This window comes from Mastomys coucha, unplaced genomic scaffold (genome assembly GCF_008632895.1).
Source record: "Mastomys coucha isolate ucsf_1 unplaced genomic scaffold, UCSF_Mcou_1 pScaffold1, whole genome shotgun sequence".
Lineage (NCBI taxonomy): Eukaryota > Metazoa > Chordata > Mammalia > Rodentia > Muridae > Mastomys > Mastomys coucha.
The window spans coordinates 67,873,561-67,944,064 of NW_022196891.1; the positions used below are offsets into that span (position 1 = coordinate 67,873,561).

Consider the following 70,504-nt stretch of genomic DNA (forward strand, 5'->3'; position numbering starts at 1 on the left):
CCTGCTCACCTCTGATCCTGGGTGTGTCAGAGCTCCTGGGAGTGGAGCTTCCTCTGGGTGTTGTGGGATTGACTGTGGAGCTTGCACCCAAGGTCTGCTCAAAACTTTGTCCTTAATAAGAGTTGCCTTGGTCATGGTGTCTGTTCACAGCAGTAAAACCCTAAGACACTCTGTCACTCTGAGTCTCAGTGGCTAAGAATGTTTGCTGAACAATCATGAGGACCGGAGTTCAAATCCCTAGCACCCACTTAAAAAACTGGGCATAGCCTGCAACTCCAGCTCTGTGAATGAAGGAGGTTCATTGGGTATGCTGGTTAACATCCTAGCTCCAGTTTGAGCGGCAGACTCTGTATCAAGGGAATAAGGAGAAGGAGATGGAGAAACACTTCTATTCTGTTGGACTGTAAAAGGCAGTCTGTGTTCTGGTTGAGCAAGGCTTACTCCGGAGACTCGGCAGAAAATTCTACAAGGGATAGAACCATAAGCTATGCTCCCAGACATCAAGCACCTGACACCATGAGCCCTCAACTCCATAATCCTGTGACCATCAGTCATGTAGGCAATGTCCCAAGCTCTCTGGATGGACTACACACGCACGCACGCACGCACGCACGCACGCACGCACGCACGCACATGCACACGCACACGCACACGCACACTCCCCTTCCCCTTCTCCCTTCAGCCCTGGGGCTGACAGAGCCGCCCTCTTTGGGGCCCCCACTTTGTTCTCAGCTCTTCTGAGACATCCAGTAGCTTCTAAGATGTCCGAGACTGAAAACCTGTTGTCTCTGGCCTCCGTGCAGCCCAGGGACCCCAGAACCAGCTCTCCCGCAGTACCCAGCGGTCTGTGGTGCCTGAGAGTCGGAGCCTAGATTGCGCCTTCTCCACCCCACTGATTGGGGCCCTGTGGCTGTGTACACAGCCTGACGCTGTCTAGGGGCAGTTCCCTCTTCAGCGTCTGCCCATCCAGTCTCCCCAACCCCTGGTGAGACACTGGTTTCCCCCACCCCTTTATTTCCCCACACCTGGTGGCCCACACTATTCCTTCAGCCTCTGTGTGCCTTGCACACATACATATATACAAACAAGAGGGGGGGGAGAGAGAGAGAGAGACAGAGAGAGAGAGAAACAGAGTGAGAGAGGCAGAGAGACAGAAAGAGACAATGAGTCTGATAGATAAGCTAAGAGAGGCAAGCAACTTAGTGATTCTGTATATTAGAGTTCCAAATATTTACAAAATAAAGGACCCTGAACACACCAAATCTTACCAGAAAATTAAATGATAAAACAACATTGCTGGTTTGCTCTCAAAGTGCTGAGAGAAAAAGATGAGCTTGGGTTCATCTTTTCATGATTTAAGTTCCTGGTTAAGGCAACCCATTAACTAAAAACTCTAAATGAGTTAGGAGGGAGACTTTTACATCAAATTGGCTGAATTAAAGTCGAGTACTAGCCTTGTGAGGGGTCTACTAGTAAATTGAGGCCTTTGAGTGAAAATAAATGAGATCTGATTTTGTTTGCTTGTTTTCTCTCTCTTTCTCTCTTTTTAGTTTCTGGTGTGTGTGTGTGTGTGTGTGTGTGTGTGTGTGTGTGTGTATGTGTGTCTTACTATGTAGCCCAGGCTGGCCTCAAATTTGCTATGTAGCAGCTGGAAATGGTAGGACACACACACTACCGGAACCCAGGTGAATGGAGTTGAAATCTCATGGATTTTAGGGCAGCCTAGACTATACAAATGCACTACCTCACTATATAAAAACAAAACAAAACAAAACAAAACCCTACACCAGCAACAATACAACAAATCAGTGCAAACAATGTGTCCCAGGGTGGCCTCAGATTTGTGATTCTCTTGCTTTAGCCTCCAGTGCCCAGGTTACAGGCATGTATCACCATGACAAACTTTGGAACCCTGCATATAAGACTCAATCAAATGAAGGAAAAGCCTGACAAAGCAGAAATCTTTTATGAAAATGAGTATTCCAAGTGCTAGGTAACAGTAGAGGGACACTTATGGTTAAGACAGGCTGAATTCTCTGACATGGGCCCGTGTCGAAGAGAGCTAGCCTTTAATTCTAGTTTTGAGGGAGACAAAAACGTCTCTGCCTTTCTTTAACTGATTGACTGAAACATTACCCATAAGTGATGACTGAGTGAACTGGGGATACCCAGTCCCTCTGGGTTTAAAGTAGGCTAAGAGAGACTGAAATGCTAGGGCAGACTCAACACTTATAGCCGTAACTACTCTGAGAAGGTCCAGAACATAAGCGTTGTATCAAGACTCAGAAAAAGACTTGTAGAGGAAGATTGGCATCCTGTAAGGGCCCTAGAACTGATAACTTTTCTCTGTAGATTGACCTTACCTAGGAACTGGGGCTCTTGAACTGGTAAACCTAAATACAATGAGAGTCATTGGACCTTGGAGTAACAGGACCCCCGTGTCAGCACTGAACCCATCAGAGACAAGGTAGGCATTGCTGCGATAAATATACAGTGGGGACAAAGCAGTAGCCACACCCCTGGCTTATGCTTGGTGATCATGGAGTTCCTAGAAGTGAAAGAGATAGAAAACTTATTACATTTCTAGTTGATTTATATGAGAAGAAATCTTTTGGGTTAACCAACCAAAAGCTTAACTCACCATAAAAATAAAGTCACAGCTATCAAATGAATTCTCAGACTTGGCTCAGTACACAGATCCAGAGTACTTTGAATGAGGGCGCATAGCCTGAAGTGCATGTTTCTGGATATGTCCTGTGATGCAGACTCACGTGGTGTTTTGCTAAGGCAGACTCATGTGGTGTTTTGCTGAGACAAGACCTATGGGAGGTCATGTGACGTCTGGAGAGAGTATAAATAGGACTCAATAGACAGTGAAGGCACACTTGCACAGCTAGCCTTGCAACGATTTGTTTGTTTCACATCTTCATCTTCGTGTTCCCTCATCTTCACTTTGTTGAGAGAGGCATAGCAGAGAACTTCTCCTGAAGTCCAGGCTGGTCCTGGTCACATCCACTGGCTGCTGTTTACTCAGTGGGAGCCTGGTGGCTTCTGCTGGATCGTGCCACCACTACTGATTCATGTTTGCTATCCTGACACTACTGAATGACGGCTGGTATCCTGACAAACAGAGATTGGAATTGCCCTAAAGGAACTACTTCTAAACAGATCCACATCCCCTTGTCCTATTTACCATCTTTTCTCCTCTACGTTTGGATAGTGAGCTAGAAGGGGGAGGGGTGAAGCATTTGAGAATCCTTATTAAAAGTTGGTTTAAAAAATCTAAGCCTACAGTACCCCTGTGAGGATGACCTTCTGTACACCCCCAAGATGTGTCTGATTCCCTTTCCCCTACCTCTCCCCAGAGGGACTCATGCTCTTTTACAGAGGTATCTGCTCCCTGGAGTAAAGGATCCAATTAGTAGACCTGGGCTCTGCCTCTTAACGAGCGTTGATTCTAGAAAACCCAAAATGTCACTGTGGCCTTCTAGTCGGTGTCAAGAGGTTTGTGGAGGTTGTGTGACCAAGGGAGTTTTTACCTTATGGGTTCAGTGAGTCCTGAGACTACTCTATGGTGGTTTCTCTAGGTGTTAGTACACAGTTAGACGAGACATGCCTAGTCTCTGACAGAATCCATACATTCTCTAACCCAGAGGAGGGCCATTATAGTGAGAAAAATTAACTAGAAGCCACTAGAGGTGTCTCTGTCTAGGAAAATAGTGACCCAGAAGCAATGCTACATTCCGAAAGGGGTTGTAGAAAGTGTGTAACTGTAGAAAAAAATGGGCCGAGTGCAACCTTCAAGTCTTGGAAGGTGCAGTGGACGTGTTATGGTTTGGATGTGAGTCTGGCCCCCACAGACTCACATCTTTGAACACTTGGTCCCCAGACAGTGGCTCTGTTTTGGAAGGTTACGGAACCTTTAGTAGGTGACCCTGCTTCTTAAGACCTCACAACAGGGGTTCAATTTCAGCTAGAAGTTCAGGGCGGGGGGGGGGGAGGGAGACATTTAAACCACTGAAAATTCTTTTAAAAAAGTATACAATGAGAGATAAGTTTCTAAGCCCCCAAAGGCAGAAGCAAGAAGTGGCAAGCTGATGAAATAGCACAATCGCACTGGTAGACCTGGGCAAGAGACGGGAGTTTGCATGATGCCCAGGAGAGTCCCTGCCTTGCAGCAGCCTTTACCCAGACGAAGGGGAGGAAGGAGGAGAATCTGGTCGGGGTTGGAGAAAATGAACTCAGATCATAATCTGCTGGAGTTTGGAAAAGGATGCCAGACACCAGGTGTCACTCTACCCCAAGTCTGAAAACTGAATCTCCCAAAGTAGTGTGAATGCCATCTGCTGGCTGGGCTCCATCCTGCCGTGCTTCCTGCAATGCTGTCCTAGAAATTCTATTTAGGCTAGAGATTCAACAGCATGCTGGACATTTGTGGATGGCTCCCTAGGAATCCAAAGCAGTTATGCCATCAAAATCTAGGATTGAAGAGCCGGCCCTTTGAGCTACCAGGGAAGCTAAATCCTTTAAGCCTGGGTGTGTAAGCTTGCACTAAGGTAATTACCAAGTTAGAGGGGAAGAAAAGGGCTAAGCACACCAGAGTGTACACCCTGTGGTGGTTTGAGTGGGAATGGCCCCCTTAATAAGCTCAAATATTTAAACGTTTATTTCCCAGTCGGTGGCCAGTCTCGAATGGACTAAGGGGTGTGGCCCTGTTGGAGGAGATGTGGGCTTTGAGGTTTCAAACGTCCGTGCCAGGCCCAGCTTCTCTCTCTCTCTGCCTGTGGTCTTCAGATCAGGAAAGAAGCTCTTATCTACGGCTGCAGTGCCATGCCTGCCAGCTGCCATGACCTCCACCCTGATGGGCATGGATTTGACCATGAAACCTTAAGCAAGCCTCTAGTTCAACTCTTTCTCTTATGAAGAGCCTTGGTCATGGTGTCTCTCTCCACGGCAATAGGGCCGTAACTAAGACACTCCTTACACAAAGACATTCAAATTCATAAACTAAAACGAACAAAAAATAATAGTACTGGCCTAATTAACACATCTGCAGCCAATTCCCTTGCAACCTATGACGAGCCATTCGTTGAGGGACAAGGTTGGCAAGTACCCAACAGGGAACCTTGAATGCCAAGGACACACAGAGAGACAGAGATGCTAGAGGCAGGGTAAACTGAGCCATTGTTTATTATTACATCCTCATTAAAGGGATAGCAGTTACCCAAGGTGTGGGACACAGTGCAGGAGGCTTAAGGAGACCATAATCCTTAATCAATAATTCAGAATTCATAATCTTCATGAAACCAGCTCCACATACTGGAGCATGTGGCCTGAGTTCAGCCATCCCAGAACTTCAGGGGGTTGGGAAGGTCTTCAAATGCTTATACCATTTTTCCCATATCACCTAGACTGGCTTTTCTTTAATGAGACCTTAAAATAATGCTCTTTTGGTTTTTCGAGACAGGGTTTCTCTGTGTAGTCCTGGCTGTCCTGGAACTCACTCTGTAGACCAGGCTGGCCTTGAACTCAGAAATCCACCTGCCTCTGTCTCCCAAGTGCTGGGATTAAAGGCGTGCACTACCACCACCTGGCTAAAATAAATTTTTAGATTCGCCGGGCAGTGGTGGCATACGCCTTTAATCCCAGCACTTGGGAGGCAGAGGCAGGCAGATTTTTGAGTTCGAGGCCAGCCTGGTCTACAGAGTGAGTTCCAGGACAGCCAGGACTACACAGAGAAACCCTGTCTCGAACCCCTCCCCCCCAAAAAAATTAGACTCAAACAATAACTATGGGGTTATGAATTTTACATTTTTAAAAAATTTATAGAAGGGTTTTTTGTTTGCTTGTTTTAAACTGTGTGTATGTGGTGTGTGTGTGTGTGTGTGTGTGTGTGTGTGTGTGTGTGTTTGTGTAGTCATTGAGCGTAGAACCTAAGGAGGCCAGAAGATCCCCTAGAGCTGAAGTTACAGGAAGTTTTAAATGCCTTACAAGGGTACTGGGTCCCAGACTCAGGTCCTCTGTGAGAGCAGTATGGACTATTAACCACAGAGTCATCTCTCCACACTTCAGTGTGTTGTTTTCCTAATACACTTCAAAATGAAAGCCAAACCAAAAACCCAAAGAGCAATTAAAATTAAAAGTGAGTACCTAGTATCTGAAATATGGTCAAGCGCTCCGGACAGGATGAATGTCCCATGCTGGGGAGCGGGGGAACCTCACTTCACAAGTGTGAGTGCGTGAGGGTTGACTCGTGAACAGATATGTTCTAGGTGGAACGTGGTCTGATGACTCGCACTCCGTGAATTTGCTTTCTTTCCTGTGACATAAAGGAAAAGGTGTCTATCTCCCAGCGTGGCTTAGAGAAATGGGGAGAGGTCGTAAAACATCCGAGAAGTGGCATAGTCATGCACGCCACTGTCCCTGTTTAGCTTGTCCTTATCCTACAGCCAGCTACAGTTCAACAACTAGGCTCAGCTGAGACCAGGAGATGGCCACCAAGAGTGACCAGCATATTCACTCATTGCAGCCAGCCTTGGGCTTGCCAGGTTATCTGTCCCCTCCACCTACCTGGCATCTGGTAGCTATCCAATTAGAATTTAAAGATTATTAATTAATTAATACTCATTAAACTAGACTTTAAGGAAACAGGATGCAGACTCGTTGAGAATCATACCATGAAAATACAGAATGTCCATCCTTTACACAGCTTCGGTATGCGATGATTTCTGTAGCAAATGATGGCTTTACAGGAAAGTGGAAAGCTACATGCAAGGCCATTGTGTTTGAGAACATTCAACAGGACCAACAAATCAAGCTCCTTAGTTTTGCTCAAAAATCTGGCATCTTGTAAACACTTTAAATCCCAGTACTTGGGAGGCAGAAGCAGGTGGATCTCTGTGAGTTCAAGGCCAGCCTAGTCTACAGAGCAAGTTGCAGGACGGCCAGGACCACACAGAGACCCCCTGTCTCAAAAACAAAAGAAAAAGAAAGGGAAGGGAAGGAAAGGGAAGGAAGGAAAGAAAGAGAGAAAGAAAGAGAGGAAGAAAGAAAGGGAGAGAGAAAGAAAGAAAAGAAAGAGAAAGAAAGAAAAGATTGAGCATCTTAGGTTTAAAATGAGCCACTTGAAAATCATCTGATCAAATCAATTTCTTGACAAGTATACAAATCCAAGGTCTGAGGCTTTCCAGAGAGGCTTTCCAGTGCCTTCCCAGGTTCACACAACTGAGGTGGCAATGCTGAGACCAAATGCCAGGTCTCCTGGGCTTGGCTTTCTTACTACTCACAGGCTATAGTCAGTTATGTTTGCATAGTTCTGTCATTTTGCATGTAGTGGTTAGAATACCTTTCAGTGTGGAATTATAGAAAGAGAGATACTATGTGGACAAGGTGCTATAAAAAGCCAACCAAGCACTCGGGGTAGGGCAGAACTGGAGTCAAAACTAGCCTTAAACATAGGCCACACAGAAAGATGTAAAATGAGATGACAAAGGGAGGGGCGGGGAGGAATGCAAGAGTGGTATTTTATTAATGTATCTCCTCTCTTTTTCTTTCCTCTCTTGTTTTTTCTTTAAGATCATATCGTGTTCTTCTCCTTTCAAGAGAGCTTGTTAGAATCAAAAGGTATTTTCTGTAAGCCTCGGGCATCTACAAACCAAAAATGTGTAATAGTACACCAAAACTGAATCAGCAAGGAACCAAAATGTACCAGTAGAATAAATCACTTAACCACAAAGGAAGACACAAGAACAGGAAAAAAGAAGTAGTGAAGCTAGACAAGAAAAAAAAAAAAGTTATAAAATGGCTCTTCTTACTGTGAGGGAAACTCATTCATTGCTCGAAGCTGCTTTCTTTAAAATAACAAAACAAAACAAAACAAAAACTAGGAATGATGGCAAAACTCCAGCAGACAAGTGCTCAATAATGAAACTCACAATAGTGAAGATGTGCGGAGGATGTGAAAGTCAACCCCGTGATGGAAAAGGTGGGATAGAGAGCTCCTGCGACTCCTCTGATCTGCCTTGCAGGACGTAAGATCTAAGATGGCTCCACTTCCCTGGTCTTCACAGAGGCCCTCGCAGGTGGCTACGCCCCCCCCCCAACTCCTTCTGAGTTACCTCATCAGGCAGGACTTTCATTGGAGCACAGTGACAATGCGATGAGATACGATTGGCTAAGGACTTGGGGGCTTGGGATTGGCTCTAACACTGTATACACGTTTATGTGCTGGGCAATAAATTCAGATCTGCACCCCTGATGCTACTCTCTGGATTCCAGTTTCCCAGGATCAATCACGTGACTGTTGCCTCTTACCCCATCCCCCCCATCCTCAGTCCTGTTCGCACAAAAATTGTCTCTTTTTAAGATACGGTGTGTGATCACGCAGAACCAAGCCTCACCCTTTCTATATAGCACAGTTCTTCAGAGGGAGTACCAGGCAGAGGCAGGCTCCTCCATCCAGAGCTTTCATCAGTTCTGCTGCCCAGCAAGGGGCCAAGTCAGGATTCAAGTGCCATGAGCTAGCTGCTGCTAGTAGGTAGAAGTTCTGCACTCGAGGGCTGCAGCTGAGTTTAGCAAAAGATGTAATAGATACGGAATCTCTGGTTCTGTGAAGGCCTCCGTTATTAAGACAAACGCTCAATTGCATCCACTCGTAGTCTCTTTCAGATTCAAGGCTTTAGAGTCTCTAGTCCATGTTGAGGGGACCCATGCTTTTAAACCTCTGGTGTGTGTCTGTGATGAATCATGGGGAGAGTGGAGCAAAGTTGATCACATCTGGACTAGAAGGGGAAAGAAAAGAAGCAAGAGGGTCTGAAGGGTTCCACTCTCCTCTCCAGGGTTCACCCTACTGACCTGAAGACCTCTCACTAGGTCCAACTCTAAAGGACGTACTGATCGCCAATAGTGCCTCAGGCTGGGACCAAGCCTTTATCCCACGTGCCTTGGGGCACTGGAGCAACTGTATTAATTGTCCTCTTATTGTGACAAACCACCTGATAAAAGCAACTTAATGAGAGCAGTCTTATTTTGGTTCATAGTGGTTATAGTCCATCGTAGTGGGAAACCCAGCAGCTGAAGCGTGAGGCAGCTAGCTGGTCACCGAGCACCCACCACCAGCAACCCCGGGAGAGATGAATGAATGCTCAGCTCGATTTCCCCTTTTTATTCAGCCCAGTCAGGCTATTGATCAACCTGGCCAGCACACCTGCTTTCACAGCTTCGCCTCACACCTCACTGTGAAGTTTTTGAGTCGCATCACTGAGCTAAATTCCCCCCAAGATCACCAACAAAGCAGAATCCAGCTCTATGAAACCAGAAGAGAGACATCGAGCTGGGAACAGATTCACCAAGATGGGAGGGGGAGGCTGTCAAAGACAATATACAGCTGGACACGTTGACCAAGTCTCAGGGGGTGGGGAGGAATAATGTCCTTTTGTGGAATACATAGAGAATGTGAAAAAATAGAAATTCCAGCAACATATTTTGGCTCAGAATCCAGAGCCTAAACAGCCTGTCTTTATTGAAAACATAATTCGCACTTGATAGGCACATGGTGATTTTACTTTGATTGGCTTAAAATCTACGTTTTGCTATATAAAACTCGGTTTAATAAAAAGAGAAACCCCCAGGGTTGGCATAATAAAGAAATATAAATTGTCCTTTAAAACTGGGGAAATCCAGAAAAGAACACATACTTGACTTAAATGAACAAGCAAAAAAAATAAAAATAAAAAAATAAAAATAAAACAAACAAACAAAAACTTTGGTGAAAAAAATTTCTCTTTTGTGCCTGTTCTTAGGACCTTACATGAATCTGAATCTGAATAATCTTTATGTGTGTGTACCCATGAGCGCATATATGGAGACCAGGCATTGATGTTGGGTATCGTCCTCCAGTAGCCACTTGGTCTCCACTTCATACTTTGAGACAGGGTCCTTCTCTGGACCGGGGGCTCACTCATTGGCTAGCCTGGCTGACCAGCAAGCCCCGGGATCCTCTTGTTTCTGCTACTCAGTGTTGGAGTTATAGGCACACACCACTAAGCCAGCTTTTTATGGGAGTGATAGGATCTAAACGCAGGTCCTCTCGCTTACTTGGAAGTACTGGTCTTCTGAGCCATTGTCCCAGCCCCTATACTCATAATCCTGAAGTCTGAGGCCATGTTGTGCGCATCCTCGAGTGTTACGCTCAGTGAGTCAGAGCACCTGGTCCATCATATATACTCAGGAACTGAGTTGAGCTGAATGGAAGGAGAGAGAACACAGAAGACTGAGGGTGGAACAAAGAGTGAAGCAGAGCGAACAGGGAAGAAAGACTTCATTTTCAGCTGAGCTTTCCTCTGTCCCTCCCTAGCATTTATTGGAGTTCCCTGGCCTGGCTCCGCCTCTTAGCCAGCCAGTGAAGGGAGATGGCAGAATGATGTTGCTCATGGGACTTGGCTCTGCTCTTTGATTCTGCTGGTGTGGGGCAGGTGTTTTTTCTAAATTACACATGGAGGTGGCAGGTCATTTCTAGCCACCAGCCCCACCTGGCAAATGAAGCCTTGGTTGGCAACAGACAGACATTTCAGAGGAAAAGCCAGGGGGCTTCTGGGTAAACTGGAAAACAGATGCTGCTGCCAGAAGCAAACTCGGCTGGGGAGGGGGTGGTGGTTGAGGTAGCTAGGCAATCCCCAGCATCTAGCAATACGCTGGCAGGCAAAACTGGGGAGGGTCCCAGGTCTCTGGGAGCTCAAGTGGCACACTCAGGGCTTCAGAGACCCTGTTGAACATTGTCACAATGTGACCCACTCCAAATCCATTTCCGCATTTGTAAGAGGAAATGATGTCACTAACCCCGAGACTGAACATCTCTTGATACCCAGCATAGGCTTAGCACTCGTGCAGAGTTGCCATCAGGAGGACTCTTGGTGACTTCATTGGTTAGGCACGTACGGGCGTGTACAATTTACTTTGTACTACCATGCTGAGGGCAGGGGACATGAAGTCAACAGGCTCTCAGTAAGGGATTTAGGGAGTCTACAGTAGGTAACTCTGCTATTCGGAAGCCAAATGAAGCCTAACCTGGTATCGTCAGATCAGGGTGCCAGATTAGCATGTAGAAGGATGCCGAGGGATATAGATCTCTGAAAGATACATCCCAAAGGATTCCTGGGAAATGCATGTAGATGTACTAAAGACATGTGGTATCTGGGCCATCTCTGACTGCTGGCTCAAATACCAGTAAAGAAAGGGTATTCAGAAAAAGTAGCTTAGTGGTGGAGCACAAGCCTAGACAGAGGGAGGCCCAGGATCCAAAAAGACAAAAAGACAGAGGGAAAGGCAGGAGTGGGGAGAGAGGGAAGGAGGAAGGGAGGGAGGAGTAATTGAGGAGAGACTTTTCTTACTATGGGTGTAGGGCTCTTAAATTACCCCCATTGAATGAACATTTTTTTTTTAATGATTTGAATGACGACAGACATTGTGTTTATTGAATTGGGAACTCAGCTGAAGTTAGAACAAAAATTAAAAAACAAAAAAACAGGATCAAAAAGATGGGCCAAACCCATCATGTTTTTCTGTGGTTAAAAATGTAAAAGCTCATACTTGGGCTACACAAAAATCACTGAAGTGGAGAGGATAGAGGAGACCCACTTAAAACTCACATAGGAAAAACAAAACTACATTACAAATAAATAAACCAATGTGAAATGTGCTTGCCAAGAGCTGAGGTGGCTGCATGCGGCATGAATGAGAGAGCTGTGCCACAGAGCAAGTGTGGTGACCCACCCCAGTCACCCTTGCATGTAGAGGCTGCTGCAGAAAGTCTGCCATGGGTTCCAGGCCATAATAGTTCTGAGTTAGCCTGGGCTATAGAACAAGACTTGTTTCAAAATCAAAACCAATTGAAACCAAGATAAAACAAAATTAAACTTTTTTAGAAAAGAGCTGAGTTTAGAAAGAGAAAAACTGGTTACTCCAAGTTCTACCCTATTTTCAAACTGGGGCCTCTCTAGGGAGAGAAAAAAATAAAACAAAACCAAAAGGCAAACATACAAATAAAAACCCAGAGTAGGGCTGGAGAGATGATGGCTCAGCGGTTGAGAGCACTGACTGCTCTTCCAGAGGTCCTGAGTTCAAATCCCAGCAACCACATGGTGGCTCACAACCATCCGTAATGAGATCTGACACCCTCTTCTGGTGCGTCTGAAGACAGCTACAGTGTACTTAGATATAATAATATTTAAAAAAAAACAAAACAAAACAACAGCAACAACAACAACAACAACAACAACAAAAACCTAGAGTAATGGAGCATCTGGAAAACCATGTGGTCGGAGGAAGATAGGAAAGTGAGGGAAGAACAGGGACCTGGCCTGAGAACCAGGGGCTTTACAAAATGTTACTTTGTATCATTACGGGAAAGAAATGGGTTTCCCTTTTAGCCATATTCTAACCTGGGGCCATAGGGCCGAACATTTAAAAGATACTTTAGAAGAGCTCTATTCCAAATGAAAGACAGAAAGTGGTCTCAAGGATAGCTGTTACGGCTCCAAGGACCACCACCATATTCAAAGAGAAGAGGGAGGGGGTGACAACAGAGAGCTTCACTTTCCCCACGGTCTGTCATCAGGAATCGAATACCTCTTCCAGAAACTCATTGCGGACTTGTTTTTCTATTTACCTGTAGCTGAAGAGGAAACAAGGAAACTGAGTGTCTGGCTATGGGTAGCCAAATCAAGCTTAAATCAATTATGATTAGGCCAGCATGCCAATCCCTTAGCAATAATAGAGTAGATAATGAAAAGAGGCCAGCACCTTGATGACTTGACTGAGCAGCTCAATAGCTGACTTCTATTGTTGTTGGGGTGGAGGTGAGGGGATGTATAGTTGATTAGGTTGTTGCTAGTAGGAGTCTCTGGTGCTCCAGTCAAATGCACCCTAGGGGATACAAAGATGCTGTTGATGAAGGTAATGGGGACCACATCCAGTTGGACTGCTTGTAGCACTTGTTATGCCCTGGTTCCGAGGGAAACCCAGACAAGCTCAAGACGAGCATGCAGGTTTTGGCGTGTGACCCCTGGCTTGGGCACTTTAACACTTATACACAGAGCAGTTAGAAATTCTTTGAATGCTTAGGGTAAAGGGGAGGGGAGGCAGGCTAGGTATGTCATAACTCAGACACAATACCATTTGGTAGGACGGAACTGAAGCTGGGAGGGGGATTAAAGAGTGTCTTTTGTGGGGCTATCAGGAACTAGCACTATAGCAGGCCATAATTGTCTGTGACCTCTGGTTACCTCTTTTCTATGACTTAAGCATGGGTCCCTAATCGTCTTTCTTCAAGGATAGGTGCCAGCTGCACCAGGTTATCTAGGCGAGTGCTGGCCTTGGCGCCATCTAAGCTGAGGAGTTTTTGTCATTTGTCTTTCTCGAGCTGGCACCCATGACTCCTTGAGTCCTCTGGGGGCGGCTAGGGAGGTAGGATGAACCCCCGAGTTTGCTGCAAGGGGGGAAGGAGGAAGCAGGGCTTTCTGAGGGGCAATGCAGAGGCAAACAGCAGAAGCCAGCCTTACCGCGCTTGCTGTGGGAGAGATCCTGGGGGAAAGGGGACTTCAGCAGAAGCAAGCTGTCTGTGCACCTCACTCCCACTCATTCAAACAATATTCATTGAGTGGCTAGTGTACTCATGGTGGTTTGAATGAGAATGCTCCTCCCCTGCCACCACCAGCACAAGCTCAAGTATTGGAATGTTTGGTCCAGAGTTGGTGGAACTGTTTGGGAAGGATTAGAAGGTGTGGCCTTCTTGGAGAGGGTGGCATGTCATTAGGAGTAGGTTTGGGAGTTTCAAACGCCTATGCCAGGTCCAGTTTCTTTCTCTCTCTGCCAGCTGCCTGCAAACCAGGCTCTTAGCAGCTCTTAGCTGCTACTCCAGCACCAGGCCTGCTATGCTCCCTTCCATGACGGACTCCACCACCCTCTGCAACGGTGAGCACCAGGTAAATGCTTTCTTTTATAAGTTGCCTTGATCGTGGAGTTTTGTCACGTCAGTAGAAAAGTAACTAAGGCAGCGCTCTAGGCACTAATGGAACTCTGAGGATGTGGCGGTGGACGAAGTCAGCCACAGCCCCTGTCATGTGACCACGGGCAAGGCAGGCATGACAGATATAAACCCCAACAACCAGTCCTGTAGCAGCACACCACAGAGGAACCACTCTGGAGATGGAGTCAGGCGATTACAATCTGAGATGGGAATGTGAGGATTAAGGCTGTTGTCTGCCCAGAATTGCATCCAGCTCTTCCCTGCATCTTGATCTACATACTACTTGTCAAAACTTTCTCACTGTGGTAGTCATCTTCAGTCTTACTCTCCATGACCTTTTACTAGACAAGACTTGCTTCTTTAATCCATGCAGGGCTTGTCCTCTGCTGTCTCCGGGTCCCCATGCTTCTGTGTAGCACTTTACTGCTCATGTTCCCCTATTGCTAGGACATCCTATCTTCCCCAGAAACACCTAGCTGCCTGACCATCACTTTGGACTTCTACAGCTCTCAACATTTTTTTAACTGGACTTGAGATCTACATTTATATCATTAACAATCCCCCCCTCATCTAGTTTAGTACAAGATTTGATAGAATTCATAGAAAGGTATGTGTGTAGCATTGCTGTAAAAGTAGGTATAGAGACTTGGATTTCTCTCCATAAACTTTTTTTCTTTTTAAGAAATTAGTAATACTTGTTATTATTAGGGTCAAGGGTGTGTGTCTCAGTGTCAGAAAGCTTGTCTAGGATCCTGGAGATTCTGAGTTGTAACCCTATCATTGAAATGATAATATTCGTAATAATATATGGTAACTTTACACTTCTATCAGCTACCACATCTAAGCTGGAATCTGCTTCTGCTTCATTTATGACTTGAATTATTCCAACCTCTTTGTTTAGCATTAGGAACAAGGTGTTCAGATTTCTCAAGGAGGTAGAGTACCTTTTAGGCCTTTGAATTTGAAGGGATAGATATTCAGCACAAGATATCCCAAGACCCAAGTTTTCAGCCCAAAGGAGATTTATTTGCCCTGGAGGAACAAAGGCCAGGGGATACAGACAGGTGATAGAGGATGAAGAAGGGGAAAGGAACGAGGGAGAAGCGAAGAGATCTCTGTTCCGGAGGGACAAAGGACTGCCTCTGGATAGAGAGGAGATGGACATGGCACATAGGCAAATGACAGTTTATAAAGGTAAAGAGGGAAAGCCCGGGGGTTACAATGAGGAGTTTAATCTTGATTGTACAGATTAATTAGGGCAGCCAAAGGGAGGCGCCTTTAATTGCTGCACTTTTGTAGTCAGCCTCAGGGGGGAGGAAGTGGCCAGATAAGGGACTAAGTCATGGTGGCTGGCTTTAGGAATGTAACGGGATGCTTTCCTTTTAACAAGGAAGATGGGATAGGAGGACAAGGCCTGCCAGAGCCATGCTTGCCGCGCTCAGGTCGGCCAGAGCCCCTCAGAACCGCCCTGGCTCTGCTGAGTATTTTCAGAGTGACAATTGTCCTGGAAGACACAATGATCTTTCCGAAAGTGACACATTGCTCATCTTCATAGTAGGCATATTCAGGGACACTAATTAAAGAGCACAATAACGATCACGCCGTTGCAAGTATATATCCTTTCAGAGATTCTCTGGCCAGATAGAGAGGCCTGTCCATTCGTCCCAAACCACGGAGATTGCAAGAGACATTCCCTGTGGCAGGCGTTTGATTCTGGGAAGTCACCAGGGCAAGTAGGGCGGCAGAGAAAAGCCACTCTCCTTATTTTAAAAAAGTGTATCCAACTCTGCCACATTCTGTCAGAGATTCGAGATGCATCCTCTGAGTGGAGGTTCTAAGGTAGTGGCAGACGTGAGGATTACAACTGTTCGTACGTTCAAAGCTTCCGGCACTCCGGATGGAGTTAAGTTCCGGAAAACAAGAAAAAACAAACAAACAAACAAAACAACAGCAACACGTGAAGAGGAGAGATCGCATTTCTCCGCCGACCTGGTTGCAGTCCAGGGGGCAAGTCAGAGCTCCACAGGCGTGTAGAAAACTCGAGAAAAGGAACACGAAGTCCCTCTCGGGTGAGCATCTACAGTCAGAAGCGAGGCCGGCAGCTCCCTTCCCACGCCGCCCGGCGCCCGCTAAGCGCAGCGGCCGAACCCGGGAGGAGGCGGGGTCCCCGGGCGCAGCGCCCGAGTCTGTGCGCTTCCCGGTCCTCCTCCTCCGCGCCGTCACTGGCTGCATCTTTCTGCCCCGGCACAATAGAGGCTCCGCCCTCCCTCCGCGCCAGCCCCGCGGCGCCCTGGGCCAGCAGCCCTCCCTTGCCTCCTGCGCTGTGGCCACTGTCCGTCTTGCGCCCAGTCCCCGCGTGTCCCGAGCTTCCCGGCGACAGCCTTCCACCTGAGCTCACCCAGCGGCTTGCCCCGGGCGAGCCGTCGCCCTCCTCCGCTCCCTCAGTCACCTCTTCCTTGTGACCTCTCTGCACAGTCTAAGCTGCTGGGGTCTGGGAGGAGATGTCCAGGGTCTCTGGGGAGCACAGTCCTGCTCCACTCAGCCACACCCAGCTTTAGACGGTTCTCCGAGCAACTACTCTTCCGGACTCCAGTGAAGACGCCTTCCAGCTTGTCTTTGCTGAGACCACCTCCCACCTACCCCCACCCCCGACCCAAGGTGGTCTCTGTAGGGACTAAGGTCCCTGTTGTCACATCTCTCATGGCCTATCCTCTGCCATTGGTTCTCTGCTTTGCCCTGGTGGTGGCACGGGCCTGGGGGTCCACTACACCTCCCACAGGGACAAGCGAGCCCCCTGATGTGGAAACAGTGGCGCCCACGGAGGATGACAACCTGGAAAATGAGGCGGACAACCAGGAGAATGTGTTATCTCAGGTAAGATGAGGAATCTCATGCCCACTCCTCTTGCCTTGGGGAACCCCAGGGACCTGAGGCTCCTCCTGGATGAAGTGTTTACGAGCAGCTGTTTTTCTCTGTATTGTTAGTGAAAAGGATGTTTACTTTTAGCTTATCACACTATATTGCTTGTCTGGTGTTGGGCAGGCTTACTTGTAGACCAGGCTGGCGTCCAGCTCGCTGTGTAGCTGAGGCTAGCCTTGAACTTCTGGTCCCTCTTTCCTCCACTTCTCAAGTGAGGAGATTCTACTGGACTGACTTAAGTTTTGTTGTGTTGTGTTAAGGTATTGTTTTAAAAGTGAGAGCAATGGGGTCACAACTGTGGAGTGTTTCAGGTTCACCAAGTCAGGAGAAAGGAGAGGAAAAGAAGACTTCATACACTTGTTGTGAAGAAAGGTGTGTGTGTGTGTGTGTGTGTGTGTGTGTGTGTGTTGATATAATGGTTGTGAAAAGTCCGTCTTGCCTATGAGACTGCCTGTCAGAATTGGAATGTGTAAACAAGAGGGCATGTTGGGAAAGAGGCAGATGGCATAAGCCATGGGAGATATTTTATGGCCTCAGACGACGCTCGGACAGAAGCATGGGGTGAAGACAGAATGTGGGATGTGCTACATGTGTGATGCCTATGAGGGGGACCCCAGAACAGAGGGGTTTATGTTGAGACCTGGTGCACCGGGAGTAGTGTTAGTGCAGATCCCCACACTTGTGGCTGATTCTCAGTTGGGGGCCAAGTGACCCAGGATGGTGATGAGTGCTGTAGCGTGTCTGTTTATGAACTAACTCAGTCCTCGGAACACCCTGAAGCCCTCACAGAGATGAGGAACAGAAGCTAAAAGTGAAAGAGGGAGAGGCATGCTTCCTAGACTCCTCTCCAGCCTGCTTCTAGGGACTGTAAGGGATGCTTCTCACATTTGTGTGGTATTCTCGCTTTCCAAAGCTGGCATGCTGATGTGCAGTGGGCGTCTCCTTGCTCCTCGGGATGAGTAATGTCGGAGAAAAGATGCTGAGCGTGTTGCCTGGACCTCCTCTAGGCCCTCAGTCTGGGTCTTTTCTCTCCATAGAGAGAGCTGTCAGCCCTACTTTGGGATTGATCAAAAAAAAACCCGCTTGTTTCTTCTTTTAATAATTATGCTAACATATGCCCTAGACCCACCCATAACCTCACACTGACCCTTAAATCGAAAAGACTTAAAATCCCTCCCACCGGGACTCTGGGAAAACCATAAACAAAAGCCTGCCTGAAACCGGAGCCCCCTGAAGGGAAGGAACCCATCCCGGGTTCTCTGAGGAGGACTGCCTAGGAATCTAGGCAGTTTCAGAACGATTTACTATCAACGTGGGGAGACTGGCTGCTTACATCACCCTGGGCTACCTACACCTCCCGCTTCCACTGGCGGAGTCTATATTTCACAACAATCCTAAAGCAAACATTAGCTTTAGAAGGAACCCAACCGTCTCAAGGAAAACATTACTTGCCTTCCTCCCGCAGACAGCAAGGAACATTTGCAGGCTCCAAGCCTACCCACCCGCTGCCATCATTAGTCAAACGAAGGAACCCCTCTGCCTGGTTAGGATGGGAGCCTTGGCTTTGGGGATGTAAGACCTGCTAGAGATGAGCTGATGGAGCTTACGGGAGACTTTTCTCCCAGGGTAGGAACAACAGAAAGCCCGCATGAGGAGCCTGGGAGGAGCATGTACCCAGAAGGAAATGTTTAACATTGTAGAAGCAGCAGCAAGCACAGCTAGTTTTGTTCTGGTTTTGGCCTGGGGTTTTGGTTCAGAAGCCAAAGGGACTCTTAGACTATGTTTAACGTTACAGACTCCTGGACCTGATTCTTTCTGCCTCTCCCAGCTCTTTCTGTCAATCTAATCCATCCTTGAAGGCTCACATCAACTCCCACCTCCTCCAAGAGGTCTTCCCTAGATCCCAGGTGGAGCCTTAGCTCCCAGCACCAGGGTTACCCCAGCTCTTCAGGGACACATAGCATTGTCTAGTCTGGGTGGCTTGTTTACAGTGGTCTCCTTGGGAACAGGCTCTCTGTCTGGCCATCACTACCACTCAGTCTACTTTGCACTGGTATGAGGAGGTACTCTGAAAGCCATGAATGGATGGATGGATGGATGGATGGATGGATGGAGAAGCCCATAGTCCTCACAGTCAAAGATCAGTTTTCTGATCCCTCTTTCAACTTTGTCTCTATTTCTAGTATAAACCTGGATTGGAGCTGAGGGGCAAGGCTAATTGAAAGAACGAGGCTTTATTTTTGTTGTTTGTTTGTTTTGTTTTTTTTTCTTTTAATGCTAAAAGGATAAGGCCCTGCTGTGAAACACACATCTTCTCAAGGCCTTCATGCTAGCAGAACCCTGAGTGCGTTCGAGAAAAATGTCTGTGTCAGCGGATTATGACCTATGACTTGTTCTCTCCACGGCTCAGGGCTGAAGTCTCTGGCTAGGGTAGCACATTTGACAAAATGACACGGCTGAGTCCTTGAGGAGCACGCTTGTGCACACCTCCAGCTCAGTCTCTCTCTGGTATCTAGCTGCTGGGAGACTATGACAAGGTCAAGGCTGTCTCCGAAGGCTCTGACTGTCGGTGCAAGTGTGTGGTGAGACCACTGGGCCGAGATGCCTGCCAGAGGATCAACCAGGGGGCTTCAAGGAAGGAAGACTTCTACACTGTGGAAACCATCACCTCGGGCTCGTCCTGTAAATGCGCTTGTGTCGCTCCTCCGTCTGCCGTCAATCCCTGTGAGGGAGATTTCAGGCTCCAGAAGCTTCGGGAGGCTGACAGCCGGGATTTGAAGGTAGGATCTGGTTAAGAGGCGGTCTGTGGAGTGAGAGAGTACCTTGGGGGTGGGGGAGAACCTAGGAAACTACCAACTCACAGCTGGGTGTGGAAAGCCTTTGAAGAGGGTCAGGCCTGGTCCCTGGAGTCTTCGGTGTGGATCTGAGGCTGATCTAACAAACTTTCAACTCTGAAGTCAGTGAGACATGGGTTGTGGGGGTGGGGAGAACAAAGTATGCCCCTCTGCCAGAGGAACCAGAGAGGCCAGGCCTAGGAGGAGCTGCCAGGACCATCTGGCTAAAAGAACTCAGTGTTCTCCAGGAAAATCACTGTCACAAATTTCTGTCAGTCTACCATGTACATAGAAGCCCTAAGTCTCAAAGAGCAATGGACAAACTTTGGTCCTGGCACATCACTGGAGTGACCTGCTCCGGTCAGGTTCTTACACTGCTCCTGGGCTTGTGTTCTGCAGTGTGGGGAAATGGAGGCCAATGCGGACAGCCCCGTGGTCAGCTGGGGGCTTCAGCCACTCCTGTTCTTCCTCTTTCACTTGTAAGTGTCGGGGTGGCCAGACTGACTCGTATTCCAGTCAAAGCTGCATGACCCTCCTTAGCTTCTCTGAGCTCAGCCTCCTTGAATACAATGAGGAGGGCGCTGGAGGGTCTGAGAACATTGATGGATGGCACCTACTGAGTAGATCAGGGGAGACAGATATGGCTTCTGCTGGTACCCTCAATGACAGCCACTTCTCTCTTTAAGCAGAGAGTGTTCAGCAGGACAAGGGATGTCCCAGGGTTTGGCCATGTGACTCAGAAGTAGTAGCCTTGTAGAGCCACTTTCTGAACCCAGAGCTCTAGGGTTGGAATCTGGGAAATTCCAAGGACCACCCCAGGCAACATTTCTATTTAGGAATCAGAAAAAATTCATATTAACCAGCTGTGGGATCCCTGGGATGAAAGGAGGATTCTAAGTGTTGAGTGTTTCGGTGTGGAGTTCTTCACTTGGAAGCAAAGCAAGGAGGTGAATGGCAAGCCGAAATGACAAAGCCATAGGTCCAGCATCTCCCAGGCACAGGCCTTTGGTAGGAAGGCTCTTTTCTGTGTCTCGTCTGCACTTTAGTCTGAGCTCTGCTGGCCCCGGATGCTGCCAGAGCAGGATTCTCAGGGGGAGGTAGTATTTAGAAGAGACATGAAGGCTGCATGCCCTGGGGCAGGTTACCACCTCAACACTAGCTGGCTAGATTCCAGGATCAGCCTATTTTTTTGTACTGAGGAGACTGTGGGTGCCTTTCAGGGCCTTTAGTCCAGGATAAAGTTAAGGGTTTCAGAAGCATGCCCTCACGGTGGTGACATTTGAAGCCGCTACTCGAGTAGTATGGGTCTGTTAGCAAAGCGTCTGATACAGATCTTGAGAGAACAGAGGTGACAAGGTCCTGAGGGAGCTTAGAGTCTGGTGGGAAAGGTTGACCTGTTTTGTACCGGGCACTAATAGCCCGTGAAAGTAGCTAGACCTCAGGTTCACTTGTTCACGGACGGTCATCTAATTGTCTTATTTTGAAGGCAGGATACATATCACAGCTGGGGCCTGTCTAAGTCCTTCCCTATACAGATGTGCTTCCGGGGGCACCTCTCAGTTCCTGTAGAGCCTCTGACACAGACATCTAGAAGGAAACTTCCTCCCTGGGGGCTCTGTTGGGCCTAACCCTGAGCTCACTGACCCTCTGTTCTTGCTTCTTAGCTGTCTACAATTATAGACATGTTGGAAGGCGCATTCTATGGCCTGGATCTCCTAAAGCTGCATTCAGTCACCACTAAGCTCGTGGGCCGAGTGGACAAACTGGAGGAGGTAAGGAAGATTCCAGTCTTGCTCTCTTTCTTTGGCAACGGAGCCCTGAGAGGACATAATGCTTTACCATTCCTTACTCAGCCCTCCTGGAAGAAGTCCGGGGACTGGTGCTATTGACTGGCATCGGGCCCTTGTGCCCAAACAGCTGCTGCTTCAAGCACAAACCTATAACATCAGTTTTGGGGTGTTGCTCAAAGTCAGCAGTTCTCAGTCTTCCTAATACTGTGACCCTTTTAACACAGTTCCTCAGGTTGTGGTGACCCCCAACCACAAAAGTATTTTCATTGCTACCTCACAACTGTAATTTCGCTACTGTTATGAATCATAATATAAATATCTGATATCTAGGATATCTGATACGTGACCTCTGTGAAAGGGTTGTTGGGCACCCTACCCCACCCCCAAAGGGGTTGTGACCACAGGTTGAGAACCACTGCTTTAAGTGATGGATTTAATAATGCAGTGACCATGAACAGATCAATACTCCTCATGGAATAGATTGGCTTTGAGGGTTCTATCACGGAGACTCTAAGGTTCCCTGCCGAATGATTGACAGAATGTGAGAAAGGAGGTATCTCTAATTTATGCAGAAAGAACAGCAGACTCAGGGTCAGCAGGGTGGGTTAGTCTGTCTGCCACTATCAAGTAGCTATCTATACCCCACCCCTCTCATGATATCCTGCCCACTTTGCATGATTGTCCAGGGGACCAAAGGCACACTGGCCATGGCGGAATGCCTTCAAAACTCATTAAATTAAACGTAGCATCTGGATTATGACCAAAGAGAGATGAAGATAAACATTCCCACAATGTTTAGCTGGGAATGCTGGGCCGGAGAAGATGAACCACAGCATTCATCATTAGCTAGCTCACGTTACCTTCACTCCGAAAAGATATTCCCAGAGGGGCCCTGCGAGACTGTGAGATGACTTAGTTGGTAAAGGTGCTCGAAACCTGCCTCTTTATCTGCGTTTAATCCCTGGGACCCACACAGTGAAACAAACTTCCTCAAGGGAGCCTCTGATAGCCACACTGGAAGCACACACACACTCGGGGGCGGGGGTGTGGGGAGAGACATTTTTAATTTCCCCAAAGCCAGTCATGGTAGCCCATGCCTCTAATCCCATCACTTGGGAAGCAGAGGCAGGAGGATCATACGTTCAAAGCCGGCTTGAACTCCATAGCAAGACTTGTCTCAAAGAACGTTCCCAAAAAGTTAACCCCGGTTCTCTTTCTACCAGCTGTAGGTGGGTTTGAACTCCTCCATGCCAAGTGTGCTATGGAGAGCCCAGGGCCTGCAACTTGGGTCTACAGACAAGGGGAGGTAATCATCACCTCCTCTCCTCTGCCCTCTCTCACCAGAGGGACTGACTGCCCGTGATAGCTAGAATGGAAACAGATTGCCCATTACCATCATGCTCCAAACAAAATCCATGCCGGAGCAGCACCCTCCCCGTGGTAACTTCTTCCTTATTCTTTCAGATGGGTTGGTTCTGAAGAGATCCAACCAGAGTCTAGAGCTTAGAAGCACCCCGTTCCCAGAGTCCCCTAAAACTACCCAAATGTAGGCTGTCCCTTTAAGAAAAACCGATTGATTGGCCACCTCTTCTACTTTTATTTGACCTTGACAGCCACATAGTTTCCATTCCTTCCAGCAAGCCCAGCTTGGGAAAGATAGCTTTGGGAGAGGATACTAGAGGCCAAGGTCAGACACCCAGCCTCAGAGGCGGCCAGGGGTCAGCGGAATGGACTCTGCAGATTGGCCAAGCCCATTCCCCGGCTCCTGCCGCAGCAGACCCTCCTCTGGCCAAGGTTAGAAGTTAGAGGAGTCTGGTGCAGCGCAGTTCCCCAGTAGGGTGGCACTGAGTCACACTGGGGTTTTGTCTCAATTGTCATAGTGACAAGAACATCTCTTTTCAAACCTTGCATGTTTAGTAGCCAATGTTGGACTTTTATAATAATAATCCCTGTATTTACACAGCGTCTTGCAGTTTTTTTAAAAAAAACATTCCATATACATTTAGTGATTTGTTTCTGTGAGCTGGGCAGGATGTGAGACCTCAGGAAATTCCATGGCTTGCCTGAAATCAAGAAAAAAAAAAAAAAAAAAAAAGAAGCCCAGGGCTGGGTTCTGGTTCAGGCCCTCCTGGTTCTGGTCCAGGGCTCTTTCTAATCAATCTCAGAAGTTCCTTCGAATCCTTGTTGTCTGCCCTGTAGGCATCAGTTTTTCCTAACCAGAGTTTAAAAACAATAGTTCTTCCAAGGGAGTTTCTAGACGGGACAGTGGCTGTACCCAGTGTGCATGGAGGTCCAGGTCCGTGCAACTTTCCCTAAACCAGACAATCTCAGGCGACAGGTCACTGTGCTGACAGGAGTCTTTTGACCCATGACGTGAAGCCCTGTATCTTAGATTGAAGTGGAATCAGGCTTGTGTAGCCTGTCTGTCTGGGGTATGCAGTAATTGAAAAGGCAGAATGTTAGGTAAATGGAAAAACCACTCTCTCTCTCTCCAGCCCGGCCGGCTCTGTGGGAGGAATGGAAGTAAGATTCTGATCATACTCCTTGCAGATTCTTGAGTCCCAAGGGGATCTCTCTTTAGAGGTCAGACAGAACCAAAAGGAGGTCACATTGGAGGGACGGTCCTCTCAGAGTGAGGTGGCTGCTTGGCTGTGCAAGTGGGCACACATTGGGCACACGTGTGCACACGTCCCGGGCATAGAGGAGAATGTAGGCATGGAAACCTCATTTGCAAATGAAAGAGGAAGGAAGAAGAGGGAAATGAACCGCGGTTCAGAGCCTCCACGCTCTGAGTGAAGTCCTCCCTGGCAGCTGTGCCTGAGGGCGGAGCGTAGCCTTTTATTTTTAAGTGATGGAAAAGATACAGGCTTAGGAAGATGCACAATGAACATACAGCTTGACAGCTTACTATAATGAGAACTTCTGAGGAACCACCATCCAGCTGAAGACACGGTGGTGTCAGCAAACACCCACAACCCCATGTGCCCTCCCAGGCTCACCACCAGGGAAGCTTGCTCATCTTCCTTGTTTTCTTTCTCCTTTACAAAAAAATTTTTTAAAGATTTATTTATTCCATTATTATTATTATTATTATTATTATTATTATTATTATTATTATTATTATTATTTTGTTTTTCGAGACAGGGTAGCCCTGTCTCTGTGTAGCCCTGGCTGTCCTGGAACTCACTCTGTAGACCAGGCTGGCTTCGAACTCAGAAATCCGCCTGCCTCTGCCTCCTGTGAGTGCTGGGATTAAAGGTGTGCGCCACCACTGCCCGGCTATTATGCCATTTTATGTATTTGAGTGTTTGCCTGCATGAATATACATGGACCACATGCCTGCCTGATTTTACCCAGAGAAGTCAAAGAGGGTATCAGATCCCCTTGAACTAGAGTTACAGATGGCTGTGAGCCACAGTGTGGGTGCTGGGAACTGAAACCCTGTCGTTTGCAAGAGCAGCCAGCTCTTTCTTAGCCATGGATCCGTCTCTCTAGCCCCCTCCTTGTTTTTCTGTACATGCTTCTTCTCCAAGGATGAGTCCTCAAGTATGATAGTTTCATCTAAGTTTGAACTTCGATTATAGAGACTTCTACAGAACACGTGCCTTCACGCATGTGTGTATGTTGAGCTGCTATCACTCAACTTCACATTTTAAACATTTAACTGTTGCTTTTGTGTGTCTTATGATTTACCCATTTTTTAAAAATTCCTGTGTACTGTTTTACTATATGGATAGAATGCAGTTTTTTTTTATTCATCTGGTAATGATAAATGTGATTTATGTCCAGATTCATATTCAGAGGAGCCCAGGAACACCACTGTGTATGAATAGCTATGTGCATATAACCTGGCACATGCTTGCTTGCAGTTTCTATGGCATAGGACAAGTAATGGTGTAGATGGCTCATTAGTTATCTTAGACCAGCGGTCCTCAGCCTTCCTAATGCTGCAACCCTTTAATACAGTTCCTCATGTGGTGGTGTTTCCCCCACCATAAAATATTTCATTGCTACTTCATAACTGTAATTTTACTACTGTTTTGAATTGTAATGCAAATATCTGAGATGCAGGAGATCTGATGTACAACCCAAAGGGTTGTAACCCACAGGCTGAGAACTGCTGTCTCGGACTTTAAAGGAGTGTTGTCAAACTGTCTTCTCAAGTGAGTGCAGGTTTATACTGCCTCAAACCAATATGAACTAGCACTTGAACAATATCAGGCTTTCTAATTTGGGGAAGGAAGATATATTGTAGTGAAAGCATCTTACTGAGTTCCAAATTCTGAGCCCCAGACACCTTTCCTATTCACTTTGGAGAGGTCTGAAACATATGCCCTGCTAAAACCAGTCCAGCAAGAAGAAACAGCCAAACATCTTCAACAGGGCAGACTCATGCTGCCCCGCTTCTGCCAATGGCTGGGGAGGGGAAGAGAATTCAGAGACGATGATGATGGGGGAGTTCGATTTGAAAGGTAGCTAGGCACAGGACATACATGCCTGCCAGGAGAGAGATGCAAATTGGAAGTTCAGGAGGGAAACCTATAGCTTCCAAAGAGAACAGCAAACCCTGTCCCTTTCATACAGACCTGGGTGGCACTGATTGAACATGCGTAAAGATTCTCATCCTGAGCTGCAGGTGCGCCAAGGACACAGAGACCTACAGGCTGTCTGAACCTAAAAATGGATGCTCAAGGCTCAGGATTCGAGGCATGGGCTGTGACATCTAGGGCAGCATGCTGCTTCCAGGATCAGACGTAGTCACAGGCAAAGAACTTAATGGAGGGGAGATGGTTGAGAGAACCAGCTCTCTTGTGGAGGTTCTAGGGGATAAGATCTCCATAAAATATGCAAATCTTTGTGGAGCCCTCCCCTGCCCCCCCAACACACACCTAAAGGCAGGACACCTATAAATGCTTTTGTATAAGTATTTAGATAGGCCTGTCTGTCATTGTGTATTTACCTCTCTATATGTGTAACTGCATATCCCACACTTGTAAAACACATGATGCAAGCCGCGCTCACTTGTAATCCCAGCCTCTAGGTGCTGGTGGCAGGAGGATCAAGTATTCAGGGTCATTCCTTGCTATATATAGGGAGTTCAGGGCCAGCCTAGTTGACCTAAGACGCCATCTCGAACAACAGCAAAGAAACAAAACCAAATGCATGCATGTCTATGTGTTTTTCGAAGCACAGTTTCTGTAGCTGAGCTCTGCCCCTCCTGGTGTGTGGCTTTCCCTTTGACCCTGTGCACAGGTGAGCATTGGGTGGGGCTTGGGGGGGTAGGGCACTGTATGTCAGCTGGAGCATTTTATCCAGATGCGTTTGCCTCCAAGGAAGATTAAAAGTCTCTGACGGGTTTTCCAGACCCAGAATTAGCACTCTCCCTAGGACACATGGGCTCAGGCATTGATGAGGTTCTCCCCGAAATCTAAAGATCTGTTGGCTTCTGTGTTGCTGTTCTGGCTCAGCAGGCAACATCAGAGGAACATTCCTTACTCAGGGGGATATATATTTGCAGCAACTAATAGGGAAATGTAATTTTCACCTGCACAACACTGGCAGTGAGTTAGGGAAACCGTTGCTTTCCAAATGGCCTTCTCACCTTGCCTCCCGCTCATCCAAACACCACAAGTGCTCAGTCTCCCGATGGAAACTGCCTCTTCCGAGGGGGTTCTCTGAAGTCTTTTCTCCCTTGCGGCTCCCTTAAGTGTGGCTTTGGAGAGGAAGGTCCGTCCCGTCTGCAGCAGAGTACACTCTGAAAGGGCAGAGGGTCAGCGATGTTTCCAATATACATTTCGGCTTCCCTTAATTCAATTTACATCTTAATATGAGTGCAAGCCAGCGTATTGCCTCTCCTGGGGTTCTATATGCTTCAGGTCTAATTTGCTACTGTGGAATGCAAACTTGGTGAAAGGGATCAGAGTCAGACTCCCATCTGTTGGCTTAGGAACAGCCCATAGCTGCCAGGACATAAGGGAGCAGATGGCTTGGATTTGGGGGTGTCTGATGCTTCTGACTAACATAGAAACTCATCCCTGGGGGATCTGGGACTTACTGGTCGGACTCCCTTTCCGAGTTTGGGATCTCCTGAGGGCAGCTGGGCAGTCATGATCTTTGTTCCCCAGTCCTGGCTCAGCAGCACCTGATACACACAAGATGCTCAGCAGCTGTTTAGTCGGGGAAGGATTTAGAGCAGCAGCTGATGGCTCCCTTACCCGATGTCTGCCTGCTCCACCAGCTGCGGTCAGAGAGATTGGGCCACAGGCTCTCTGTCCTGCAGTCAGGAGCACCCGCTGTTCCCAGCTGCTCTTCGCACTCACTCCAGCTCCCTTAGTAAGAGCCAGGAGACAGCTGTCAGCTGGGGTGGCTGTCCATGGCCATCTGCTCTGAGTTGTATCCCCGAGGGCTAGGAGGAGGAGGAGACCCCTTCACCCCAACACATGTGTACGATACTGCTGTGGGCCACTCAGGCTTGCTATCATCAGTACCTGAGCCTGGTGTGCACCTAGCCATATCTTCCAGGTAGCCTGCTACATGACTTGGGAGCCAAGTTTGGCCTACATGTAGCCTGGCCCAGCTGCCTCCTCCAAGCATTGTATGTATCCCAGGGTTCTTTCTTTCCTCCCTGCCTCAGCCATAGCAACCATAGCTCTTCTTTCCTTTCACATCTGCGCATCTGCTTCTATAGAAGGACTGTAAGGGCCCTTCAGCATCACCTATACATCTCCAGGCCTGATCTCCCAAGCACTAAGCCACACATAAGCCTTTGTCTGTTCTCTGTAGCAAGCCTGGGTGCGGTGGATGCCTTCATTCTTTCTCCAAATGGCCTGGAGAGGTATCATCGGTGGCTTAGTTCTATAACCCGCTGGGAACCCCAGAGCCTTTCTCCCTGCATCCTCTTCTTGGTTCTGGTTAGAAAAGCAAGGCCACAGAGAGCTGCCAGAGCTCAGCCGCCTTTCTCCCTGATTCTAAAACAGTTTTGTCCTAAGCAAGGCATCGCTGGTACCTTCTGTCTACCTACCATGCCCACCCTCATCCAATAGCTCTGAAAGTTCAGGGTAGCATTTGCACCCCCAAGGACCCTCTTTCCTCATGCCCCACCAGTGTGCAGATTTAGGTGCACTGGCTTCTACACCTCACCAAAGTGTTTGCTGGCCAACTGCTGAGCTGTGTGCTCATGACCGCCCATGCCGAGCCCAATTCCACCTATGTGTTGTTTCTACATTGCCAGGGGACTCTGTCCAACTCGCGCGCTCCTTCCCTCTGCTCTTTGTGCCTCTAGCCACAGCGAGCACTGCTACCTTTACCCATTTGATCACATGGGCTTGCTCTTAGCCGATAGTCTGCCATGCCTAACTGCATGTCTCCCTAGCACATGGCACTTCTTCAGTGAACACTCCCCAGTCCCCTAGCTCTGCCTAGTCTAGGAACTCATAGTCAAGCGTCCAGATCTTTAATTGTGATCAGCCTTCTATTTCAGCCCTCTGGGATGTCTGCTCTTTCAATTCCCTCCCCACCCTCCTCTTTTTTTTTTTTTTTTTTTTTTTAGGAGGATTGAAGAGATTTTTTTTTAAATATTTATTTTATGCATATGAGTACACACTGTAGCTATACAGATAGTTGTGAGCCTTCATCTGGTTGTTGGAAATTGACTTTTTTAGGACCTCTGCTTGCTCTGGTCAACCCTGCTCCCTCCAGCCCAAAGATTTATTTATTATTATACATTAAGTACACTGTAGCTGTCTTCAGACGCACCAGAAGAGGGTGTCAGATCTCATTAAGGGTGGTTGTGAGCCACCATGTGGTTGCTGGGATTTGAACTCAGGATCTTTGGAAGAACAGTAGGTGCTCTTACCCGCTGAGCCATCTTGCCAGCCCCCCACCCTCCTCTTAATGGTGCCAGGATCCTTGGCAGGGACCATGGAGTGTGCTGGCTTAATCCAGGTAGGCACCCTTCTCTCTGTCTTCCATGCACTCTACACAAAGCGAGTTGTGTACATTGTAAATGTCATGGTCACAACTGTCCCAGAGAAGAGCTCAAGGCATGAGATCATGCAGAGTTCACTTCTTTGCCAGGGTAGGATCCTAAGCACTCCGAGTGGGTAAATGCCCACACCTCCAAGAAGTGCCCCCACAAAAGGCCTTTGGCGTGAGCAAGGCAGAGCCTTAGGGAGGGGCCAGCAGCCATGCATAGGAGGTGTCTGAGTGGAGCTAGCCACAAAGGGGCAGCTGCTGCTCCTACCCTGGGGACATCAGCTGGCTCAGCCCAACAGGCTGATGGGGGGGGGGCGATGCCACCTCCAGCCTAATGTTTATTCAGGCGGCCAACAGGCTTTGCTGTTCCCACGAGGGAAATTAACTATACGGCTCCTCTGGGTTTTCAGAGCTGGCCTGCCTCAAACTCTCCTCTGTGGAAATCCCAAATAACAGCCTCGCTGACATCAGAAAGGGGATTGGAGACTATAAATCAACGGGCAGCTGACCCTGGGACCCTGGTAGGCAGGAGGGAGGAGTTGCACCTGTGACCGCCCAGAGCGCACCGCACCGCGCTGGAAGCCCGTGCTCAGGGGTATTCAGAAATCAGAGGGGCCGCCTGTCACATAATAAAGATGCTCAAGCCCACATGCCCCACCACCATCCTGAGCACTCCACGTAATGGCACTTCAGGTGGAGTTCTAGGGCTGAGGGCACAACTCCGCACCCTGGGAGCGTTGTCCCTGCCCTTGGTGGGGGGTCAGTACTGGCATCTGTCCTGTTACATTGTGTCTGCCCAATTCTTTTCTCCCGTCATGTTTGTTCATTGTTTGAGCTGTTGCTTCCTCTCCCCTCACTGAAGGTGATCTTCGCTAGGGTGAGTTCCCCATTGGTCTTGCTCACTAAGCCACCTCCCGGCCCTGGCCCTCAGCATCCGCCACTAACTAACAAAGACACTCCACAGCTGGCCTCTGCACTGTCAGGCTTTGTTCTCTGTCTTAAGATAAGAAGCTGAGGCAGCGGCAGCTGCTCTGGGCTGGTTTTTTATGGATTCCAGAGACCAGGAACCTTTCCGCTCTCACCCAGGATGACCTTGGCTGACGCACACAGCTTCATTCCCACTTCCGTTCGCTCCTTCTAGAGCTACCTCAAACTTCTTTTTTGTTTGTTTGGTTGGTTTTTTTGTTTTTTATTTTTTATTTTTATTTTTTCCGAGACAGGGTTTCTCTGTGTAGCCCTGGCTGTCCTGGAACTCACTCTGTAGACCAGGCTGGCCTCGAACTCAGGACTCAGAAATTCGCCTGCCTCTGCCTCCCAAGTGCTGGGATTAAAGGCGTGGGCCACCACCGCCTGGCTCAAACTTCTTTTTAAGGCAGTGTTCCTCAAACTCCCAGACGGATGCATGTGGCACCCCTGCCTGGAGATTTTGGGAAAATGCAGGTTCTTATTCTTCAGGTCTGGGAAAGGTCCGGGGATTTGCATTTTTGACAAGCTCCTCCGTGGTGCTGATGGTACCTGGTCTCTTGTCCATACTTTGAGTAGTAAGGGTCTGTGGGGGTCCAGCATCCGGAGTTGCTCTGCAGATGTGCGGATGGAAGACCTTTTGTGCATCTGGAAGCTGACGGTAAGGACGTTCTGGCATCTTGAAAGCGCTTGGCACTGCTGGGGGCTGGCTGGACTGGCTGGGTACTTTTAGTTGGTCCAGTAAGTGAACTTCGGGAGCAGAAGCCAGCAGGCTGGCGATGAGTCAGCTCTGCCACTTTTTATTTTTTATTATTGTGAGTGTGTGGCGTAAGTGTATGTATGCCATGGCACGCATGTAGAAGACGACTTCGTGGCGTTGGTTCTCTCCTTCTGACTTGCTGTGGCTTCTAAGAATTGAACTTGTGTCCCCGGGCTTTTGAAACAAGTACCTTTACCGTCAGGCCATCTTACGAGCCCTCTGCCAGTGTTTTAAAATGATAATTACCAAATCTCATCCTTACTGTAGGCCTCAGCAGCCTCTCTAATATGAAAGGTTGGGTCTGGATGCCGGGGTCCACTCCAGTGGTGATGCTATGAACAGTAACGACCTTGTATCATGCATAGGGAATGTGCCAGTACTGTCAACTTTCTATTGATGGGAAATATAGGGGGAGTGTAAATGATTTGCCTAAGATCACAGAGCTGGGAATAGCATCAGTGAGGTGTGAATCGGACACGCTCCTCCTTAACCTATGGTTTCAACCATTGCGGCTCTGAAAGCTTGTCAGGAGAGATCACAGACACTCATTCAGGGTGAGTTCTCCAAACGAGACCCTTTCTCACAGACCAAAGCTTCCACAGCTGACACTGTTCAATTTAGAGAGTCTGGCTTGGGCTAAGCACCAGAGAACATGGAGAGCCGTTTGAGGACTCAGGATGGAATGGCCCTAGGATGCTGTGCTGACCATTATGGAGTCTGGAAAATTTAACAAGAATCTACTGGGCTCCCCTGGGCGGCCCTCACAGGAGTCCTGGAGCCACAGTGTCTGGATGTCAACGTCATCTTGGATATAGGAACATCACCTTGGCTCTGAGCCACCTAGGCTCCCTTCTAGGACATTAGTAGCAACGTTACCAGGCTTCAGGGCTGTGCCTGGAAACGTCTGAGCTTTTGCGCTTCCCATGTCTGGTAAAAGGTGGAGAGCAAATACATCTTCTCTTTTAGCTGGTTTCTTTCTCTACTAACCTTACCAACTTCAAAAACAGGGCCCAAAGGTGAGCACATCTGACGTCTAATTTTCATTGATCTTGCATGCATGTGGTTGTGGTACTACGTATTGAACCAAGGATCTCACACGTGCTAGGCAAGTGTTCTGCTACGGGCTGCATCCTCAGCTCTTTTTGTGTCTTCTATTTTGACAGTCAGTTGCCAAGGCTGGCCTTTGGCCTGCTCTGTATCCTAGGCTAGCCTTGAACCTGCTCAGTATCCCAGGCTAACCTTGAGCCTGCTCAATATCCCAGGCTAGCCTTGAGCCTGCTCAGTATCCCAGGCTAGCTTCAAGCTTGTAGTCTTTTGTTGCAGCTTTCTATTATTATTATTATTATTATTATTATTATTATTATTATTATTATTATTAAATTTATTTATTCCTTTGACAACCCAATATCAGTCCTTCCTCTCCTCCCAGTACCCCCTTCACCTAAGTCCTCCTCTCCATTCTCCTTTCCCTTTCTCTTTTGAGAAGGGAATTTCCCCCTCTGGGTGTCCAATACCTCCCCCTCCCACGGCACATCAAGTCCCTGCGGGACTAGGCACATCCTCTCCCACTGAGGCCCCAGACAAGGCTGTCTGTTCAGGGGCTCTGGATACACAGGTAGGCAGGTAACAAGCTAGGGACAGTTGTTTGGGGGACCTGCCTGAAGACCAAGTTGCTTATCTGCTACCTATGTGCAGAGGAACTAGGTCCAGCCCGTGTATGTTCTTTGGTCAGTGGTTCAGTCTCTGGGAGCCCCAAGGGTCCAGGGTAGCTGGCTCTGTTGGTCTTCCTGTGGAGTCCCTGTTCTTTGTTGCTGCAGCTTCTGTGGATCTGGGACGATAGGCCTGAGCCACCAGCCTGGGTTACATAGAACACTTGACTGGATTTTCAGAGCTGAGGATGGGACCCAGGGCTTTATGAAGGATAGAAAAGGCTTCTACAATCACTGAGCTACATCCTCAACATTGTCTTAAATTTTTTATTTGTTTGTTTGTTTGTTTGTTTATGCATGAGGGCATGCACAGGTACTCTGGCGCACTCTCACACATGTGCACATGTCTCACCATGCATGTGGAGGTCAGAAGACAACTTAACAGTGATTGGTTTTCTGCCCCTGCCATGTCCAGGAATTGAACCCAGGTCATCAGCAAGCACCTTTTTTTGCTGAGCTATATTGCTAGCTCCACAACACAACGTCTTAAAGGGGCTTTGTTTCTATTATTTTTAATTGTCAGTGTGTCTGTGTGTGGGTACATAAATATGAATGCAGGAATCCAAAGAGGCCGGAGGCGGCAGATCCCCGTGGAGTTGTAGTCCTAGGGAATTGTGAGCTTCAGAATAATACAGAATACAGAGTAGTCTGATGTGGGTGTTAGAAACTGATCCCGGGTTCTCTGCAAAAGCCCCCCATAGAACATCTTAGATACTCACGAAGAAGGGCCACAGCTGAATATGAAGTCACTTTCTCTAAAATTACCTACCGGGCAGAGGGAATCTCTGTGACTCAGATCCCATCCATGCGCAGGTCTGTCCTTGCCTTCCACATTCCCCTTGGATGTTCTGACTGTCATGTCTGGTATATAAAGACTCTGTAGCAGTGTCTCTCCTCAGTGACAGCAGCCATCTCCCTGAGATGAGGACTCCAGAGGCATTTGGCGCCTTTCCGGCCCCCTCTGTGCCAGCTGACCAAGATGAGGTTTTGACTCTTCCTGGTGTGAACCAGGGGTAGTGCTCTGGCAACCGCCAATGTGGGGTCATTCAGGCAGCTGTCCTTATGGACACATAGGAAAGTCTGAGGTCAGCCTATCCATTTTCTATGCGCGTGGTCCAAAGGGGCAGGGACGAGTGGTTGGTGCCCATGGACAAGCAAAGTTAGTACGGTCCCTTAAAATTACCCGGATACCCCTCTTTCATACACGGGATGGATGACTGATTCACTTGAGCAAGTGAATGGAATCGCTGGCATCATTCTTCATCACTTGGCAGGAATACCATATACAAAGAACCAAATAAGAGCTGGGTGCCCTCGTCTTGGCAGTGGTGTTAGTAGGGAAGCTATGTTAGTCTGGGTATTTCTAGCAGGTGGGTGTCTGGAAACGCTGTCTGGGCACCTGTCACTGGTTCCCAGGACAGGGCTAGGCACATGTATGGGCTCTGACCTTTTCTTGGCTCCATCCTCTATGCCATCCCTGTGTCTACATATCACACACTCTGAGCTCATCCCCATCTCTCACCTCTATTCTCTGATCCATCTCTGTGGCTGCAAATCTCCATCCTGCCTCTGACTATCTCAAGGTGGCCAGTTACCTATTGTCTGTCTTCAAAACATTTTAATGTAACCCCTCTTCAAAAACTCTTCCCTTCTCAGGAAGTCTCTAAAAACCTCACCAAGGAGAATGAGCAAATCAAAGAGGACGTGGAAGAAATCCGAACGGAGCTGAATAAGCGAGGCAAGGAGAACTGCTCTGACAACATCCTAGAGAGCATGCCAGACATCCGCTCAGCCCTGCAGAGGGATGCAGCTGCAGCCTACGCCCACCCAGAGGTACGGCCCCATCTCACCAGGGCATCTCCTGGGCCTGGAAGCGTGAGATCAGCTTGAGGAAGAGCTCCTCAGGGCTAAGTCCCTCCCCAGCCAGGGTCTCACTTCTGTGTAACAGCCCCATAGGTGTGATGGGTAGGACTCGGTCCAGCTTGACTCAACATGGATAGCCGGGGAAGTTCAGCGAGTAAGGGCGGAAGTTGGTACTCAAATCTGGGTCTTCTGGGCCTTGATACCATCCTCACAGTATCCCAGGATGCCGTCCTCACAGTATCCCATGATACCGTTCTCACAGTATCCCAGGATGCTCTCTTGATCTTCCCTGACAGGACACACATGCTCCTACCTGCAACCATCTATGTTTGCATCTCTCCTAGCATTGTTATTAACACCACATTTTTTTCTCTCTTGGAAATGCCTCAACTTGCAGACAATAAATGATACGGTCCCCTTATTTATAAGGGACTCGTTAGTCACCTTCACCAGTGTATGGTTGTGATGGCAGTTCTAGAAAGCAGGCCAGACACAGGTCCGTATCCCCATCTTGCAGATGGCTATAGGTCCTGGATCCACTGGAGAGTAGTGGCAGAGCGTTTCAACCCCTGCTCCTTCCACCCACTTGTGTCCCTACCACAAAGCTAGCCCTGAATAAGACGGCTAATATAGTACTGAGTGATGCCACAAGACCTACTTGCATAAAAATATCTCTCTTCATTTGGTGACTTTCTCCTAAAAATTACCAGCCGGGCTTGGTGGTACACATCTTTAATCCCAGCACTTGGGAGGCAGAGGCAATTAGATCTGTGTGAGTTTGAGGCCAGCGTGGTTTTGCATAGTGAATTCCAGACTATGTGATGATGATGGTGATGATGGTGGTGGTGGTGGTAGTAGTGATGATGATGATGATGATGATGATGATGATGATAAAAATACCTATGTGGTTTTAAATATGTTTACATGCAGTATAGGGGGGACAGCAACATTTCTGAGACCAGGCTCACTTTAACTGGCCTCTCTGGATAGATGGCAGAGCTGAGGCACACTGCTGTCTTGGGTGATTGTTCTGAGTATGTCTTGGGCAGAGCCTAGAGACTGAGCTGGTTCTTCTGTGTGCTGCGATACATAAAAGTTTGGGAAGTGTGTTTCTCAGCTTTCCGTTACTATAACAAATTACCTGGGATAATCAACTAAAAAAGAGGAATGGTCAAAAGACTTGATTTCAGAAGGTTCAAGTTCATTGTCATTGCTTTGGGTGGGGAGTATGTGGTCAAGCTCTGCCAGTCACCCCAGGGCATGGCGAAGCAAAGGAGAAGAAGGGGCTAGGGCCCTATGACCTAACTTCTCCCACTAAGCCCTGTGTCTTAAAGCTTGCACCGCCTCATAGCACCATGAACTAGACACCAAACCTTCAATAAATAGACCTTTAGGGGAGTTAACATCCAAATTATAGCAGGGCACATTGCTCTGTGGGACTCTGTTGCATGGGTCATCGTAAATTTGGGTAGAGAGGGTAGAAGGCTTTGTAGGTAGGCTCAGAACTCTTTTTGGTTGGTTGGTTAATGGGTGGCATCTCTCCTAGATTAGCTTCAAACTCACTATGGAGCCAAAGATAGCCTTGAACTACTGATTGTCCTGCCTCAAACTCCCAGGTGCTGGGATTGCAGGTGTGTACTACCGTGCCTGGTCTGTGCAGTGCTAGGGACTAAACCCAAGACTTTGGGCAAGATAAGTGCTCTGCAAACCGAATTACATTCCCAGCTTACAGGCTCAGAATTCTTGGGTAAAGAAACTCATTGCAGTGGGGCCAAGGGGGCATACCTGGCGGGCTTGGGAACTTTTGAGTACATGTGTTCTGATGACACATGGGGACTCTGAGACAACCAGCACTGGAAAAGTATGGTGTGTGGATTTCCCCAAGAAGTCAAAAGCAATCCCATGCCATAAAGTGAGGAGCAGCAGTAATTATCTGGCTTTTGATATTTTTGAAACATTATATTCCTTTATAAATAATTTTTCTCATCTTTGAGTGTTCCCTTACATGTTGGCCACTGAAACATAAGTTTAACCTGTCTGGTGAGTCACCCCTGAGGGAACCTGAAATCACCCCAAAGCCAGAAGTTCTGGAAACCAGACAGGGACTTGAAGGTATTTGCCCCCCACACTTGGGTCCCGTGCCTCTCATCTCAGCCCCCACTGCCCAGTGCAGCCAGCATTCCTTGCCTTCTGCTTCCAGCTTCCCAGTCAGCCAGCTAAGCTGGAGAATGTGGTCTGTTGTCTTGAAATGACACATTCTGTGGTACGTTCAGAAACCCAGCTCAGATTTCCCTAGGGCCAACTACAAACCAAATCAAACACACCAAACTCTTTTTTTCTCCTTGCTCAGCAAAGTCCTTCCTGGTCCTTCCCTGAGTCCTCACAGCACACAGTGCTGAAGTTAGCACAATCCACCCAGCCAGGCTAGAAGCACAGAGGGAGATGCAGGATGCCCAAAGGTAGGCTCATTCTCTCCGTGTGTATGCAGCAGCCCTATGTCTTGGGTAAGCACCATGCTGCCACACACAGGAGATAGGGGATTAGCTGGTTATTTTTTGATTCTTGCAGATGATGTCAGACAATTCTTGGAATGGCTTGTGATTATTTGTAAGGTGGTCTTCCAATGTGGTCCTTGTCTAGAAGGTTGGCAGGGAGGCCCGGAGACTAAGTTTGTAGTGGAAAAAGGCATTGTGGGTGTGGGATCACTGGATGCCAGGAGGTGAAATCATTTGGCAGACTCTTGGATGAACAGAGAGGCAATCAGAGCCTGGTAGGGGTAGCTGCCACCCAGTTCAACTTGTCTCCAGCGAACCCAAGGAAATTATATGTTGTCTGGCAAAGGCCGTCCACCGTCTTGCTCCATATCCTTGGCTGGGACAAAGAACTGCAGTCCGTGCCCTTTCCCGAGAGCCTGGAACTAAAGTTGGTTCCTGGGGTTTGCCACAAAGAAATGATAGCTGACTTCTCTGACACAGAGGGAAACCAGTGCCAGCAATTAGATGCCCCTGGGCACTTGAGGTAAGGGGCTGCGGCAGGAGCCTCTTGTCAGCCTCCCAGGCAGCTCTTTCCACTGGGAAATGAAACATCTTCCACGTCCATCCGCTGGGCAGTTGCCAGACCACAGCCCTGAAGACATGGATGTTGGCCATATTTTGGAAGGCAAAGAAGTAGGCCCTAGGTCACAGCCAATGTGGCTTTAATGTAAGGAGGAACACAGGCCCAGGAAGTAACCATGGGGCCTCCTTGATGGTTGTGTGACTTCATGTGTATCCTTCTCAGCCACTTCACTGAGTGGTGTTTCAACTAGGTTACTAAATGGCTCTTTCCTTACTGGTAAGTAGCATCACCCTGCTCCATTGTTACGAGGATTAAAAATAATATATAGCCGGGCAGTGGTGGCACACGCCTTTAATCCTAGCACTTGGGAGGCAGGGGCAGGTGGATTTCCGAGTTCGAGGCCAGCCTGGTCTACAGAGTGAGTTCCAGGACAGCCAGGGCTATACAGAGAAACCCTGTCTCGAAAAACCAAAATAATAATAATAATAATAATAATAATAATAATAATAATAATAATATAATAGAGTGGGTTGGCCATTATAGGTGCTCACTAAAATGGCGCCCCCAACAAGCAGGCATCCCCATATTTCTGGTAGAGGTTACCTCACAGGGGCTTGAAGGAGGCACAGGGATGGCACAGAGACTGGATACCGTGGAGGGCACAGACGGCACACTAGCATGTTTTGTGTTTGCCTGGGCAGTTCTTTGACCCCAGTGTACACATCTTTACCAGCTGCCCATCACTACCTCATGCCAAAGAGACAGCCATATTTAGGGACGGCCATATCTGTTGCACTGTCCTGTTAAACTCTCCTCGTGGGAAAACAAGCAGAGACGACAGGAGATGCGGTTGGAAGTGAGCATGGTCAGAATGAACGCCTTGTTTGCCCACTCTGTGCACGCTGAGGTGGCAGGGGGCCGGGGGGCGCAATTTGGCCGCGATGACTGGACTGGATCTCTACAGCTAATGTGGCCCTGTTTTGCTCAGGATGTGGCCCTGTTGGGAAGTGCCACAAGTATTTGATTGTGGCCTCTGCTCCAGCACTGTTCATCCTGTCCCATCTCTCTGATCAGGGAGTGTGACTTGACTTTCTCTTTTGTCCCCTCTGAGGAACAGTATGAAGAGCGGTTTCTGCAGGAGGAAACTGTGTCACAGCAGATCAACTCCATTGAACTCCTGCGGACACAGCCGCTGGTCCCGCCTGCAGTGCTGAAGCCGCAGCGGCCCCTTCAGAGACAAGTGCACCTGAGAGGTCGGCTGGCTTCCAAGCCCACTGTCATCAGGGGGATCACCTACTATAAAGCCAAGGTCTCTGAGGAGGAAAATGACATAGAAGAGCAGCGTGAGTCTGGGTCAGAGGGACAGGGATTTCATAGCCCATCCATAGTGCAGGGTTGCAGTTATCCCAGTGTTTGCCGAGCTGGCTTGGTCAGGGTACTTAACCTCTCTGTGGCAAAGGTTGGATGAGCTGGAGGGACGTCTGCATCCTTTTGTCCCATCCTTCTGGTTTACAGATAGGGAAACCAAGGCTTGGGCAGAATGGCTTTCTTGGAGATACTAGGTAGGCTCTGCCATCTGCTCCTCTCTGCAGTCCCCACGTTTGCTGATTTTCCAACACCTTCTCTCACCTTCCTGCTTTTCCACAATGAATAGACGAGCTTACTTCTGTATTCTTCCATGTCTCCTGCAATCTTTCTTTCCCTTGGCCAAAGTTCCCAGAAGCCACTGCTCGCCCACTCACCCCTTACCTGCCCCTCCCTGCCCCAGTCAATTCCTTCCCTCTCTCTCAGGAAACAGCCTTCCAAGCTGTATCCCTGCTTCACCTTGTTCTTCCATGGGATGCTTCATGTTCAACCTGTAGCTACAGAGTCATTTCACCCATGTTAACTGTGTTCTTCGATTCTGACTACAAAAGCATTTTCTCTCTCTCTCTCTCTCTCTCTCTCTCTCTCTCTCTCTCTCTCTCTCTCTCTCTCTCTCTTTCCTCTCCTCTGTGCGTGTGTCCTACTTCTGGTCCAGATTAGGTCCCGTTAGGTTGTTTTCTCCCTGCCCCACCACCTGCAGTGTCATCTCCTTTCTGGTGTTCTCGACAAACCTCTGAGTTCTATCTTTCTAGCTCTTTCTCTTGCAGTGTAGAACTCGGTGTCCCCTCTAATACATCTTTGCCTTCTATGTTTTGTCAGCTCAGAAGCCTTCAGCCTCATCCATCTCACTCGGAATTAAACCTGAACTCTGTGCAGAGACCCCAAGCTGCCCACGATCTCAGTGCTGGCTTCCTCTGACCCTCCCTCTCACTCGGACCCTCTGCTGAGTCCACACTGGCCTCCTCACTGCTCCTCAGCCTCAGCCGGCTTGTTCTGGCCCCTCGGGACTTCACATTACTGTTATTTCCTGCGTCACCCTCCCCCAAATCTGCCCCTCGCCCACCTCTATGTTGCTTGGTCTACTGTTAGCTTTTTCCCACCCAGCTCAGTGGGTCTCACCTGACCGACCATTCTATTCACTCCTGAGGCATTTTATTGTTTTCATTTTCTTTCTCTAAAATGTTTCCTTAGCTACTGTTTCCCAGGCTATCCTTGAACTCACAATCCTCCCGACTCACTTTCCCAAGTGCTAACATTGCCAAGTGTGAGCTGCCCACGCTCATAGCTCATGATAGCTCCTCCCCAGGTTGGGGTAAGGATAGTAGCGAGTTGTTCAGAGACTCGCAGGGGAAGATACTGTTCTCTCCATGTTCCTGGCCAACGTCTAAGTCCCCAGCCAGAAGGGCTTGGGACAGACCTCAGCTAGAGGGCTTGTATAAAATGCACAAAGCCCCAGGGTCCACCTCCAAAAGGAAAATAAAAGTGACCAGGTAAAATCCTGGCTGCGTTCGTTCTCCAAGCTCACCGCCATATTGGAGCAAGGAGCCTCACTCGCCTGCTTGTCGCTGCCCATCCTTGGCCAGAGTTTTCCGTGTCCTGTGCCATAAGTGACCCTTGTGTTTGTTCCACAGATGATGAGCTTTTCAGCGGCGACAGCGGAGTGGACTTGCTGATTGAAGATCAGCTTCTAAGACAGGAAGACCTACTGACAAGTGCCACCCGGAGGCCAGCAACCACTCGTCATGCTGCTGCTGTGACCACGGATGCGAGCGTTCAGGCCACAGCCTCGTCCTCAGAGCCTACACAGGCCTCTGACTCAGCACCCAGCCTTGTGGACCCTGCTCCCCAGGCTTCAGAGAGACAGCTCTTGGCAACCTCGCAGAGTACTGCAGTGTTTCCAGAGCCCACGGGGGTGATGTCTCCCGCTCAAGCTTCACCCACCACCGTGGCCCACACAGCCATCCAGCCACCTCCAGCCATGGTTCCTGGGGACATATTTGTGGAAGCTCTACACTTGGTCCCTGTGTTACCTGACACAGTTGGGACAGACATGCCAGAGGAAGAGGGGACTGCAGGGCAGGAAGCAACCTCTGCTGGTCCCGTCCTGAGCCCAGAAGAAGAGGATGACATTCGGAACGTCATAGGTAAGTCCTTCTTCCCTGGACTGGTGCTCCTCTGGTCATTTTGGTAAAAGGTAGAGAGCTTCGTAGAGGACAGGAACCGGGAAGCTAGGCCCCTAGCTGGGGTAGAGTCCTTGCGTGAACGAGGCTCCGGGTCTCACCGAGGCTCCGGGTCTCACCCTCGACTCTACCAAAGCAACGCAACACAAGAAAGACCAGCGGAGGTGTGTCTCTAACCAATAGTCAGTTTTGACAGTTAGCAGCATGGTCAACCTTTTGAGGTTGTAACATGACATTGTCGCTACAGAGTTCACATTGGAGAATTATGCTATAGAGTTAGAAAAGGAAAACCTGTAAAAAAAAAAAAAAATCTTGTATTTTCATTGATTTTTACAAGTTTGTATTGGACTGCAATTCTGACCACATTTATCCATGGGGCGCTGTTTGAACATTTCCGAAGTATTTTGTATGTAAATGTGTCAAGGATGACAGTAGCAATCTCCTTTCTGACATACATATGAATGGATAAAATGAACACCGTATTGCCATGGGTTGACTTTTTCCAAATATGAATTTATCCGGTGAGTTTGCGGTGAATCCTGAAGCATCCATCAGCAACGGAATAAAGTTTACCACAGTAAGGTTGCCAGACCACGAACCAGCGGAGGATTCTTATTGGGGTGGCCCTAGAGTCCAAGCAAAGTAGGGCCAGGTATGTCGGTTAGTTTATGCCAACGTGGCATAAGCTAGAGTCAAGGGGAAGAGGAACTCTCAACTGAGAAAATGCCTCCGCAATATTGACCTCTAGGCCCATCTCTCAGGCATTTTCTTGATTCATGACTGATATAGGAACGTCCAGCCCACTGTGGATGGGGCTATCCCTGGGCAGGTGGTCCTGAGCTGTGTAAAAATGAGGGCTGAGCAGATCAAAATGGCAGCACCCATCCATAGCCACTGCTTTAGTGCCTGCCCCCGGGTTCCTGCCTTGGCTTTCCTAAGGATGAACCAGATGAACCCTTTCTCCTTGGGTTGCCTTTGGTCACGATGTCTTATTACAACAATAGAAACCTTAACTAAGAAACCAGGGAATGGGCAGTAGCGTAGGCCATCGTGGAGAATTTAAGGAACCCAGAACCGGGGAGCACACGGATGCCAGGGCCTCACCGAGCAATGCTCTGACCAGGAGGTGGAAGACAGAGCTGAAAGCAGAGTGTGCTGCTGCCCCAGCTGCTGGGAAGCATGGCACCTGCTGTAAGGGTTGTCACGTGAGTTGGTTTCAAAGGATGAGTAGGAATGTTCTACGCAGAAAAAGAGCTGCCTTCTGACTGACAGGTCTGGTGGTGCAAGGGACATTCTAGGAGCATGGAGAAGACAGGACTTTTGTTCCAGAGAGCTCCATGCTCACAAAGAAAAAGGAGACAGGGGAGTAGGGGATTGGGGTGGAAAATAGAAATAGTTATAGAGTTATAGAAAACAGCTGACTACCTGGGTGTGGTGGTATGAATTTGAAATCTCAGGATTCAGCAGGCCAAGGCAGAAGTTTGAAGCCAACTTGGACTATAGAGCAAGACTCTATGTTAAGAATTAAAGTAGATTAAAGCTTAAGAAAACTATAACTTGTTTATTAAGTTGACACTCATTAAGAGTGGCTGGATGGGAATGCTGTTGAGTGGAGGCATTCCTAGATAAGGAAAGCCACAACTTTGGCAGAGGCAAGTTCTGTCTCTTCAACATCGCTTTCCTCTTCCCAGCTCCCTCTGGTAACCTTGTTCCCAGGCCTTCTTCAGCATGTCACGCTAGCTCCAGAAGCAGGGAGTACCTGCTGAAGGCCACACAATGTGGTACAGGGAGCACCTGCTGAAGGCCACACAATGTGGTACAGGGAGCACCTGCTGAAGGCCACACAGTGTGGTACAGGGAGCACCTGCTGAAGGCCACACAGTGTGGTACAGGGAGCACCTGTTGAAGGCCACACAATGCAGTACAGGAGCACCTGCTGAAGGCCACACATCTGGCCTTTGTACCTTTTCTCCTGTCCCTGCCATTGGCTCTGTGACCTTGGCAAAGCCCCATCTTTCTCCGAGTCACCAAGTGAAGTTAGCAATTTGCCTAGTATCCTTTCTTCCGCTGTGTTCTGTGGTTTTCGCGGGAAGTTTGCAAGGATGTACTATAGTAAGGGGTGCTAATCAGGAGAAAGTCTCAGGAAAATGCCAGAGCAGAAGTAGGAGACAGGTAGTGTCTTTGTTACTTTTCTGTTGCTGTGACAAAACTCTATGACCAAGGCAGTGTATAGAAGAAAGCATTTAATTGAACTTGTGGTTTCAGAGGTTAGAGTCTATGATGGTGGAGCAAAGGCATGGTAGCAGGAGCAGCTAAGAGCTCACAGCCTGAACTTTAAACAGAAGACAGAGAGAGAGAGAGAAGGAACATGGGAAAGGGCAAATATTTTTTGAAATCTCAAAGCCTTCCCCAGTGACACACCTCCTCCATCAAGGCCACACCTCCTCCAACAAGGCCACACCTCCCACACACCTCCTAGTCCTTCCCAAGCAGTTCCACCAACTGGGAACCAAGTATTCAAACATATAAGCCTATGGGTGGCATTAGCGTTCAAACTGCCACAGGTAGTAAGACTCCCCGGGATAGCATCTCAGGAAAACCAGCAAGGAGGCAGCACTCGGATGGCAGAGGCTGGGCTGGAGAAGGAGAAAGTGTTTTGTTTTTGCTGTCTGTCTGTCTGTCTGTCTCTTTCTCTCTGGTGTGTGTGTGTGTGTGTGTGTGTGTGTGTGTGTGTGTGTTCACATGTGTATGTGGGTATGCATACACATGTGTGTGGCAGTCCTCGGTTGACACAATGAGTCTTCCTTGAGAGCCCTCCACTTTATTTATTGAGGTAGGGTCTCTCACTGAACCTGTAGCTTGCCAAGCCTATCTACTCCAGCTGGCCAGCTTGCTCCTGGAATCCCGATCTCTGCCTCCCAAGTGCTGGGACTACAGGTAGCTAGTATGCTACCCTGACTTTTAAGTGGATTCAGGGGACCTGAACCCCAATCCTCTCACTTGTGTTTCGCCTCTTAACCATCTCTCCAGTCTTTCCTCTCCTCTCCTCTCCTTTCCTGTCCTCTCCTCCTTGACCTCTTTACCCCTTCCCTTCCCAGCCCTTCCTTCCCTCCTCCCCTCCCCTCCTCTCCTCCCTTCTCCTCTCTCTCCCACCCTGCCTTTCTACTCTCTTTTCTTTTTTATTTTCTTCCATGGGATGAAAAAGCCAAAGACCAGTTCCCTGCTGCATGGATAACCACCTTCACAAAGACCTGGATCCTCCTCCATGTCTGCAGAATGTGCTAGCCTCTAAGTAGAGAGCTCTCTCTTACCTAGCTGAGGGCTGCCCTGAACCTACAGCTCCAGGCCCAGCACCTACCCAGTTCTGTAGGCCCCATACTCCACACTCCAGCTTCCTGGTACCCTTGAGTGGGAGGGGAAATCCCTTTAGCTGTTTCACTGTGTCTACCCACTGCCCTGTGCAGGTAGCAGGAAAACTCAGAGTAAAGATAGTCCGCAGGTCCATATACCTTTGGTCATAAGGCCATTGGGTTTGAGCCTGGGAGCTTCTTCTCCCATAGACTAGTTAGCAAAAGGGGGAGCCCCCTTCCCCCACTGTCTCCATGCTGGCTCCTACACCAGCCTCTCCTACCTGCCTTCCCAGGTTTTATCTACAGTGGGCCTTTAAACCACGGTCATTGCCAATAGGTACCTATCTGGCCCTCTTAGTAGCTCAGCTAGCATGCAGAGAACCCCTGTATCCTGACAGCCATGTGCCTGGTGACAGGAGATAGAGATTGGGGACACATGTTCTCCTGTTGGTCAGGATTCTGTTTGACTGGACTGAGTCTTGAAGTTCCTGGCGGGGGGCTCCTGCCTCTTCTATTTACTCAGAAAAAGCCTTAGTGACATAGATGGAGTGTTCTGTTCCGCTGTCAGGGGTAGGACAAGAGTGTAACCCAGGGAAGAAATTTCATACGTATATACAATGCACTGTGGTTATATTCACCACCTCCCCTAATCCCTCCTGTTAGCCCCTCTTCCCCTCTCAACCCCTTCTTCTGACTAATCCCCCTCCCCCAACAGCTCCTCAGGGAGAGGCGGGGCCTCATCGGCACCTCCTCTATCCATGATGAAATGTTGAGGGGCTAAGTCAGTTGCTGTGTGCTCATGGCTGCACAGGGCAGAATCACATCTGGATGGCAGTGTTTCGTGGCGGTCCTTCCTATCCTCTTGGCTCTTACATTCTTTCTTCTCTTTGGCTAATTACTTCTAATCATCTCTTGCTATCAAGTGCCTCCCACTGACAGACCTCTGTCTACGTGAATAAGGTCTTGTTACTAGAACCTTCTCTGCAAACTCGTGACTTTCCTGTGCCTGGCTAAGCAAGAATGATGTGCTAATACCGCCTGGTCATCAGCGAAATAAAAGTCATTTAGCTGAAGCAGATACAGGGCACTGAGCTGCTGCTGGCAAGGTGGTTTGCTGGTATTTTGTTTTTGTAGTTGTTTTGTGGTTTTCGTTTGTTTGTTTGGGTTTTGGGTGTGAGAGTTGGCAGTTTTGACTTCTTGCTCAATTTAAGATTTTTTTTTTCCTTTTCTTTTTCTAAAAACACAAAATAAAACAAAAATCATTTGGGCTTACAAGTCACAATCTCTCTAACTCCATTTCCTGAATGCTAGGATTATAAACATGGATGAACTACCATATGCTTTTTTATTTTGATTTGTCTATCCTTGAGCTCACTCTGTAGCCCAGGCTGGTCTACGTAGATCTTCCTGCATCTGCCTCCCAAGTGCTGGGAATAAAGGCATGCGCCATCATACCTAACCTAACCATGTCGTTTTAAAGGCAGTGTGGCCCAAGTTAGCTTCAACCTTTATCTTCTGTTCCTCCTGACTCTTTTGGGTTTTGGAACTATAGGAGTGCATCACTACACTCAGGGTTTATGTAGTGCTCAGGATAAATACCAGGGCTTCATGCATATGAGCAACACTTCATGATGTCCAAAAGGAATATCTTACCTCAGGCTTTTAGACCCGATTTTGTAATGGCCTAAGATACCCAGAGCTATCTTCAAGGAAGTGTTAGATCCTCAAGAAAATTTCTAACACGAGTAAACAGGGATTGGTTTTTATTGGACACTTAAGTGTAGCTGTAAGATGGGGAGAGGAGATCTTGGCAGTGTCCAGTGGCAACCTGGGCTCCGAAGAGACTGAGGACCCAGGAGCCCGGTGCCTCTGCTCAGCCGCTCCAGCTGCCATGGAGAACTAGAACGCTTGTGCCAATGGCCACAGCTTGGCAGGTTCCTAGACTTTATCAGTGCCAAGTCCTGATGTGATTTTTTAGAAGGGGCCAGTTATGGGCAGCGGCGGGGGGAGGGAAAGACAAAGAGGACAGTCAGCTTACGACAATAGCAGCAAACGTTTGTCTCGAATTGAAATCTATCATGATCTGTAAAGAATGTCTCCCCCACAGAGCACGCAGCCTGAGAAAACCCAGGCTTTGGCCAACCACTCTGGCAGTGGTGTGAGGGGCCAGGCCTGCCTGTCTTAGGTCAGGGAGGCTGCCCCAGGGACACCCAGGGAGAAGGATGCTGACGTGGGCTATGCTTTCCAGAGCCTCTGTGGCTCAAAGACTCTTCCTACAAGGCAGATAGCTCCCTGCCACAGGCTACAAAGTCTAATAACTCCTATAACCCAGCCCTCAGCTCACAGGGAATCTGGCTGCCTCCTGGAATGGGCCCCAGAAATGAGTCTATAAAGTGGAGTTGCTCCCTTAGATGTATACAGACCAACGTCTGAGGATAGGTCCTTTCGTACATCAAGCTACACCCCTTGGTGCCGGGCCACAACGTTCCAGACTGAGCGAGGCCCGATCATTCCCGAAATAGGGCTGACCACGGGAGGGGGCCAGCAGCCAGGGTGGGAATACTTGTCGGGAGACCCAGCAAGCATTAGATACCCGTACCCACTTCTGCTGTGGGGCTCTCTATCCAAAGGCAGCCATGGCTTGCAGGTCGACAGGACAGAGAGGAACCCCACCACAGAGGTTGTTACCTCTGTGTAAGAGCCAGGCTTGGCGGAGGAGGGAAAGCAGCCTGCATGTTCTGGCACAGACTGGCATAGAAAAAATTGTTGCGCATCCGTATTTGTGATCTTTCTGTCGCTGTGATAAGACACCAACCAAAAGCCACTTGAGAAAAAGTTTACTTTGGCTCACATTTCCGGAGGGCTAGCTAGAGTCCATAATGGTTCGGAAGACACAGTAGCAGACAGCAGGAGTGGGGAGCTGGCTGGTCACATTTTGTATCCATACACAGGAAGGAGAGATATAACAGGAAACAGGGTTATTCGCAAAGCCTGCTGCCAGTGATATTCTTCTTCCAGCGAATGTGAACTTCGTAAAGGTTCCATAACCTTTGCAAATGATACACGTGGCCATGGGGAGATATTTTTTTCACTCAAACACCCATACTGTAAGAATTTCAGAATAGCAGCCTCAGAACATTAATATGGAGCAGACTCTCTGAATGAGGGCCCTATGCTACTACACAGGCCACAGGTTCATCAAGCCATCCCTGGGCACGGCCCCCATGAGGCTAGAAGTGGGTGAGAGGTCTCCAGCTGCCCGACTTAGGGCTGAGGTCACTCTTCGGTGTGTTTTTGCATGTGTGCTCTTACATTTGAATGCCTTCGGGCCAGTTGTTCCTCAGTGCCCCATCTCTGCGGCAGCCTGTTGTCACATGCTCGGCCCGAAGGCTCGTTTTAGTGTCTGCTTGCCTCTCAGAAGCAGTCGGGTGAAGACTTCTGAATAGAGAGAGATGGTGGGAAATAAGAATGGTGATGCGGGAGGAGCTGAGATGCTAGGATGGGGACTTGGGGCTTCACATGGTACCTAGAGATGACAAGTTCCTAGGAACTTCAGTAGATGTACGTTGTGGAAGGTGGCTTTTGCGGTCCTCAGTAAGCAGGCCGGAAGAAGGCAGAGGTGAATCTGCAAGACAAGAACTGGCGTCACTGGCATGAGCCAGACCAGCAGAGGTGAGATCTAAACTAAGTCTGTGGAAGGGAAGGGCTGAGGGGTGAGAAGGATGGAAAGTGGATCCACTCCTCCCACTTGAAGAAGCATGGGAGGAGAAGGAGGTCACAGGATAACCCGAGCCTCTAGCTTGGCTAGTGGATTTCATGCTGTGTCCGGAGATAACAAATGCTGTAGGATGTGAATGGAAGCAAGTGAATATGCTTGTCTCTTTTCTTCCTTCCTTTCTTTCCTTTTTTTTTTTTTTTTTTTTTTTTTTTTTTTTTTTTTTTTTTTTTTTTTTTTTTTTGGTTTCTCAAGACAGGGTTTCTCCATATAGTCCTGGCTGTCCTGGAACTCACTCTGTAGACCAGGCTGGCCTCGAACTCAGAAATCCTACTGCCTCTGCCTCCCGAGTGCTGGGATTAAAGGCATGCACCACCACCGCCCGGCATGAATATGTTTGTTAATAACCAGGTTTGAGGAAGCAGAAAGATACTCAGGGACAGATGTCAAGTAGTCCACTGGATGTACCAGACTGGGCTGTGACTCTTTAGGAAGAGCTGAGAGCAGAGGAAGCAACTGGGAGGGGAGTGAGTGTTAAGAAGGTACATATGGGGATGGGATGGGAACTCTGAGACTGTGGCCAGAGGAGGGAGGGGTGGGAGAGCTGCAGATGGCCCTCAGAGGCTGACCTAAACAGAGGCTTGGACAGAAGAGAAGGATGCCAATGTCTCTTGAGAGGCAGTGGCAAGTGTATAAAGCAGCAGGTAGTGAGAGGCTAAGATCATGCAGGCACAGTGAAGGGAGCACCCTGTGGGATGAAGGAGTACCTCACAGAGAGGCCAGTTGGCAAGCTGACATCTGGGCGGGGCATACGTTTGCTGCTGTGTTTGTCTAAGATATGACATGCAGGCAGGCGTATATCCTGGAGGGATGGATCCTTTGCTTCTAGTCCTGGTAAGCATGGTAGCAGGGGCTATCTGCCTGGAAGGACTGCTGATGAGCAAGTTTGATGGGAAGTGCTCGGTGAACGTTAGTGTCTGCCAGCATCATCCATGGTAGCCTTGCTCTGGGGAGATGAAGAGGGGCACAAACAGAGCTCTCCTCCCCAAGGCTCTGTGAAATTCCCTTTGTCTCTTGCCTTCTTTCTAAAGGTGATGCTGGTCTGTGCCCATGGTTGGAAGCTTTGAAACGGTATCAGTTGCTTTCGTTGCTGTTATAAAATACCTGACCAGGAGCAAACTTCAGGAAGGAAGGGTTTATTCTGGCTCATATGTTGAGGGTGCAGTCCATCATGGGGTTGCAGGGAGCAATGAAGGCAAGACCTTGAAACAGCTGGTCACATCCTCTCTACAGTCAGAAAGCAGAGGGTGAGGCATTGCTGATGTTTAACTCACGGTCTCCTTTTCATTTGACCCCCACGCCCATGAGATGATGCTGTCCACAGCTAAGGTAGTCTCTCCATAATCCCTTACAGGCTTGCCCAAAGCTTGTGTCCTTCATGATTCTAGATCCCCTCAAATCGATCATTTTTAACCATCATAAGAACCATCCCAGGTTCATCTGACCATGGGGATGTATTCGGGCACCACAGTCCGCTAACTCTCCTGGATGTCTTCAGATGTGCTGAAGGCACACACATCAGTCCTGCCTTTCGGCATAGACTCGCCCATCCTGTAAGCTTCTCTGTATCTCAGTGGCATGTGGAAATCTGTCCTGAGGATCCAGGTATCAGCACTGCACAGTTGTAAGCTGGGGACTTACAACTTCCTGCTGCAGAAGCAGGGACATCTCCTCCTGCTCCAGAAACTGACCTCATCTATAGTCATCCTCGCTTGGACAAACTGCCATAGGTCTACTGGCTAAAAACAATAGACATTTATTCTCTAGCAGTTCTATAGACTAGACATCTCAGCTTAGTTTTATAGGGCTAAATCTTTGGTGTCAGAAGCCTGGTTCCTTCCAGAGGCTCCAGGGGAGGAGAACCCATGCCTTGTTTTTCCAGAGTCCACTCCCCGCCAGCATTCTGTGGCCAGTGGCCATATCAGGCCAGTCTTTCCTTCCATCATTACAACACCTCCTCCTCTTTGTAGGCCATTTCCTTGCCTCTCTGGTATGTGGAGGATATTTAGAACTCAGATAATCCAGGCCAGTCTCAAGATTCTTGACTCCATCACACAACATCCTTTTTGCCATAGCAGGTCACTTTCGTGAGTCCAAAGGGTTAGCGCCTAGATATCGCTGAGGGTCTGTCTTAGCGTATTTTCCTGTTGCTGTGACAAAATACTCTAACAAAAGCAACTCAGTGGAAAGTGGATTTATTTCAGCGTATGGTGCAAGGTACCTTTTATGGAAGGGAAATCAAGGCAGCAAGAGCTTTACACATCCACAATCAGAAAGCTTGGGTAATGGCGATGTGGTACTGCCATCCCACTTCAACACAACCCTGATAATCCCCTGTAGGAATGCCCAGAGACCCATCTCCCAAACAATCCCATATTCTGCCAAGTTGACGGCACTCTTGATCACAGAGCAGCCACACAGATCACCCTGTATCATCAGGGTGAATTCTCCAGGTGCATTGTGAAGACGTTATGGTCCAATGCCATCCATTAATGGGGGCAACAGACCAAATTGGAGTTAGTGGTGGAACCAAAATGGAAGCCAGGCCACTGGCTCCAAGCCCATGTATACTGATAGTCCCTACATCAAGGTCCTGCCACTGAGTACCTCAGAGCTGAGATTGGACTCTATAGGGCTTTGGTTATCCCTGGGGCTTTCCAGGAAATAAGGAATTGATTTTGGCTTCCAGAACCATTGGCACCTTAATGTGTAGTGAGAGATGGGTGTGGCTAGGGCGACTGGGCTTCAAGGCACGGCTGGTAGAGAGTTGGTGTCCTTGTGGGACTTTGCCAAGGAAAGAGGCACATGGAAAAACAGGCTGGCACGCCATCCCAGGGATGGCACGAGAGGGCTCACCTCAACATGGGGGGGGGGGAATGTGGCTTCTCCACTGGCAGTCAGGGTCCTGCTTAGCGCCAGGAAATGAGATTATTTTCCATCTCCCTGCTGCCAGGCTCGGCTGGAGACTTCTGTTTTATTGTCTTAAACAAATGAGCTCAGACTTGAGGGAATGAGGCACTGGTGGGTGGTTTCTGTTGTTTGTCAAATGGAAACAAGAGTCTCTCCCCACTCTATCAGAGTAGAACTCCAACACACAGAGCTGCCTAAAGCCAGCCATCTACACCTGACTGTGAAGCCTGCCCGGAAAACACTGCTCTGCCCAGTTCTACCCATTGTCTACCCGAGAGCTGGGGCCAAGGCACAACTGCCCTTTCCGAACTGCCAGCTGCATATCGTGGGTCCCTCCTACCTCAGATCGCTGGAACACAGATTTCATGCAGCAGGCTGCAAGTGTTTGGACGTGGAGTCATCCAGAAATTAGAAAGGCCTGAACCCAAGCTATAGACCTATGTGATTTTTTGCCCCAAGTGTCAAGAACTAATCCCTCCCAACACCATTGTTCTCCAAGGCCTGCTGGTCTTGGTGGGAGGTGGGACCGTGTTTGCTGGTACCTGTGGTCAGAAGGCCCTGGGGAATCTCTGGGGACAAGGGGCATCCGGTTCACCAGTTATCCTCTTTCACCAGGGCCCATTAATACAGGCACAGAAGTGTGCGTGCTTGACTACTTGCGTGTGACTTTGGTGTCATCTAAGCCAGTGTTTAGTAATGCTACGTATCAAGCTTTTCAGTTTAGTCTAGATTACAATCCTAAATAGTTCTAGTGGCCCGGGAGGATCTTTCCCGGAGGGCATTCCAAAGAGCTACTTGGAGGAGAAATGTTGGATTCCTGCTCCACTAAGGAAGACTGGAGCTTTAGAGAAGGCCCTACAACTGGAGTAAGCTAGTGGGTGTCCTGCCTCTCCAACCTCCCCAGCAGGGTTGACGGACAGCCTGTCCCTGGTAGGGACACATAGAGCATGGACGTGTATCAGTTCCTAGGGATATGAATGCCCGCCACCCAGTCATTGCTGCTCCAGGCTGGTGGGGGGTGGGGTACAGCTGTGTGCTTCTGGCTGTCCCTGTCGGAGTTCTTCCTGCACACACGTCCCTCTGTTCCCAATCCCTACACCCAGTGTCAGATCATCGGCTGCTGCCTGTGAGGTGCCAGGTACTTTGTGTCCTGTGTTCTGAGAACATGGGGCAAGCCACAGCCCTTGCTTCCTCGGGCTTATGCTCTTGTTAAGGTAAATGTGGGAGAGAGAGAGAGAGAGAGAGAGACAGAGACAGAGACAGAGACAGAGACAGAGAGACAGAGAGAGACAGAGAGACAGAGAGAGACAGAGACAGAGAGACAGACAGAGACAGACAGACGGAGACAGAGGCAGACAGAGAGACAGAGAGAGAGAAAGAGAGAGAGAGGCAGAGACAGATGGGAGGGGGGCTGGTGACTAGCAGTGAGTGCTTGCTTAATGTACATGAAGTCCTGAGTTCAAGCCCTAGTAACTAATACACACACACACACACACACACACACACACACACACACACAGGGGCAGGGGGCGGGCATGTCCTGTAATAGAGGTATGTTCATGGTACTGTGGTAGCAGAACACAACAGAACAGGACAGAATGACATTTTGGGAGATGGCATGACACCCAAATATGATATTGGATCTTTGCCTATTAAAGGGTAGGATCAAAGAAATGGGGGTAGGGTGGCATCACAGTGGCCCACCATGTTGACTCCAGGCAGCTTTGTGGGAATAGAATTCAGACTAGGCAATGGGTGTAGCATTGGATGATCAGGTTACACGGGGCTGCTGAACGCTGCCAATCCTTCAACTGGAGGGGCCAGGAGAGTAAGAGGGAGCACCATTAGGTCACTCCAACCCTTCCACGCCTCTCTTCTCCATTAGGAAGATGCAAGGACACCCTCTCTACAATCACCGGGCCGACCACCCAGAACACATACGGACGGAATGAAGGGGCCTGGATGAAGGACCCCCTAGCCAAGGATGACCGCATTTACGTAACCAACTATTACTATGGCAACACGCTGGTCGAGTTCCGAAATCTGGAGAACTTCAAACAAGGTTTGTGAGTCAGCTCTGATGCAGCTGTGTCTGCCCAGGCTCATGGCCTGATCGTTGCTGATCGTGGCACCAGCAGTGCTACAGGAGAAGCAGGGCATCCTTTATGGGTTGCAAAAGGGCATTCCCCGAAAGGGTGGTCACCTCTATCGCCTTTTCTCCCACTCTGTGCTTGCTTGGCTCCGTTCCCGCTCCTGGGATATGGATGACCTTGAACCAGTCTAGGAAAAAACAGCCAAACGTCCTTCTTTCCCCATGGCCCTCAACAGTTTACAAATCAAAGTCAGATAGATGAGGGTGGGGCCCTTGGAGTACTCAGGCTCCAAGTGAAGCAAGTGAGATTACTCTTGCTGTTATGCCATAGAACACTAGAAAGTAGTAGAGCCAAGGCTCTATCCCCAGTGTGCAGATCCTAGTCAATAGCTGGTTCCATCACAGGCTGTACTGCTCTGAAGCTTGCTAACCTTCTTGCCACCGCAGGTCGCTGGAGCAATTCCTACAAGCTTCCATACAGCTGGATCGGCACGGGTCACGTGGTGTACAATGGCGCCTTCTACTATAACCGGGCCTTCACCCGAAACATCATCAAGTATGACCTGAAGCAGCGCTATGTGGCTGCCTGGGCCATGCTGCACGATGTGGCCTATGAGGAGACCACACCCTGGCGGTGGCAGGGCCACTCAGATGTGGACTTTGCTGTGGATGAGAATGGCCTGTGGCTCATCTACCCAGCTCTGGATGATGAAGGCTTCAGCCAGGAGGTTATTGTCCTGAGCAAGCTCAATGCCATGGACCTGAGCACACAGAAGGAGACCACGTGGCGCACCGGGCTCCGGAGGAATTTCTATGGTAACTGCTTTGTCATCTGCGGAGTACTATATGCTGTGGACAGCTATAACCAGAGGAATGCCAACATCTCCTATGCCTTTGACACGCACACCAACACACAGATTGTCCCGAGGCTGCTGTTTGAGAATGAGTATTCCTACACCACCCAGATAGACTACAACCCCAAGGACCGCCTCCTCTATGCCTGGGACAACGGCCACCAGGTCACCTACCATGTCATCTTCGCCTACTGACACACTTGACCCTGCAAAACAGAAAGCGCAGAGGGCCCGCTAGCACCTTGTGTGTGTCTGTGTGCATGTCTGTGTGTGAGGCTGTGCAGGTGGGTGTGTGATGTTTTAAAAGATATTATTTTGTATAATATTACAAATGTAAAATGACAGTTTGGGTCTATTTTTTTTTAAATATGGATTGTAGATCAATCCATACGCGTATGTGCTGGTCTCATCCTTCACAATTTATATTTTTGTGCAAATGAACTTCTCCTTCTGACCAGTAACTACCTTCTTTCGTGCTCTGAACCTCTGGCTCCTGCGCTCAGGGGTTGGAGGGTTTCCTCCAGGTCTTGCAGCCAGGAGCAGGAGTGTGGGGCTCAGGAAGAAGTGCTAAGTGGCGGCAAAGTTTTTATGTATTAGAGAAGTTCTTAAAACTCAGAAAAAAAAATACTTTTTTTTTTTTTAAATAAAAGAGATATTTTAAAATCCTTTCCCAGGTCATTTTTGTTTCTCAGGGATGCATTTAACTAAGTGTTAGCTTTCTGCTCCTGAAGAAGGCTGGGTGTTCTTCAGAGATCTGTGTGCATCTTAGATCTTAGAAACACTGAAGTCCAAGACACCCTCTGTCTTAGTTAGGGGTTTCCTGCTGTGAGCAGACACCATGACCAAGGCAAGTCTTTTTTTTTTTTTTTAAGATTTATTTATTTATTTATTTTATGGGTATGAGTACACTGTAGTTGTATAGATGGCCGTGAGCCATCATGTGTGTAGCTGCTGGGAATTGAACTCAGGACCTCTGCTGGCCCCACTTGCTCCTGCATAATTCACTGTAGCTGTCTTCAGACGCACCAGAAGAGGGGGTCAGATCTCATTACGGGTGGTTGTGAGCCTCCATGTGGTTGCTGGGAATCTGAACTCAGGACCTTCTGAACAGCAGTCAGTGCCCTTACAAGCTGAGCCATCTCGCCAGCCCCCAAGGCAAGTCTTATAAGGACAACATTTCATTGGGGCTGGCTTCCAGGTTCAGAGGTTCAGTCCATTCTCATCAAGGCAGGAACATGGCAGCATCCAGGCAGGCATGGTGCAGGAGGAGCTGAGAGTTCTACATCATCATCTGAAGGCTGCTAGCAGAATACTAGCTCCCAGGCAGCTAGGACAAACTTATTAAAGCTCATACCCACAAGTCCATGCCTACCCCAACAAGGCCACACCTCCCAACAGTTTCTCAGGGCCAAGCATATACAAACCATCACATCCCCTCTCCCCTCCTCGGGGTGATGATGGCCGTGTGTGTTCTTTCCTCTCTCCTCCCCTGCCCTCTCCTTTTCCTTCCTTTCTTCCCCTTTCTACCATTTGATAGCCCCATACTCATAGTCCTCGTCTCATCCTCCGAGCTCCAAGCATAAGCCACCATACACAATGCCATTCGGTCTTTTCTTTCAGAAACAAGGTTCCCTAAGGGGCAGGGAAGATTTGCACCCCCTCCTAGTTCAGACTGAGCCCTGTGTGGGCCCTGCAGTGCACAGTGTCCAGGCAGACGCCAGAACACCCGGAGAAACGTGGGCGATGTGGGAGGAGGCAGAACCTGGCTATGAGGCAGGGAGGCGACGACGTCATGTCCATCCTACGCTCTTAGGAGAGCCACAACTGCTCTCTTAGGTCTTTGTGGACCTCAGCCTCCTACCCATGCCCACCTGTTACTGCCCACACGTGCATCCTGTGTGGCTTCTCAGTCCACCCCTTCCACTCCCAGACCTGCTTGCTTCCTGCCCTTGACACCTTTTCAAATCACAGGTAGTCCAGTCTTTCACAGTAGAGGCAAGAGCTGTTTGGCTTGGTGGCAGCAGAGGGGATTGAGAGAGGGCTGTTTCTTGTCAGGTAACCCACGGAGGAGCTCCCACTGCATGCAGACCAAGGGGAAGGCCTCGAGGGGAACAGCTCTCTAGGGAATCCAGCCCATTGCATCTGGGTGAACTAATTGCCTTAGGACCAAGGGACTATTCATGCTGTCTAGGGCCTTCCAACAGCTGGAAAGAGGGAGCAGAGAAAGGAGCCGATGACCACAGAGGAACAACAGCAGCTTGTGGTTGAGTGGTTGAGCCCTCCTTGACTCTATTCAGTTGGGATAAAACGTTAGAAACATCAAGACGAAGAGACTGGGTGTCTCAAAAAAACAGAAGTGCCTCCCCTCGTTGCTGCTAGCTACAGGCATAAGGTACATCCTTTCTCCCTGGCCCATGACCTTACAAGTCAGATGAAGGGGTACTTTCAGCTTCCCGTACTTACTGACTGAATATCGATTCACTTTGCACCCTGTATGTACATAACCTAGGGCCCTTGAATTGATGAGAGATCTATACTTGTTGTTCCCCTATTAAAATATTCCTAACAGTATCATTTCAAAGAGAGGAAACCTAGCGACTCTCCATCCCAATCTTCTCTGCACTCACACGCTCATTCAGAGAGCACTGTGGGCTGGGGAGCAATGGCAACATGCACACTGTAGCTCTGCACTGTGTGTACCGTTGGGCTGTGCAGTGTGCCTGAAGCACCTCGGCTCAGATTTGAGACCTGTGTGTTATGGGCCGCATTCCTTTTACATAGACAAAGTTTTCTGCTCTTATTGAAACACGGTCATTTATAGGAAACAAAAACTTTGCTATTTTCCCTCCACCATTCCCCAGTATATAAATGTCCAATTAGTATAGTTTTGGATTAGAGTGCATCAGAATGTTTGAGTTCAAATATTGCAACAAAAGAATTTTGGCTTGAGGTGAGGTTAGAATTTCCAACTATTTCTAAAATAACCCTAAATATTCTTCGGCCATTCTGGACTACATATTTCTGCTAAGCAGTATTCTCAGCATTGTTGACTATAATATTAAAATGTGAATCAACTTTGAAAACACTGAATGTCTTAGATAGGGTTTCCATTGCAGTGAAGGGATACCAAGACCGAGGCAACTCTTATAAAGGCAAACATTTATTGGGGCTGGCTTCCAGGTTCAGAGGCTCTGTCCACTCTCCTCATTGGCAGGAAGCACGGCAGCGTCCAGGCAGGCACGGTGCTAGAAGAGGAGCTGAGAGTTCTGCATTTTGATCAAAAGGTGACCGGAAGAGACTCGCTCTGGCAAGACTTGAGCCTATATAGACATATGAGAACTCAAAACCCACCCCCCCACACACAGTGACACACACCCTCTCCAACAAGGCCACACCTACTCCAACAAGAACACACCTCCTAATAGTGCCACTCTCTATGGGCCAGACCACCACACCGAAGATGCTTTCCATCTTGAAGTATCCAATATTCAGGCAAGAATTAAATAAACTAGCAATCCATCTCATTAGTATGAGAATTGCTTTCATCTTTAATAAGTGTTTCATTTCCTGATGCTGTGATAAAATAACCTGAAAAAAAGCAACTTAGTAGACAAAGGGTCGATTTTACTTCATGGTTCCAGTTACAGTCGTCATTTCAGGGAAGCCACAGCAGCAGGAGTCCAATACAGCTGGTCACAGTGCATCCATAGTCAAGGAGCAGAGGCAGGATTAATGTGCACAGGCTAATGTTAAGTCAAGTTCCTTCATTCCAGGATCCTCTGCATAAAGAATGGTGCCACCCACAATGGACAAGTCTTCCAATCCTTTAACATTATCCCTGCTGGGCCTGAAGTCCTACTTCCCAGACGATTTTACATTTTGCCATGTGGAGAATTAACATTAACCATCTCAAATGGTAAACTGTATGTACAACAAACATTTTAAGACAAACTTATGACTTACTACCAGTACTTTTTAATTTGAATTCTTATTTTATGTACCTATGGACCCAGGCACGTGTTCAAGTTTCTCAGATAGGGAGGTGTTTCAAACAGAAAGTGTAAGAAACACTCCTTTAGAGGAGAGAGAACAGTTCGTGGCATGGTCTGTGATAAGTGCAAGTGAGTAGAGCAGAGAAGAGAGAGAGATATGAGGAAGGGAGGGGCTGCTGGCACAGGCCAGCGCCAGTCTGCATTTAGTGGGCACTGAGAAAGGATCAGAGGACAAGCATGAGGGTCTGAACACGCAGATGCAGAGGCCAGCAGCAGGCAGAGCATCAAGGAGCAGGAGCATAGACTACCCATGGCCTATGTCACTCAGTGAGGCGGGTGGCATTCGGCTGCCACTGCTTCACCAATGCATGGGAACATCATCAGCTGACATCTGCTTCTGTGCCTGAGTCCTGGCACAGAACTTGCTTGGCCCTTGTGTGATCTTGGTTAAGTCTCCTAACCACCCTGAGTCTAGTTGTCTCTGAAACACTGACCTGCCTTTGTCTGCAAGGAGGGTAGACTGTGGAGTGTTCAAGGAAGGTAAAGCGGGTGTGTGAAGAACATGAGCCACCAGGCTGGGGGTGGGAGGCTCAAGGGGAGCATGCTTGCCCAGCAGTTATGAGGTCCTGGGTTTCATCCCCAGCGTAACATAAAAGAGAGATATGCATGGCAGTGCACATTTGTAACCCCAGCCTGAGGGAGGGGAAGGCAGAAGGATCAAGGTCATCTATCCTCAACTCCAAAACTAGTTCAAAGCCAGTCTGGGATACACGAGGCCCTGCCTTAAAAGCAGCAGCAGCAAACACTAGCCATTATTGCCATCTAAAGATAAACTCCTTATCCTGACATCCCCAAGCCAGCTCCTCCTTTGAATTTCCTTGATGGCCTCCTGGTCCCCTGGGATATGAGCAAAAGGCTCTCTTTCTCCTCCTCTCTCCTTGAGTTTCCACAAAAGCCTCCTGGAGGAGAGTAGGCTCCGGGAGACAGCTCCTAGCTCTGGTGTGTGGCTGTGTACTCTTAAACAAGTCGCTGAGAGTCTATGAGTCTTACTTTTCTCCTTTTCAAAACTATCAGTAACGTATCTGTCTCAGAGGGCTGTTTGGAGACACGATGAAACAGCTTAAAGCATAAGAAAAGGCAGGCGTCTAGTAGTTTTAGTTTTTATTATGAAAATAAGACCAAAGAGCACTAACTAGGCTGCCAAGATGGCTTGGTGGGTAAAATACTTGTACAAGCAGAAGGGCCTGAATTTGGGTTCCCTGGATCCACATAAAAAATGGAACATGGTGCTGCATTCCTGGGGAGAGTCCTAATGCTGGGGAGAGGAGACGGTATCCCAGGGACCTGATGGCCAGACGTTGTAGCTGAAGGGGCTGGCTCCAGGTTCAGTGAGAAACCTGACTGAGAAAGTAAGGTAGAGAGTGAATGAAGAGGACGTGATATCAATCTCTGGCCTCTGCCCCTGCAGACACACACACACACACACACACACACACACAGGTTCATGCATGTACACACTCACACACACATGCTCATATACACCACACACACACACACACACACACACACACACACACACATACACACACAGGTGCATGCATGTACACACTCACATACACATGCTCATGTACACATGAGCACATACACACATGTACATGTACATGCATGCATACACACCTGCACATGTATTGCACACACACACACACAGGCACACACACACAGGTACATGCGTGTACACACTCACATACACATGCTCATGTACACATGAGCACATACGTACATGTGCATGTACATGCATGCATGCACACCTGCACACGTATGTGCACACAAACATATACACACAGGCACACACACATGCACACACCCATCCACCACCCATCCCACATGCGCACACACAGGCACACACCCATCCCCCCCAAACACACACAGAGGCAGGTGTAGGTACCCCTCCACACACACATAGACCACCACAAAGTAGAAAGTATAAGAACTCCCGTATTCATATGTCCAAGCTATCCCAATCATTTGTACTTCGTCCTATTTACTTTGACTTTCCTTTTCTGCCAATAGAGTCTAAACTGAAGGCAGCTGGACATTTTCTGCCAGTGTTCTGTAAGCCTCTCTGACAAGAAGGGTATTTTTCTACATGACTCCCACCTTAATAAGTTTAAGGCCATACTTTGAGATCGTTACCACTGACCCACAGTTAATTTCCCAGCGGTCTGAGACAATCTTGTACAGTTGGGAGGTTTGGACAATCTGTGTCCACACATTTAACTTAGGGTTTTTAAGTCTTTCCTCTCTTACAATTTTTTTTTTAATTTGGAGCTAATTTTAGATTCCCAGAAAAGTTGCAAAATCGGTAGAGACTTCCCGCATACTGTTTACCCAAGTTTCCACAATGTTAACACCTTACACAACCCTGGCCTCTGACAATTAAGAAAAGTCTCTTTCACATAGACAGCTCCCGCCCGCCCATCTTCGGTCTCACCATTGTCTTGCTGAAGAGACTTCTGTTTTCTGAGGAAAGGCCCCTTTCTGCTCCCTCCCTCCCACCATTGCAACTTAATTCTCTCAGTCCTACCCTTCCTTTAAAGACGAAATTGGCTCTAAAGATTCAGTTAGCTGCTTTGAGAGGAACACTTCCCACTGATACTATGGACTCTGTGCTCAGCTATTGATTTCCAGCTCCCTTGCTCACCCTGCCATGCTGGGATTGATGTGTTAGAATGGCGGTTCGTGTCAGAACAGAACACACACTAGGCCCAAACAGTTCCACGTGTAAGAGGTTTAATTGAGAGGGAGAGAAAGAGAGGAGGGAGAAAGAGAGAGAGAGAGGAATGTTCCATATATACATACACACACACACACACACACACACACACACACACACACACACACACACACGGGTTCTGACATAGAGGCCTCAGGTAAAGGTGGGAGGTGAGCCCAATGGATTCTGGGGATATGGCGGCTGTTGCCCTGGCAACACATCTGTGAGACCCGCCCATGCGACGCCATGTGACATCACGGGCTTTGGAGGCCCTGATGCTAACAGGGATAAGGTATGCAGACACAGCCTCCTGCGGACCTTCCCTGACCTGTTGTTGATAGATGGACCTAGCTTTGAGTGTGTGGATGGTCACCAGGCAACTGTTTTTCCTTGCGATATCCCATAACTTATTTGGTGGCTTCAGTTTTTGTTTTTTGTCTTTTTGTTTTTCCTCCTGTAGGAGAGCTTAGATGGCCCCAAAGACTCTTTGAAAACTTTCAGATCATAACAAGTCTTATGGCCACTCAAATAACAGCAACAGCAGCAACATAGATTCATGTGAGTGATTAACTTGGGATACACATACTATATATGTATATGTGCGTATGTATTATATATTATATATGTGTGTATATGTATAAACACACACTATATATGTATACACACATACACACACAGTCTCACTGTGTAGTTCAGGTTGGCCTAGAACTTGTGATCTTCCTACCTCAGCTTTCCAAGTACAGGAATGACTTGATGCACATCACCATGCCTGACTGGCCAATCAATCTCTGTAATCAAGACACCAAACAGCTGGAGAAGTGGCTCAGAAGTTAAGACTACTGGCGGCTTCCCCAAGGACCCAAGTCTGATTCCCAGACACAGGTTCAGTGCCTAGCCCCCACATGGTAGCTTACAACCCTCGGTAACTCCAACTCCGGGGGATCTGCTGTCTTCTCTTGGACTCTGCAGGCACCAGGCATGCACTCAATACACAGAGGTGCACGTGGGCAACACACCCATATACATAAAATAAAAAATAAAACTTGGAAAATTTTTAAAAAGAAAAGAATTGGAAAACAAAACACTGAATTGAATTTGAGTTTGCTGCCCCAGCTACCACCCTACTTGGGCCTGCTGTAGGCTGGAGTGCTGGACTCATAAGGAGGACATTGTCATAGAGTGAAGAGAAGGAGATGGGGCGGGGGGAGGAAGAGGATGGAGGGGTAGATGGGGGGAGGGGCAAGTGCAAGCATGGGAAAGCATGGCCTGTCCTTCAGGTCCCAGAGTCCAGGTCTCTGAAGTGGTTCAGAAACTTTTCTGAGCATTTCGGTGCTTCTCAGAAGAGTTCCCTGTACTTTAATCTGGACTTCCTGCCATGTTGTCTTTATGTGATTTATCTCTATTCCACCTGGCCATCTTCCTCTCCTGAACCTGGAAAAATCTAGTCCTGTCTCCTCTGCCCCTCTGAATGGTCCACTTGGAGAGGACCCAAGATGACTTCATACTTGGTCGCACCCGGCTCACAGAAAATTCTCACATATTATTTATCCTGACAAAGTCTGGGAGTGCATGCTCACCCTGGTTAAGCAACTGTATATGTATATATATATGATGATGTATATGTACATGATGATGTATGTGTATATGATGTATATGTATCTGATGTATATGCGGCGTGTACATGAACGTGTGTGTATATGGACTGGGAAGTAGTCTGTCGGCCCATCTTCCCATCTAAGGTTGCCCAAATGGGTGTCAATTGCCGGACCACTGTGGCCCCGAACAACAAGAACATCATGGATTAAGTATCCCCAGATGTGTGTTTAAAACCATCCTCCCACACAGCCTTGCATGAAGAGGAGGCATACCCCACCAGGAAAGACAGCAGGACCCAGCAGAGATGTTTCCAAAGGAATCCTCCAAACATGCTCTTGAAACTTCCCCCCAATTCTGAATACTTTCATAATGCTCACATCAGTAAAGAGCTTAAGAGTTTCCGGACCCCTCCCCGCTGAGTCCTGGCCGGGGATCTACTCAAGCTTGCAGATCCATCCTTTGGAATGTGAGCAGAGCTTGGCTGAACCTCCCACCTTCACATCACATGATACTTCCCTAGTTCCCTGCAGACAGGACACTTGCCCTGACACCCCCCCCCACCCTGCCCTGTGTCCTGTTTTCCTTGACACTTGGGCTGTCTGCAAGGTCTTATCCAAGTGGTGTCGTGCCCACCCGCCTTCGTTAGGGTTTCTACTGCTGCGGTGAAACACCATGACCAAAAAGCAGGTTGGGGAGGAAAGGGTTTATTTGGCTCACACTTCCACATTGCTGCTCATCACCAGAGGAAGTCGCGACAGGAACTCGAGCTGGGTAGGATCCTGCCTCAAGGAAGCAGGAGCTGATGCTGAGGCCATGGAGGAGTGCTGCTTATTGGCTTGCTTCCCATGGTCCATCTAGCCTGCTTTCGTTTAGAATCCAGGACACCAGCCCAGGGTTGGGATCACCTGCAGTGGGCTGGGCTCTCCTCCATTAATAATTAATTAAGAAAATGCCTTACCGCCAGATCTTATGGAGGCATTTTCCCAATGAAGGTGCCTTCCTTCCAGATAGATACCTCTGGTTTGTGTGTCAAATTGACATAAGTCTAGCCACCATACCCATTCTCCCGGACATAGCAAAGGTAGCCCTAAATATGAGCCCAGGGATGACTGTCATGTGTGTGGACGGGTGATCTCTGCAGGGAGGAGTCTCTCCTAGAGACAGAGAAGAGGCCCGTTCTTTCATCTGGGACTCCTCTCAGCACCGAGTCTAACTTCTAATGCTTGTGCATTAGGGATCTGCTCCACGAATGAAGCGTTGACTTGATCATACAATAAACAAAGCCAAACTAGGACTTCACAAAGTGCACCCTGACTGAAGTCATGGGGCATCCTGCAGCGAGTGTTTGGATGGCCACTCTCTAATCCTGCTCTCCTCCTCCCCACAGGCCTTTCATCAGTGCTCCACAGACCAGGCAGGCCATAGTGTGGTCATGATGAGACTTAGGGAGATTGAGGCTCAAGGAAGGCAGGCTCTGGACTACCCTGGGAGGAGGCTCCCAGAGGACCCTAATATCATTCATCCCGCGTTGTCACGGCCTGGGTGAGGATAGACAGCCACCTCTTCTGGAAATCCAGGGAAACAGCATTAACTGTCCTGTAGTTCAACTAGTGAAATGACACGCAGGAAATGGGGTCATCTGGGGTTTTCACTGAGCACGGGAAAGCAGTATTAGTCAACATTAAAGATGAACTTAGCTCTCCTGACCACAGAGTTCTCTTTGGCTCCCCATGAGCAACCCAACACCCGAACCCTCTTCCCCACATGCCTCATTAACTGTTCCCCAACTCTCGTGAAATCGCAAACAGACACGAATGAGAGGTCTGAGAATGTAGCTTTCTAAGATACCGACACTGAACGAATTATTTGGTTTTTTTTGAGGGCATTCTCATATTCTACACAAAGTTTTATTAACCTCGTTTCTTTTAGAAGTCTTTGGTTGTAAGCCACAAAAATAGTTTTGAGCTATCTTAAGCCAAAAGGAATTTATTGGAAAGATGTGAGCAGTTACCAGTCTCAGAGGCAAACGTAGAAAGTCGGATCATGGGAAGGATAGAGCAGGCCGGCCAGCTCTGGACAGCAGAACTCTGTGAGTTGTCCCCTGAAGATGGTGCTCTCACAGGAGCCTCCGACCTAGACACCTACGATGTCCATGTCTCTCTCCAAGATCTGACTATGAGTTTGGGTGCCAACCCTACCTCATACCCAGGGTGGGTTTTGACCAACGGCCCACCTTCATCATACCAAGTTAGGGAGGGGTGGCTTCTTTAGGAAGAGCTGCAGAGCAGAAAAACAAACAAACAAAATAAAACAAAACCAGATGTCCACTATAAACATATTTTATAGCAACCTCCATGAATACATTCAAAATCCGCCTCAATTTTCCAAAGTTCATTTCATACAAAGTTCTCTTTTCATATTAGCTGCTGGAAAGCTTGAGGCTCATTGGAAACATGTGGGATTTTTATGGTGTCCACATTGGCCTTGCCTCTCTACCGGGTCTATTTTATGTTTTCAACGTTCCCTTTTCTTTCTACTGGAGTGTGTGTGTGTGTGCATGTGTGTGTGTGTGCGCGCGCGCACGTATGCACACATGCGTGCATTTCTGGAATAAGTCAGAACATAAATGAGCAGATTATCTAAGACTCTCCAGGAATGCATGATGCTATAGGATGAGCTCATCTGTACTGGTTTTCCCATCAGAAGTTTGAAAACCAATGGTTACGGAGATGTCATGACCCAGCATCCCTAGGGTGCTCCATTTTTAGTGCTTTCCCAGAGTCACTAGATACAAACAAGTTGTATCAAACTTTTGCTGCATAATATTCCTATGTTTGGGGACCACAGTGTGACCTATGGTAACACGGGCCAGGACAACAAGACAGTGATCAGGAAAGGGCACAGGAACGAAGGCTAGTTGGCAGAGACAATGTGGGGCAGGGCCCCAGTCCGGGTTACTTTCCAAGTGACCTCAGCTGAGCTCTCTTTCTGGAGGAGATGGCCTGGCCTGGAAGCACCAAGGAAAATCTGGCAGTGCCTGGGAGAGTTAAAACACAGCCAACTGCCCCAAGAGCCAAGAATGGGCCAGAGAACTCTGGTGAGCTTCCCAGAGTCCCATAGCAACCAGCTCTTGACTGGAGAGGCAGGGATGAGGTTGGGAGGGAAAGATGGGAGGTCTGCCTGCTGTTCTCTAGAGAACTCCAGCTCCACCCTCCAACCCCTGATAAGCTGGCATTTCGCCTGTGGGCCTGTGGCTGGGAGAGACCTGGGAGTGGAATGCTCCTCACGTTGGTGCTGGTTGCAGAGGTCAGCCCCCCCCCCACACCCCCCATCCACTCTGCCTGGCTCAAACACAGGTCAGCAGCCAGGAGGATACAACACGAAGTTCACCAGTTTCCAGGGAGGAGTGGCCATGCTCTTCCTTACCAGGGCAGGAGACACAAGGTCTGTGTTGACTTTCTGTATTCCCTGGGGACCCTCAAAAGGCTCCTCTTCCGCTTTTCTCTGCTCTCTCCTCTTGCATGTGGTCCCACATAGCAGAACAAGGAATCTCTTCCAGCTCTCGAAGCTTGAGTGCCCACAATTCTGCCTCTGTTTCTGTATCAAACAACATGATTGACCAAATGCCTCTGTTCATGCTGAGCACATGGGCTGACCACATCCACCCCTCTTCTCGTTAGCCATAGCTAGAAGAAAGTCTTTGTGTATTCCTCTAGGGTCATGGAGGGGCTCAATAAATATTAATTCTATTGAGTTGTCAGCGCTGGCTTTGCCCTTTAGGTGAAAGGTCCCTGAAAGAGTCCTCAAAGCTTTCTTGGGTCCAGATTGGAAGGGATTCCTGCACCCCAGGGCCATAGGCTCAATATTCGGAGAAGAGGTGTGTTTGGACCATTGGTGTAAAACAGTTATATTCGTCAGGGTTCCCCAGAGAAACATAACTTACAGAATGGGGTTTTATTAAAATGGCTTACAGGCTGTGGTCTAGCTAGCCCACCAATGGCTGTTGACCAACAGAAAGTTCAGTCTATGAGGCCAGATGTCTCAGATGGTCTTCAGAATACAACAGAATCCTGAAGAAGTAGGCTCTAATGCCAGTGAAGGAATGGACTCTTGTTATTGAGAATGAGAGCTATTGTGGGACATTTAAAAAATGAATCCATGCTATTGCCTGCCATGCACTGGTGGGCAATAGCTGGCCTGCTCTCATCTTGTGGAGACTCTCTAACTCAGAGTTCTCAAATCTCTCCACCCAACTCGCTAAGCTCCCACTAGCGGGTCATTACCAGGCTAGCCCCATGCTTCAAAACTCCCACGGCCTTTTGTGGGGCACATCAGGCAGACCCACACTTTGCTGCCTGCCGTACCTCTCTCTCTGGAGCCCAGTCGAGCCACCCTGTGAAGGAAAAAACCACACAAACTTATTTCAGAATCAATGATAACTCAATTGCTGGTCACATCAACTAGAATCCTAATCTTGTAGGCCATATTAAATCTAAATCTTCCAGTGGCAAATCCTGGTGGATTTGTCATCTAAACTGGGGGCATTGTCCTTTTGCTGTCCCCAACCCAAAGCCCCAATCTCTCTCCTGCCTCCTCTCTTCTTCAGTCCAACCCGGAAGTCCCGCCTACTCACCCAGTGATTGGTTCCTTTCTTCATTAGGGGAGGGTTCACAAGAAGTCACCTGAGTACTGACTCATTCCTCTTTCTAGACAATCCCTCCTGTGAAAGTGGAATTAACATCAAAATACAAACAGTACCAGGGACATCCACAACAGAGAGCAAGCTGGCAGAAGAGAGACTGCTTCCTTCTTCCAAGTGCTTTATATAGGCTGCCAGCAGAAGGTACGGTCTACATTAATGATGCATCTCCCCTCATCAAAAGGATTAAAGATGTGTCTTAGAAGTGGGTCTTTCCTCTTCAAATGATTTAATTAATATTTTTTTTTTAAAAAAAATATCCTTTACAGGTGTGCCTAGCCATTTGGGTTTTTCTAGTTTCAGATGTAGTCAAGTAGACAACGAAGAATAGCTGTCATGGCAGCGCTCTGAACCCTTCGAAGAACTCATTTTTTTGCAAGCTGACTCCTATGCACTCCCTCCTGGGCCCCTTGAACATGATTCTTGAAGCCGAGCTAAGTGCAAGGAGCCACCTCAACCCTTCATGGCTGCTCCAGAGCAGTTTTAGCACTGAGGGGACACCGTCAGTGTAAGACCTTACCTATTAGCCAGTCTGACTCTTCTCTGAGCACAACAGACCTTTGGCCGTGAATCTGCCCCGGCCCCTGTGGGGGGGTGTTAGCGCGACTGTCCTTTCCAGTCAACATAGGCTGAATTCTCCCCTTTGCACAAGGCCTCATTCAAACCTCCCTCCCACAAGACCCTCGTCTTTCCCCGTAGCCCCCAAACCTGTCCACCTGTGTCTTGGCATATGCCTTCTCAGGCTACGTCAGGGCCTCTCATTCCTGCATGCTTTCCTCCTTGGTTTGGCCATCTCTGGAGAACATTTCTTGTTCCTTTCAGAACTCAGCAAGGACAGTAGTGGACTGATGTTCTGGCTCTTGTTCTGCTCACTTTGATAGGACCTTTAGATTTTAAAAACTAGACTTAGTCATTGCTTTGTGGGCACGTGTGCTATAATGCATAGACATGGAGGTCAGAGGACAACTTTGTGGGAGTCGTTTCTCTCCTTCCAATGTAAGGATCCCAGGGACTGATTTCGGATCTTCAGGGCTGGTGGCCACACCATTTGAGTCATCTCATCCTCTCGATATCCCCTGACGCCCTCCAGGCTCCGATGGCCTCTGCCCTTCTAGGCCTTCTCGCTGGCAGAGAAATTCCTGTCTGCCTCCATAGACCCATGCTGACTCCTTCAACTCACAATGGTCACTTCTGTTCCGGAGGGGCTGCTTTCTTCCATGATGCACTTGCAGAACAGAAAGGGCCTTCACGGGGGTGCCCTTTTGGTCACAGCATTCCTGCACGACAAACCATCCTGCCCTCTGTGACTCTGCAGGAGCCGAGCTCTTGACTCCAAGGGGCCAGGGCCTTTATTTCGCTCCTGTCTCTTAAAAGAGCGACTGACAGCTTATGGCCCCCAGGCCTTGCTGCCTTTGGAACTCCAAGGAGACCAGTTTATCTTTTGTTTCTCTGTGACACCCAAGCCAGCGGTCATGATAAATTGGAGGTTGCACAGGAAGCTGGGAGGTCTGCCAGCAACTGGACCTCTCTCCCACAGGGAACTAGACTAGAAATGCTGCAGCCACCAAGGAAGCTCCTGGCTACTAGGCTCAAAGAGTTATAGTATGAATCCTCAGAGCATTCAAACAGCTTTCAGGCCAGGCCAGGATGAGGGTGCAGCCTGAGCAATAACGTTGAAGGTCTACCATGTCCAAGAGGAGTGGTACTGGCTAGTAGATTCTTTCAGTATCTTGACACATTTGATGATGGGCTCCCAACAAGACCATGTGCTTCCCTGAGCATCTCTTCCGGAACCTCCAGAGAACAACTTCAAATGGTAGGAGCAGAATGGGATGGGGTGTGTGTGTGTGTGTGTGTTTGTGTGTGTGTGTGTGTGTGTCACTCGCCGACATCTTCCCACATAGTTTCACTAGTTAGGCGGGGACCTCCCAGTCTGTGGTAAGGCATGCTGGAAGTTAGAGCCTTCTTTCATGTGATGACATGGTTGGCATTTCCATTCTGTAGGGGTTTGTCACAGCGGGTGGGCTATAAGGTCATCATTCCATTATGAGGAGTCTCTTGATGTTATACATAGTCACTATAAAATATTTCCTCCAGCCGGGCGATGGTGATGCACGCCTTTAATCCCAGCACTTGGGAGGCAGAGGAGGCCAGATTTGTGAGTTCGAGGCCAGCCTGGTTGGTCTACAGAGTGAGTTCCAGGACAGCCAGAGCTATACAGAGAAACCAAAACAAAAAACAAAAAAACAAAAAAACAAAAAACCAAGCAAACCAACCAACAAACAAAAAACCTTTCCTCCAAGAATTTAAGAGCTTGTGTACTTTCCCTTGGTTTGATCTTTAAGGTTTCTTTTTTTCTTTTTCTTTTGTCTCTGACTTGGTCTTTGGATGGTTCTCCCAAAGTCACTAGGGTGTGATCTAAGAATGAGGCTGGTGCCAGATTTGGAGTTGAGCTGTCTTTCTGCACACTGATAAACAAACATGGGGGCTGAGACTGAAGCTGGCCTATCTGCCCCTTGGCACTGTTCCTAGGCTACTCCTGAAGCACAGGCCCTCTCTCCCTAGGAGATTTCCAAGAGGGAGGGTTTGGCCTTCCCACCTACAGGCATGGAGTCCTCTCTCAGGGGCATGAGGCGGTGGAGGGAAGGGACTGGGGGTACTGTGGGGTCTTATTCTTTCCCTTGAGCACTTATGTGACCAGAAGCCATGTGCTAAGCCTCTTCCAGGGAACCCTCCATCTAACTCCAGGGGCCTTAGGCTGGGAGGGTTTGGTCACCGACCAGGTTTGAATCCTTCCATCTTCTCAGGAGTGGTTCCCTCTTCATTCTTGGCCTTTGTGTTGCTTCAGGCTTCTTCTCAGGTCAGCCACTATCCTTTTTCCCCAACTCCTCACACCAACTGAAGCCTTCTCTCTTCCCCTCTGTTTATATCATTTCTAGTCAGCTTCTCTGAGGTCAGAGGCCTGGGAGCCAAATCTCTCTCTCTCTCTCTCTCTCTCTCTCTCTCTCTCTCTCTCTCTCTCTCTT

At 48.5% G+C, this 70,504-nt stretch overlaps 1 protein-coding gene across 2 annotated transcripts; it reads left to right on the top strand.

Moving 5' to 3' along the window:
- Positions 1 to 16,290: 16,290 nt before the first annotated feature.
- Positions 16,291 to 55,086, top strand: Olfml2b (olfactomedin like 2B). Of its 2 annotated transcripts, none has more exons than XM_031388900.1 (8): positions 16,291 to 16,897; positions 19,459 to 19,722; positions 21,441 to 21,548; positions 34,629 to 34,805; positions 39,010 to 39,235; positions 40,889 to 41,401; positions 53,358 to 53,534; positions 54,012 to 55,086. In XM_031388900.1, the coding sequence occupies exons 1-8, from the start codon at positions 16,724 to 16,726 to the stop codon at positions 54,611 to 54,613; spliced, it is 2,241 nt and encodes a 746-aa protein (XP_031244760.1). In that variant the 5' UTR covers positions 16,291 to 16,723; the 3' UTR covers positions 54,614 to 55,086. The 2 variants fall into 2 exon arrangements, with proteins under 2 accessions (XP_031244760.1, XP_031244749.1); XM_031388889.1 differs by having other exon boundaries at positions 39,004 to 39,235; positions 54,012 to 55,085.
- The last annotated feature ends 15,418 nt before the right edge of the window (positions 55,087 to 70,504 follow it).

Bases quoted from the DNA above. Each gene is read 5' to 3' on its own strand.
- Olfml2b (XM_031388889.1), top strand. From the start codon at position 16,724: ATGGCCTATCCTCTGCCATTGGTTCTCTGCTTTGCCCTGGTGGTGGCA. The intron at 21,549-34,628 runs GTAAGGAAGATT...TTCCCTTCTCAG, and splicing joins GAGTGGACAAACTGGAGGAG to GAAGTCTCTAAAAACCTCAC. The intron at 41,402-53,357 runs GTAAGTCCTTCT...CTTCTCCATTAG, and splicing joins TGACATTCGGAACGTCATAG to GAAGATGCAAGGACACCCTC.